Source organism: Podarcis pityusensis, assembly GCF_964106645.2.
Source record: "Podarcis pityusensis genome assembly, chromosome: 11".
Lineage (NCBI taxonomy): Eukaryota > Metazoa > Chordata > Lepidosauria > Squamata > Lacertidae > Podarcis > Podarcis pityusensis.
In genome coordinates, this window is record NC_138036.1 from 14,339,202 (window position 1) to 14,400,149 (window position 60,948).

General features: G+C 44.1%; 1 protein-coding gene across 2 annotated transcripts; it reads left to right on the forward strand.

Moving 5' to 3' along the window:
• Positions 1-19,219: 19,219 nt before the first annotated feature.
• On the forward strand, positions 19,220-59,294 carry ST8SIA3 (ST8 alpha-N-acetyl-neuraminide alpha-2,8-sialyltransferase 3). 2 transcript variants are annotated; one of them, XM_080973583.1, is made up of 5 exons: positions 19,220-19,341; positions 31,096-31,276; positions 34,880-35,002; positions 55,323-55,880; positions 58,904-59,294. In XM_080973583.1, exons 1-5 carry the CDS (start codon positions 19,293-19,295, stop codon positions 59,184-59,186), a joined length of 1,194 nt encoding a protein of 397 aa, XP_080829709.1. In that variant the 5' UTR covers positions 19,220-19,292; the 3' UTR covers positions 59,187-59,294. The 2 variants fall into 2 exon arrangements, with proteins under 2 accessions (XP_080829709.1, XP_080829710.1); XM_080973584.1 differs by lacking the exon at positions 19,220-19,341 and adding an exon at positions 25,182-25,200.
• The last annotated feature ends 1,654 nt before the right edge of the window (positions 59,295-60,948 follow it).

Genomic DNA, 60,948 nt, shown 5'->3' on the forward strand with positions numbered 1-60,948 from the left:
TATATTAGGCTGTCATAAAGGAGGGAAGAGGGGTGAGGCAAGGCCATCACCAGCTCTGCTAAGAAGCCATCAGCTGTCAGTTATCAGAAGTAGCCAGGTACAGCAGACGAAAGCAAAGGGATTCAGGGCCCGTCTACATATTTGCCTAGCTGAGAGACCAGCAGCTTTTGGTACCTCCTCTCCTTAAACTTTTCCACTCCAGATGATCATTGGAACCATGTGTATCTAAGAATTTGAACCTGAGTGTGTTTATTTCCTCCTCCCTCCTGATCCATTTTCCTTTGGTGTCACGTCTTTTTATATTGTAAGCCTGAAGGCAGGGAGAGGGTTTTTTTGTTGTTGTTGTTTGTTATGTGTAAGCTGCTCCAGGAGAGGATGAAAACTGAAACGCAAAACTTCTGGAGGGCAGTAGAGGCTGGTGTGGTGAGCAGTGCCGGATTTACCTATAAGCTGAATGAGCTATACCAGGGGTCAGCAAACTTTTTCAGCAGGGGGCTGGTCCACTGTCCCTCAGACCTTGTGGGGGGCTGGACTATATTTTTTTTGGGGGGGAATGAACAAATTCCTATGCCCCACAAATAACCCAGAGATGCATTTTAAATAAAAGGACACATTCTACTCATGTAAAAACACACTGATTCCCAGATCGTCCACGGGCCAGATTGAGAAGGCATTTGGGCCGGCTCTGGCTCCCGGGCCTTAGTTTGCCTACCCATGATCTAATATGCTCTCTCTTCTTTTCAGTAGAAAATAAGGTACCAGTACAGTGGTACCTTGGGTTAAGAACTTAATTCGTTCTGGAGGTCCGTTCTTAACCTGAAACTGTTCTTAACCTGAGGTACCACTTTAGCTAATGGGGCCTCCCACTAATGGGGCCAGATAAGATTTTGATCTAAGTTTGTTATTGGTATGAGCTTTTGTGTGCATGCACACTTCTTCAGATACACTCAAATACATATGAAAGCTCATACCAATAACAAACTTAGTTGGTCTCTAAGGTGCTACTGGAAGGATTTTTATTTTTTTATTATTTTTTGTCTATGGCAGACCAACACGGCTACCTACCTGTAATCGGATGTTAGAAGACAGGGGAAAATTATGGAAGGATGGAATAAACTTTACAGCATGCAGTTTGCTTAAAGAAAATGTAATGAAAATGATGTACAGGTGGTATATAACGCCAGTGAAAGTAGCAAAAATGTACAGATCAAGTAATCAATGTTGGAAATGTAAAGAAAAAGATGGTACCTTTTATCATATGTGGTGGGTATGTAGGGAAGTGAAGGCCTGCTGGGAAATTATACATAATGAACTTTAAAAAATGTTGAAATATACATTTGTAAAAAAACAAACCAGGAGCCTTCCTATTAGGAAATGTGGGTAGAGAAATACACAGGCAGGATTATTTTTATATGCTACAACTGCAGCGAGAATATTACTAGCCCAATGATAGAAGCAAGAAGAGATACCATCGAAAGAGTGGCAGATGAAATTAATGGACTATGTCAAATTGGCGAAATTGAGAAAATTCAGAACCAGCAGGACCAGAATTTCTTGAAAGACTGGAATAGATTTATGTTGCACCTGAAAAACAACTGACATCGCTAATAGGGTTACAAGAAGTTTTGTAGTCTTAAATTATCATTTATTACTAAATGCAATTTACAAATTGTTTACTTAAGATCATGATTTAATAGTAATATTAATAAGAATAAAATGCATATTAAAGATTAAGTTGGAAAACCATTATTTGAGGATGAGGGAAGTTCCAGGCTTATACAGTGGTACCTCGGGTTAAGTACTTAATTAGTTCCGGAGGTCCATTCTTAACCTGAAACTGTTCTTAACCTGAAGCACCACTTTAGCTGATGGGGCCTCCCGCTGCCGCCGCGCTGCCGCCGCACGATTTCTGTTCTCATCCTGAAGCAAAGTTCTTAACCTGAGGTACTATTTCTGGGTTAGCGGAGTCTGTAACCTGAAGCATATGTAACCCGAGGTACCACTGTATAGCAAATGTTTCTTTGTTTTATTTATAAAATTGATGTCATGGTGGAAAATATTTGGAAAAACCAATAAAAATTATTGTTATAAAAAAAAGAACTCGGATGTTGTTTTCTGCCCAAATTTTTAATGCTCAAGTCAGCACAGTGCATTGGCAAGGCAAGGGTGAAAAGGAGCGGCAGGTGGACTGGGAAGGATTAGGCCAGATAAGATGTTGATCTAGCAAGGACCTTGCACCTGCCTCTTACTTTGGAAGAGTGGGACAGGTCACTGGACTGGGCAAGGAAATGGTCACTCCTTCAATGGGCCCCAATGGTCTGTTCATGCCAGTGCTGGCATCTCCATGTCCTTGTAGACTTAGGGTAAGATGGCACTAAATCAGCACCTGGCTTGTCATCAAGGGCTTCATCTGAAACTGGAGGCTTGCAGGAGGTTTCCAGAGACACAGGAGCAAGGCTTTCCCCTTGTCAACCCACTCAGCTTCTCCCTGGGATCAGGTTCTGAAGTCTCCCATTCACTGGCTTCCTCCTCTGGCCCCAATGTTTCTTGGGGTCCTGAGGTCTGTTGGAAGGGAAATTGGAAGGAGGAAGAAGAAAGGGAGAAGCTAGATGCCATTACATTAAGCAAATGAGAGGAGGACAGGAGTGGAAAAATACGCTAACCTAAAAGGTCTCACACCAGACAGAAAGGACAGGAGAGAGAGGCAGCTTAGGTGGAACTACCAGCCTTGCAAGACGTTATATGGTGTTTCAGCACCTCAGTTCTTGCAAAGCTTTCCTTATGCACATTGCATTGGTTCTTACATTCATTCAAAGCTGCCTGTGTGGATCTAGATGCTCAGTTTTTGTAAAGTTTGTCTTATCGTAATCTGGTGAACCGGGTTCGCATCTCTGCTCCTCCACATGCAGCTGCTGGGTGACGTTGGGCCAGTCACACTTCTTTGAAGTCTCTCAGCCCCACTCACCTCACAGAGTGTTTGTTGTGGGGGAGGAAGGGAAAGGAGAACGTTAGCCGCTTTGAGACTCCTTTGGGTAGTGATAAAGCGGGATATCAAATCCAAACTCTTCTCTTCTTCTATCAGTTTTCAGTTTCTGTATATAGCCTTCCTTCTCTGTTTGATGTAATTCTTCTTCACAAAACCAAGATTCAGATCCAGCCATCTTCCCTGCTGTATGCCTTAAATTCCTTTAGCCTCTTTGCAATTTCCCTCTTTCTTCCCAGTCGTCTTTCATCACCTTCACAATCTACCCAGCACTCAACCTCTCTGGCTGGCTAGTTTCCTGCTTCTGATATTTTTATTAGGGCTTTTATGTTTTCAGCAGATGTGTCCCTCAGAATCCTTCTTGTTGCTATGTTGGTCCTGATAGAACTGGTCCTCTTTATTTGATTTTTCTTTTCATTGCCACTTGACTCTATGATTTAACCATGCTGGTATCCTTTTAGACTTGTAGAGTTGGAAGGCACCCAAGGGTCATCTAATCCAACCCAATGCAGGAAATTCAAATTCAAATTCAAATCCAGCCTCTGTTTAAAAACCCCAAATGAAGAAGATTATGCCTCCTGCAGTCTTTCGGCAGAACTCCTCTTATAGGTACTGTAACCCACGAGGACCCATTATATTATCTTCCTCCTAGCATTTGTTTTCTCATTAGCAATTTTTGTTTTTCTATGTGAGCGTATTCATTATCATATGCTGCTTGTCTGGCCCCATTTCATTATCATTAACCTTTACTGCGATGTGATATAAAATGTGAGAAAAGCAACCGACTGTGGGCAGCGCTACTACTCCTACAAAAACTGGCATTTCTCTCCGATACATTTTTCCAGCCCGCGCGCATCTCAGATTGCATCTCCGTACGGAAATATGGTGAGCTGAAAACAATAGATGCCTTATGGGACGGCCCTTAATTGGGTTGTTTTGTGGCACGAAATTATGAAGCTGTTAAGGCCATTAGAGAAGTCAAAATAAGTGGATCGAAGGAACTGCTACACATTGCAAAGCCTTCAGCTGGGAGGTAGCCTTTGTTTCTCTATAATTACAGCCATTGGTCACTTAAATAGAGGGTGGGCAACTGGTGGCTGTCAAGACAGATAGAGCCCTGATTTTTGCCCCCCTCCCTTAGGCCTTATCAAAGGTTTGACTCATGCAGGAAAGGATGCAAGTTTAACTGATACAGGGATGGAGGTTTAACTGCCAAATGAATACAATTAAAATGCTCCCCCTTTTTTTCTTTTTTCTTGTTTTCCAATGTGATTAACAGTGCAGTGGGGTGGAGGAGAGACTGGGCAGTTTGGGGACAACAGCAGGTGGGGAAGATAACTTTCACCTTTCCTATCCCCTACTGCAGACATGTTCAACTGGTCAACCGTGATTGACAGGTAGATCGCCGGGGTGCTCCAGGTCGATCATGGGACTGAAAAAAGCTCAACAACTCTTGGCAATGACAATGGGTGGATCACTGCCAGTTTTATTATACTGGGAGTAAATCACAGTCTCTAGAGAGTTAGACATGCCTGCCCTACTGGATCTTATTGTGATGACTCTTACAGCTCCACCTATTTAATTGGATGTGGTCCAGTGGAACTTACTTCTGAGTGATCATCCTCACAGCTCCATGTTCACTGTACAACTTAGGCTGCTCCTCGCTTTGCAAGACCAAATGACTTGAAGATTCTTGAGAGAAGGCCATTAATTGAGGACTGCCTGCTCCCCAAGAGAAGGCATGTTTGCTGAGTTTACAAAAGCAGCAAAGTTCACAATCACAACTGCAGAAGTCAGAGGATGAATAAAACTGTTAAAGCTTTACACCCTGGCAGAGACAGAAAAGTGTCTATTTTTAAAGACGTTCTTTTCATTATATATATATATTTTTTTAAAGCCACACTATTTCAAGCATTGCTACTTTGAGGTTATATCGTGAGCATCAAAGGGAAATCTAGTCCTAAAAGGGCTCGCTTTGGTAGGTGCAAATCTTCAAAGCACAATGTTCCTCTGGAGTTAAAAGGGTTGTCCTGTTTTTTTATGAATAAGTCAAAATACGAGAACTTTTCCTAAGTGTACACTTGGCTCAATTGGGGGTTTTTTGTTTTGTTTTTTAAGATCTATCGTGGCCGGCTTCAAAGTGAATAAGCATGAATGGCTTCTTTTATGTAGTATGTCTGCATTTTTGTCTCCATGGGGGGAGGGGAATATTGCTGCTCCCCCCCCCCCAATGATCCTTACCACATAGTGGCAAATGCAAGGCATGGACACCTTTGGTTCTCCAGATGTTGTTGATGATGGGAGTTTTAGTTTAGCAACATCTGGAAGGCCAAGCTTCTCCACACCTGGTATATACCCAAGAACTTTGTTCTGACCTTCTGTCTAATCTTGCTATGAAAAATGTAGAACACACTCCTTTGACTTGTATTTTGATGATTCGGGTTAGTGGACCCACAACCTGTGTTGGCCTGATACGTGACTACTGAGATCATTTTACACTGCCTAGGATTTAAAGCACAATTTCCTCCCATGCAGACCAGCCCGGCTATTCAGCTCGCAGATTGATGTGGGTGCTGCTGTGGTCTAAACCACTGAGCCTCTTGGGCTTGTCGATCAGAAGGTTGGCAGTTCGAATCCCTGCGACGGGGTGAGCTCCCATTGCTCTATCCCAGCTCCTGCCAACCTAGCAGTTCGAAAGTACGTCAGTACAAGTAGATAAATAGGTACCACTGCAGTGGGAAGGTAAATGGTGTTTCCTTGCACTCTGGTTTCCCTCACGGTGTTCCATTGTACCAGAAGCAACCACATGTGTGCTGGCCACATGACCTGGAAAGCTGTTTACGAAAGAGGACTTGCATCCTGTCCAGCTTGCATTTTAATACCTTTTGTTGTTTAAGTGCTTATAAGACAAAAAGGGTGTGATTCCTTTGTGGCAAACACAGATTGGCTGCTATGTCAATGCAGAACAGAACGACTTTTTTATTTACAAAAATATTTATATACTGCTAGTCATTTAAAAACAACAAGCCCAGAGCAGTTTCCAACAATAGTACGTAAAACCATACAACGAAAATCAGACAAAGACAAATTAAAACCAGAAATCAGATAACCACTGTGAAGAGTTATATTCTCTAGAAAAGTTTTCAGCAAGTGTTTGAAAGCTGAAACAAAAAGGTGCCTGCTGTATTGGCCAGTTTCCTGTTGTTGTCAAATGAGCCTTGCTAATTTGAAGAATGACCAATGGTGTTCCTGCAGATGATCTCAGTGATCAAACTGGGATATAAGGCTTCAGGTTCCATTGACCAAAGTTGCTCAGGGCTTTGTAAATCTTTTTTTACAAGTGATAGTAGTAGATGGTAGTAGTAGTAGTCACTGCAGATGTTTTAAAGATGGTGTCACATGTTGCCGGCTATGTGCCCCCATCAGCAGTCTGGCCACTGCATTCTGCATCTTCTGGGACTTCTGAACCAGGATCAAGGGCAGCCCCACAAAGAGCACATTGCAATAATCCATCTTCGAGGTTACCAACACATGGACTATAGCGGTCCAGCTATCCCTGTCCAGGAACAGCTGTAGCTGGTGAACCAGATGGGGCTGGCAAAACTTATTCACTGTACAGTACTGTATAGCATTTCTACAGTGTTGCAATTTGTGGATGGTTCAGAGAGCTAGTGTTTTGTTTATCCATAAATGATCTGGCTGTGCACACACGAATGAGCATGAGAGGATGGGCAATAGAAGGCAAATAAAATGATTTTTGCAGGTATTTTATTCTATTCTATGAAACGCCCCTCCCTTTAACTTATGGAATTCAGATTTATATTTCCAAACCAACCTTAAGCTCAGTGCACTGGAATCATGCAACAGAATAATGTTCCAAAACAATACAATACCAACTGATAGGGAAAAAGCAGCAGCAGCAGAAGCAGCAAATATCACCCCAGACCGAAAGAAAAGAAACCCAGACATGTCTTTGCTTTGCTCTTCATTAACTTGGTGAGGCAGACAATATTTGGGCCACCTGGGGCCTTCCTCGGTGCAAAAGATCTGATATGACCTGTGCAGTCATTGAGATGCCCATGCAATTTATTTTAAATGGGGTGAGGGGAGAGAGAGACACACAGCACAATGGAACTCCCGGAAGAAGTCTCCCAATGTGATCCGCACCAGTTGAAGTCAGCTTGTGTTTTAGAATTTACACTGGGGGGAATGCAGTACAGAGAAATCGCCACCTTTTGTGGATATAACCGAGTTTCTGCACCTATTAGGGTTGTAATATATCCACCACTGAAACAAGTGCGGGGGTGAGGAGATGCGATTTGGTAGTTTCATCACCTCCAGATCTCCTAACCCAATAGGCAAATTTGGCACATGCAAATTTGGCACAAACATATATGAGAGAGAAATTCTGTTTTGAAATAATTTTGCAATCAGAAAATCTGGAAAGAAGCTATTTTAATTTCAGCGTACGTGCAACTTTGGTGTCATTTTCAAATGGAAGCAGAAAATTACACTTGAGATTGTAGTCATGGTTCTCGCATGTAACAGGGTCTTGCCTGTGGTGGCCACACACCTCAATTCAGAAGCTGGGGGTGCCAGAATCAGGCTTCCAAAAGGCGAGCTGAATAGGGTAAAAAAGGTAAAAGGTAAAGGACCCCTGGATGGTTAAATCCAGTCAAAGGCAAATGGGGCTGCGGTACTCATCTCGCTTTCAGGCCAAGGGAGCCGGAGTTTGTCCACAGAAAGAGGTGGGTATGTATAAGCAAGCAATAATTAGGCCCCAAATGGACAACCTATGTTAGTATTGAAGAAAGGGGAGGGGGAGAATGCATTGCTTTTTCAGGGATTCTTCAGCTGTGCTTCCTGAATTGCAGAGACTAGATGAGCCTTTGGGTCCTTTCCAGTGTTATTGTTCTATGATTTTATGAACAGGAAAGCCACAGACCCCCTATGACATGTGCACCCATTGACAAAGTTATCACACTCGACATTTTCACATCTATCCATGAAACATCTTTGGTGTACACCTAAGCAAGGCAGGATTAAGGTGGTTGAGGGTCCTTGTGCAGTTCCTCTTCCCCCACACTCATGGAGGAACCCATGGAGTTGAAGGTGACACCTAGCTTTCTTGGAAGACAATGGAGGAGGTGAAGTCAAACCATTGGAGAGTTACAGCACCTGCTGTGCCTCGAGAGACCAATAAGGGAGAGACATGTTTTGTTGCAGCTGGGGCAGAGGAAGGCGTCCAGTTGTGCTGCTGAAGATGCATCATGCCGTTTTTTCTCTCTGCACTCCTACCAGTGGTCATTTCTCCTCTGGTTGCTGCTGTGGATACATGACCTGGGGGTCTGTCTGCAAGCAAAGTACCACGAAGTAAGTCTGTTTCAATGCTAAACACTGAATTAAGCCTCAATTGTACTTCTACTAATGCACTGAATAGGCTGTGGGAAAATCTGTCTATTTACCAGCCTTTAAGCAGCCTGATTTGTGAGTATGACTAGGGATTCAAAGTAATTTGAAAGGGCAACCATTCGGTGTCAACTACTTTTGAAGATGTTCCTGAGGGACTCACCTATCCCCAGCCAGCCAGTCAAGCCTTACGTCTTTGGAGGATGTTCAAAACATCACTTTTCTTTCTTTCCTTCTTTGTTTTGCATTCCACTCACCCTGCCCCTCCTTCTGTCCTTACAATCATTAAAACAAATTGAAGTTACAGCTCTCCATGCACCCGGGATCATGAGCTGAGATTAGCAACCTTATGAGCTCTCCATTAGGCTGGTTAAAGGATGGGGGGAATTGTAGATTTCTTCCCCGTTTCCAGCGCATTCTTGTGGTTGGTTTTCAAAGAGTTCTCATAAAAGGGTGTGTATTAGTGCCGGATTTACGTATAAGCTAAACAAGCTATAGCTTAGGGCCCCACTCTCTTGGGGGGCCCCAAAGAAAATCAAAGGAAAGAAACTGGATGTACATTTCCAAAATATAAGATAAAAAACAAATAAAATAAAACCTACATACAGCAACAGTGTTTTGTGTTGTGGAGCCTCCTATGATGTAAATAATGGGCCCCGCCTGCTAGCCTGCTCCCTAAAATATCACTGGTTGCTCATTTCTATATATAGGGTGCCTGCATTCTGCATGTACATATGGTTTAAATACCTATTAGGTCCATAAATTACCATATAGAATATTTGTTGTTGTTGTTGTTGTTGTTGTTTAGTCTTTTAATCGTGTCCAACTCTTCGTGACTCCATGGACCAGAGCACGCCAGGCACTCCTGTCTTCCACAGCCTCCTGCAGTTTGGTCAAACTCATGCTGGTAGCTTCAAGAACACTGTCCAACTATCTCGTCCTCTGTCGTCCCCTTCTCCTTGTGCCCTCAATCTTTCCCAACATCAGGGTCTTCTCTTCTCATGAGGTGGCCAAAGTATTGGAGCCTCAGCTTCAGGATCTGTCCTTCCAGTGAGCACTTAGGGCTGATTTCCTTAAGAATAGAGAGGTTTGATCTTCACAAAAAAACAGCTACAATTTGTTGTTGACAAAGGACAGCTGGACATGTAACGGATCCCAATTACCTTTAGTAGCATAGGGCCTCATCAAACCTAAATCCGGCCCTGGGGTTGTGTGTGTGTGTGTTTCATATTCTGTGTTCTTAATCGTAGAGTTGGGGCATCTCCACACTCACACCCATACATTTAGGTGCGAGCAGGAAAATTATGCATTTTGGGTATGTGCCAACTCCAGACTGTCACAGCAGAGAGCATGGAACAGGACCATCAGAGCAACTCCTCGGGAACTGAACCAGCTAAAGATTCAGTGGCTCCTTGGCTGGCACCGGACCACTCCCATGCTGCCCTCTCCACACTCTCAGATACCCTGTTTGTTATGCAACAGCTACTGCCACTTTGCCCATGGTTTAAGTGGGCACAGTCAAGAGTTCCACATCAGGTTTGCTGGATGGACAGAGATTGCTGGATGGACAGAAATCTCCGTCTCATTTAAACCCTCTCCAGTGTGGTGGATCAGGGGTTCGGAATTGCTCTGTTATTTCAAACGATAGTGATATTTTATTTAACAAAATTTTCAGCCCACTTAAAAATCACTAAGCAGTTTACATAAAACAATATAAGATAATCATAAGAAAACACCGATAAAATCAGCAGGCTTTAGAAGCAAGTAGATATAATGAAACTATCAAAGCCAGATGAAATCAACAGAGTTGAAGAAGAAGTATGCAGAATAAAATGACATGTCTGCATATCCTGGCTTAAAAATGGGGGAGGTGGATTGTGTTAGTAAGCATCAAAAACACCCCCAGCAAGCCTGCTCTGCTCCTTTTAAGTGGGACCCTAGGCTTCTTTTCCAGGGTCCTGTCCTTATGGTACCAAAATTGTTCTGTACTGTATAGTATATGAGGAATCCAGCACAATAATATATCAGATTAGGCTAATTTAAGGGCATAAAAAAGTCCTGCTGGATCAGACCAATGGCCCATTAGGTCCAGCATCCTGTTCTCACAGTGGTCAACCTGTGGGAAGCCCAAAAATGGAACCTGGGTGCAACAGTGCTCTCCGCACTTGTGATTCCCAACTCTTCAGAGGCATGCTATCTATTTCCAACAGTGGAGAGAAAACATAGTCAACAAGGCTGGTGGTCAGTGATTAGTCTTCTACTCCATGAATGTGTTGAATCGTCTTTTAAAGCCATCCAAAGTTGGTGGTCATCGCTACATATTGTGGGAGCAGATTCCATAGTGCAAAGAATTGCTTTCTTTTGTCTGTCCTTAACCTTATAGATCATTCTTAACTTCTTAAAGGTACACTCCAGTACCCATTATTACTCATGTGTTTGTGCAAACAAGTTTGTCACTGAAATAACATATCCATAAATGAATGCCCAGTTCTCTGTTGGATGTGAATCTTCACCAGAGCTACTTAACGATGAGGGCTGCTTGATTCTCTTTAATGAACCACAGGAATGGAAGGCTTATCAAACCAGACACTTGTCCGGAGCGTGACTGCATTAAAAAAAAAAAAAGACAACTAATTGAGGTGCAATTTTGCACAGGTTGTGGCAAAAAGCAGCTTCCTGGACATGGGTCTCCCCACATCTTTAGTTTAGAAGCCCTAAGGCAAACCAAGCTTCTTTGTCAATTATAGAAAAATCAATGAAGATACTGTTTGGGACTCCTTTTCACCATTCAGCACGGATGATATCCTTCAGTTTCGAGCAATGATTCATTTACTTCCACCCTCTCTTGGGGGCTACTGACATCCTGCTATCTCTAAAGAATGTGAAGCCAAAAACACCCTATTCTTTGTTTCTTTCTACAACATGGGTTCCCCCACCTGCCTCACCAATGCACAGGACATTCACCTGGACTTGGGGGCTGCTTCAGTGGGGCACTTCACACCTTTTTTACCTGCAAACTTTGGGAGGAGGGGGGGAACCCTGGAAGTGTGCACATTCAAAGGTACTGTACAGCTATGGCCTCATTCGCACAACATCTCAAGGGAGAAAATTGTTCCTGGACCTCAAAGTGCAGGTGGAAGGTTGCATTTTACCCTCTCCTCCATATTAAAATAATATCCCAGCACTATCAGTTTGTGGGGTGCCTGGACTCCCACTTCTAATTCTGGTGTGCCAGACATTGAATTTAGCATGTTAAAATATACAGTGGTGCCTCGCAAGACGAAATTAATTCGTTCCGTGAGTTTTTTCGTCTTGCGGTTTTTTTCGTCTTGCGAAGCACGGTGTCGGAAAAGTTTTGGAAAAGCTTCAAAAATCACCAAAGTCTTCAAAAACCTCAAAAAAGGCTACCACACCGCATGCTATGAGTTACTCCTCGAAGTCAAGTCGCAACTGTATTAACGGTTTTAAGAAAAAGGAAACAAACTTGCAAGACGTTTCCGTCTTGTGAAGCAAGCCCATAGGGAAAATCGTCTTGCGAAGCAACTAAAAAACCGAAAAACCCTTTCGTTTTGCGAGTTTTCCGTCTTGCGAGGCATTCGTCTTGCGAGGTATCACTGTAAACCATGTTTTTAGAAGAAGAAGAAGCCAGGTTTGCTGGCTGATGAAGTAATCACCTGAAGACGTGGGCCATTAAGAGAAAGCCACTTCCGGCCTGCCCAGGAGGTGAGGTTGCGGGCTTCAGCCCCCGCAAGAGCAGGGGAATCCCGGCTGCGTCCTCCACCCAGCCAGCCAATCAGGTGGCTGGGGGGCGTGGCCTGCCCTATTTAGGGCCAGCGTGGCCGGGGCTCGCCCTCTTTTGCCGGCTAGCCCCCATGTTTTCCCACCCTCCCTCCCTTTAGGTAGGTTTCTGACTTTGCTATGGACTTCGGTCTGTCGCCGCAAGGGGCATGGTAGGAATTTTTCCCAATTGGCAATTTACAGCCTTTTGGTTTTTTGCCTACCTCGTAGCAACTCGTCACAACTTCTCGGCATTGGCGGTTAGGCATTGGTAAGAAGGGGTTTAGAGGATGGGGGGGGGAGGAACGCCATCACCTCCCCCCAGAGAATGAAGGGTGGTCCGATAAAGGACTCTGGGGGGCGTGGCCCTGTCCGAAGCCTATGGAGGTGTGGGCCTAAGGCACGCCCCCGAGCGGTGACCCGGGGGATCTCCTAGTTGACGTGCCTCAGCAGAAGACTCCCCCACTATGGTGTTAACCCTTCCCGTGTCTCCAACAAATGGGCTGGAGCCGGATAGTTGATAGGACCAATGCCTAAGCCAATGCCTCTCATTCCTGAATTAAATAAAGTTGTGGCCTAATTCGCCCATTTAACCTTAAATTCTGGTGTCTGGTGTCTTTATTTATCCTTGGTAGGGGGCGGGAACTCGCCACGCAATGCAAGACAGGATGATGCCCATTAAGAAATCGTTCAACAAGGCAAAGATTGTCAGCTGGATGCAGAGGGGTAGAGCCCCACCCTGGTCTGTCGCCAGGTAGTTAGCAAGACAATGCAGAGTCCAGAAGGGAGAGTTTAGGAATTGCAGGGGGCTGATGTAAGGAAGAGGGGAAATAGTTGTGTTTTGGGAAGCAATTTGCAAACTGGAGAAAGACTGCAAAGTTAGCCTACGCTGCTGCTTCTAATAAGGACCTGGCCCATGGAGCCAAAAAGGTTCTCCACCCCAGCATTGTCCCCTCCCTTGTGATTGAGTTAGGCTTGTGGCAAACATGCACAACAGCTCCAATCAGAAAGCCAGAATGGGCTGCAGTGCCTGTTGATTGAAGGATCAGTCCAGGTTTGCAGATGGAAAGCTTTAATCAATTCCAATTGGTTCGTTTAAACCATGGGTAGGCGAACTAAGGCCCGGGGGCCGGATCTGGCCCAATCGCCTTCTAAATCTGGCCTGCGGACGGTCCAGGAATCAGCGTGTTTTTACACGAGTAGAATGTGTGCTTTTATTTAAAATGCATCTCTGGGTTATTTGTAGGGCTTGTGAATTCGTTCATTATTATTTTTTTCAAAATATAGTCCGGCCCCCCACAAAGTCTGAGGGGGGACTGGCTCCATGCTGGAAAAGTTTGCTGACCCCTGGTTTTGGTTGCCAGCAGATCTTTCCTGGATAGTTAAATAAATAAATACCTATGCAAAGTTACATTTCGAATTGCTAAATAATAGGAAATATAGAAGGAGTTATAAACTATAATAAATATATAAGCATTAATACTATATAAATATCATATAATTATATAAAATAAAAACTGCAGAGCATCATCTTAGAAGAGGCACTATCCTTTCACGCTGGCACGGGTGAGGATACCTCTTTCAAGACTGTTGTTGCAGGGGGATGTTTTCCTGTTAATGGTTTGGGGGGGCAATACGCTGGTTTATGCAACTGCAATCCAATAAAGGATTTTTCGGAAGAGATTCTGCAGATGTGTATCAGCAGCTAAAAAATGCGATAATTACTCAGCAACTTCCTTTTTTCAGAGGGGTGGGAGTCAGAGCGTTTGTATTTTCCCTCGCTGCGAGAAGTGAGGTTACAGGGAACCAGGCAGAGGGCCTTCTCTCTTTTTTTTTTTATAATGATATTTATTAAAGTTTCACAAAAATACATGAAAATACAAAACAAAGAAAAAAGTATAAAGTTTTAAAATACAGCAAAAAAGTAGAAAATAAGAAAAAACGTACAAAACAAAACAGTTAAAAACACAATAATGTTCCATAACCTATCTTCCTTACTCTTATTTCCCCGGACCTCCTCATACCTCCCTTCTTAGTATTCCAATTCAATTTGCTGGTTCAGCAAATCCTTACCATTAATCTTTTACCCAATTGTTAACCTTTTTTTTCCATGTCTCTTAAAGCATTACAGCTAAAAACCTCTTAGTTTCTATCCAACATCTTCCTAAAGTTCCTTAATTTTGCAATATTTCTGTAAATAGTCCTTAAATTTCTTCCAGTCTTCTTTCACCGACTCTTCTCCCTGGTCTCGGATTCTGCCAGTCATTTCCGCCAATTCCATGTAGTCAATCACCTTCATCTGCCATTCTTCCAAAGTGGGTAGATCTTGTGTCTTCCAATACTTTGCGATAAGTATTCTTGCTGCTGTTGTAGCATACATGAAAAAGGTTCTGTCCTTCTTTGGCACCAGTTGGCCGACAATGCCCAAGAGAAAGGCCTCTGGTTTCTTCAGAAAGGTATATTTAAATACCTTTTTCAGTTCATTATATATCATTTCCCAGAAAGCCTTAATCTTTGGGCACGTCCACCAAAGGTGAAAGAATGTACCTTCAGTTTCTTTCCATTTCCAACATTTATTATCAGGCAAATGATAAATTTTTGCAAGCTTGACTGGGGTCATGTACCACCTGTATATCATTTTCATAATATTCTCTCTTAAGGCATTACATGCCGTAAACTTCATACCTGTGGTCCATAACTGTTCCCAGTCAGCGAACATAATATTATGTCCAACATCTTGTGCCCATTTAATCATAGCAGATTTCACCGTTTCATCCTGAGTATTCCATTTCAACAGCAAGTTATACATTCTTGACAAATTTTTAGTTTTGGGTTCTAACAATTCTGTTTCTAATTTTGACTTTTCCACTTGGAAGCCTATTTTCTTATCCAAATTATATGCCTCCATTATCTGATAGTAGTGGAGCCAATCTCTCACTTTATTTTTTAATTTTTCAAAACTCTGCAATCTCAATTTATCTCCTTCTTGCTCCAAAATTTCCCAATATGTCGGCCATTTGGCCTCCATATTGAGCCTTTTCAGAGCTTTTGCTTCCATTGGTGACAGCCACCTTGGGGTTTTATATTCCAATAAGTCTTTGTATCTTATCCAAACATTAAACAATGCTTTCCTAACAATATGGTTTTTGAATGCTTTGTGTGCTTTGACCTTATCATACCATAAATATGCATGCCATCCAAATACATTGTTAAAACCTTCTAGATCCAAAATGTCTGTCTTTTCAAGAAGTAGCCATTCTTTCAGCCAGCAAAAAGCTGCTGATTCATAATAAAGTTTAAGGTCTGGCAGGGCAAATCCACCTCTTTCCTTGGCATCAGTTAATATCTTAAATTTTATTCTGGGCTTCTTGCCCTGCCAGACAAATCTAGAAATATCTCTCTGCCACTTCTTGAAACAGTCCATCTTATCTACAATTTGTAATGTCTGAAACAAAAACAACATTCTAGGCAATACATTCATCTTTATCACAGCAATACGGCCCAGCAACGAGAGTTTCAAATTTGACCAAATTTCTAAATCTTTTTTCACTTCCGTCCAACATTTTTCGTAATTATCTTTAAATAAGTTCCCATTTTTGGCTGTCATATTAATCCCCAAGTATTTCACTTTCTTTACCACATTCAATCCTGTCTCATTCTGAAACCTCTCTCTTTCAATCAGTGTTGTTTTTCTCTAAAACCTTAGTTTTTAACTTGTTCAATTTAAAACCTGCCACCTGACCAAATTCCTGAATTAATTCTAAAACTCTTTTAGTACTAGATTCTGGCTCCTGTAACGTCAATACTAGGTCATCTGCAAATGCTCTCAGTTTGTACTGTTTAGCTCCGACCTGTATGCCCTTAACCAACCGGTCCTTTCTAATCATGTTTAGCAAAACCTCCAGGACCGATATAAAAAGCAGTGGGGAAATTGGGCACCCCTGTCGTGTCCCTTTTTCTATCTTAAATTCTTCCGTAACCACATTATTTACAATTAATTTAGCCTTTTGTTCAGAGTATATTGCACCTATACCATTTTCAAAACCTTGGCCTACCCCCATCCCATGCAGATTCTTCTTCATAAAACTCCAAGAGATATTATCAAAAGCTTTCTCCGCGTCAACAAATATCAATACTGCTTTGGTGTTTATATTCACTTCTAATTTTTCCAAAATATCAATTATATTCCTCAAATTATCAGACAAGTGTCTTCCCAGGAGAAAGCCCGCTTGGTCTTTATGAATCTCTTTCATCAATACTTTTTTCAATCTCTTGGCCAAAATGTCTGCAAAAATTTTGTAATCCACATTAAGTAACGATATAGGGCGATAGTTCTTAAGCTGAGTCTTTTCAGTCTCTGTTTTTGGTATAAGTGTGATATACGCCTCTTTCCACGATTCTGGTGCCCTTTTCCCCTCCAAAATTTCATTGCAGACTTCCTTCAAAGGTTGCAATAACCACTCTTTCAAAGATCTATAGTATCTGGAAGTCAGCCCATCCGGTCCTGGAGATTTGCCCAATTGCATATTTTGTATGGCACCTTCTACTTCCTGTTCAGATATTTTATAGTTCAGCATTAATTTACTTTCTTGAGAGATTTTTTGTAGGCCATTTGTCTTCAAAAATTGGTCTATGTCCATTTCCTTCTGTGGCCCTTGTGTGTATAGTTGTTTAAAGTACCTCTGGAAGCAATTTCTGATCTCATTTGGATTATGTATACTCTTTCCTTCCACTTCTAGATTTATAATAGTATTTAATTTTTGTCTTTTTTTCATTTGCCAGGCCAACAGTTTTCCACATTTATTAGCTGATTCAAATGTTTTTTGTCTCATTTGTTTGATTTTCCATTCTATTTCCTGATTCATCATTTCCATATATTGTACTTGATATAATTTTATTTCTCTCAAAATCTCCTGGGACTTTGGTTTTGCTCTCAATTTCTTCTCACCTTCTTTTATTTTTTCCAAGATTTTATCTTTCTTTTCATTTTGACTTCTCTTCTTTATTGCATTCTGTTGTATCAAAAACCCTCTCATCACAGCTTTACTTGCGTCCCAGATTACTCTTTTTTCTACATTGGTATTCATATTTATTTCAAAATAATCTCTCAAAGTCTTTTGGGCCTTTTTGTAAACTTCTTCATCTCTAAATAAGGTGTCATTCATCCTCCATCTAAAGGATCTGGTTGTTGTTTGTTTCATCTCCATCCTTACAGCATTGTGGTCGGAACAAGTTTTTGGGCAGATTTCTACCTTCCAGGCAGAGGGCCTTCTCGGTAGTGGCACCTGCTCTGTGGAACGCCCTCCCAGCAGATGTCAAGGCAATAAACAACTATTTTACTTTTAAAAGACAACTGAAGGCGGCCCTGTTTAGGGAAGTTTTTAATGTCTGATGCTGTATTGTTTTTAATATTCGGTTCATTGTGAGTTCTGGCACCTCTTTTTCCTAGAAAAATAGCACTGGACATCTCTATTTTCATAAGAGAAATGTTGTGGGGTATGTAATGCACCAGCAGTCATGGGAACTGACTAGTTTTTTAAAAAAACAACAACAGAGAGACTGCTAATTTTTCAACTTCTTTGTTTTTTTTTCAGCTGTTGACTTCTGGATTTTACTAGTTTTTTTTAAAATGTTAACTTTAAGGTGTGTTGTTGTTGTTGTTGTTGTTGTTGTTGTTGTTGTATTAAAAAATAGAAGTTAAACATTTGGTTGCTGGGAAAGAGCAGTTGAAATCCAGGTTTTCCAGAGGTTCGCTTGACATGGGCATAGCCAGGGGGACAAAGGAGGCAGCAGCACCCACCCACCCACCCTAAACCAAGTAAACACAGTGCTACCTCGGGTTACAGACGCTTCAGGCTACAGACTCCACTAACCCAGAAATAGTACCTCAGGTTAAGAACTTTGCTTCAGGATGAGAACAGAAATCGGCGACGGCAGCGCGACGGCAGCGCGACGGCAGCGGGAGGCCCCATTAGCTAAAGTGGTCTTCAGGTTAAGAACAGTTTCAGGTTAAGTACGGACCTCCAGAACAAATTAAGTTCTTAACCCAACGTAAAAGGTAAAGGTAAAGGTACCCCTGCCCGTACGGGCCAGTCTTGCCAGACTCTAGGGTTGTGCGCTCATCTCACTCTATAGGCTGGGAGCCAGTGCTGTCCGCAGACACTTCCGGGTCACGTGGCCAGCGTGACAAGCTGCATCTGCCGAGCCAGCGCAGCACACGGAACGCCGTTTACCTTCCCGCTGGTAAGCGGTCCCTATTTATCTACTTGCACCCGGGGGTGCTTTCGAACTGCTAGGTTGGCAGGCGCTGGGACCGAACGACAGGAGCGCACCCCGCCGCGGGGATTCGAACCGCCGACCGTACGATCGGCAAGTCCTAGGCGCTGAGGTTTTACCCACAGCGCCACCCGCGTCCCCTACAACCCGAGATACCACTGTAAATAAAAACACTTAACTCAAAGTGGAAATAATCAGAACATTTGAAATGTTTTGATAGATTTTTTCCCCCTGAGCACTTGGGGTCAAAAGAAAGGAATTTAAAACAACTGTCGTTGAGACATTTCATTCTGAATCTGCTGGACAGAGCCAGACAGAGGATGGTAACAGGAGGGGTGTCCTGCCCCCACCCCCCAAAAAAATCCTGGCTATGCCCATGTTGCTTGGCATACTCAATAGAGATCTCTGCATTGAATGTGCAGTGGTACCTCAGGTTAAGTACTTAATTCGTTCCGGAGGTCCGTTCTTAACCTGAAACTGTTCTTAACCTGAAGCACCACTTTAGCTAATGGGGCCTCCTGCTGCTGCTGTGCCGCCGGAGCACAATTTCTGTTCTCATCCTGAAGCAAAGTTCTTAACTCGAGGTACTATTTCTGGGTTAGCAGAATCTGTAACCTGAAGCATATGTAACCCGAGGTACCACTGTATTGCCTTAGTGAAGGACTAGGACTTCTTGTTTGAGCGACAGGGAGTGCTGTGCCTTCCTGTGAGGTGTAGTGTTTCAAGAACTACAATTCCCAGAGTTCCTTAGTCCATGCTGACCTTCTTCTGTGCATCAGGGTTGCAGATTAACTGCGCAAGAGGGAACAATTCCCCAGGAGAGAGGCCTTTATTGAAGCAAGAGCAGATGGAGCCATTTCCACAACTAAATTTGAAGGCCCCAGAAAGCTGGATGTGTGAGTAAAGAGCCTAACCTTAATTTATAGGTTTAGAGGAATGCCAGAGATTTATTTAGGTCTGAGGGGTTTTGTGCTTGAACATTCTTCCTCAGAATTCTGGACATCTATCGCGATTATTTTATTGTTTCCAGCATTTAGGCCTCGCTTTCTTAAAACAAGAACAAAAAAACACCCTAAAAGGTGCCTCAAAGCGACTTACAACTATATAAAATCCGAACAGTGTGTGTGTAAATCATTTGAAATCAGATACGTACGATGAAAATGCTATAGAACAGAAATTTCTAGAGCCCCTTGAAATAGCAGTAAGCGTTTCGTTTTAAAATACGTGTGTATCGCGACATTTTTTGGATCGGAAGTAAACATGCATTTTTTCAAATTGGTGTTAAAAAGGTGCTTCTTTGTACAGGGTGAGTCCTTTAAAAGAGGCCCCGTGGATACAGAGTACAGTGGTATCTCAGGTTACATACGCTTCAGGTTACAGACTCCGCTAACCCAGAAATAGTGCTTCAGGTTAAGAACTTTGCTTCAGGATCAGAACAGAAATCGTGCCCACGGCGACGCAGCAGCAGCAGCAGGAGGCCCCATTAGCTAAAGTGGTGCTTCAGGTTAAGAACAGTTTCAGGTTAAGTACGGACCTCCGGAACAAATTAAGTACTTAACCCAAGGTACCACTGTACACATGTTCCACGGGGCCTCTTTTAAAAGACTCACCCTGTACAAGACATGAAAAGGCCCCTTTGAGTTTACTGTCGCCGCCAGCGAAAAGGGATCCTTTAAAAATGTCCCATGCCATCTCTTAGCTCAGGCAGACTAGTCCTCAAAGTACCCGCCCCCCAGTCCATGCTGCAAAGCCCCACAGCTTTCTGCACATGCTCAGAACCACTCTTTTCTTCTATATTCCTTCAATATAGTCCAGGGACTATTTCAAAAAATTAAATAACATGATGAGTGTTCACCAGCGGTGGCCTAATTTGGAGGGGTTTTCACAGTGACAACAAGTTCTAACAAAGGTAGACATAAATTGTTTTCCTGAAAACTCTACAGTGGTGCCTCTAGTTACAAACTTAATTCATTCCAGTGGTCCGTTCTTAACCTGAAACTGTTCTTAACCTGAGGTACCACTTTAGCTAATGGGGCCTCCCGCTGCCGCCGCACGATTTCTGTTCTCATCCTCAGGTAAAGTTCTTCACTTTGCTACTTCTGAGTTAGTGGAGTCTGTAACCTGAAGTGTTTGTAACCTGAAGCGTTTGTAACCCGAGGTACCACTGTATAACATTGCTCCTGGCCTTTCAGATGCTATCAGACTACAACTTCCATCATCCCTGGCCATTGGACATGTTGGCTAACAGTTGAGAGTCTAACACCATCTGTCATCTGGGCTGTGTCCAGAAAGTGGTGTTGGGGGATGAGTGTTCAGACCCCTGGGTCCTCACTTGTGGGGTGCCTCAGGGTTCCATCCTCTCCCCCATGCTTTTTAATATCTATATGAAGCCGCCGGGAGAGATCATCAGGGGGTTTGGGCTGGGTATCCATCAGTATGCGGATGATACCCAGCTCTACCTCTCTTTCAAATCGGAACCAGTGAAGGCGGTGAAGGTCCTGTGTGAGTGCCTGTAGGCGGTTGGAGGATGGATGGCGGCTAACAAATTGAGGTTGGATCTTGACAAGACAGAAGTACTGTTTTGGGTGGACAGCGGGCAGGTGTGGGGGACTTCCTGGTCCTGCATGGGACAACTGTACCCCTGAAGGAGCAGGTGCGCAGCCTGGGAGTCATTTTGGACTCACAGCTGTGCATGGAGGCACAGGTCAAATCTGTATCCAGGGCAGCTGTCTGCCAGCTCCATCTGGTACGTAGGCTGAGACCCTACCTGCCCGCGGACTGTCTTGCCAGAGTGGTGCATGCTCTGGTTATTACTGGATTACTGTATTTTAATATTTTGTTGGAAGCCGCCCAGAGTGGCTGGGGAAACCCAAGCAGATGGGTGATGTATAAATAAATTATTATTATTATTATTATTATTATTATTATTATTATCTGGATATATTATTATCTATCATGGAAGCTTTAGTTGGGATTCCTGCATTGCAGAGGGTTGGAGTAGATGTCCTCTGGGTTCCCTTCCAACTCTATAATTCTATGATTCTATAAGTCTAAAAGGATGCCAGCATGGTTAAATCATAGAGTCTAGTGACTATGAAAAAACAAATAAAGAGGAGCAGTTCCAGAGGGCCAAAGGTTCCTCAACCCTGCATAAGAATAAGAATAATTAGAATAATAATGATTAGAATAATTAGAATAATATTAATATGCCACCCAGCTGACTGCGTTGCCCTAGCCACTCTGTGTGGCTCCCAACAAGATATTTAAATAATGTTAAAAGAACAGTTTTTTAAAACCCACAAACACAAAGGAAAGGGTCCCCAGCTACACACACAGACACACAAAGAGAAAATGAAACTTGTAAAAAATATAAGAAATAATTGAGAGTAATGGAAATAGCAATACAATACATACAAGTGCTGCTTACCAAATACAATGCATTGCCTGGAAGTCGTTCGTTAGGTGAGCATTCACATAACGAGTCTACAATTTCCATGGATTCCTATGGATACATTTCTCACCAGGGACTTGTCCAGTCTCTCTGCACAGTCCTTCTCTCTGTGGTTTCTTCCTGCAATGGCTACAGCCAGCAAAAGAGAGAAACAGGAAAAACTGAATTGCCCCATGCATCTCTCCTGCATTCTGATTTGTCCAATCTCACTCTCTTCCTGCCTGCGTGGTTTCTGCCCAAAAATGCTTGCTGCCAACCAGCAAAGCACAAACAAACAAGAAGTCAGGAAGTGGAAAAACTCTGGATGTTCAGATTTCGGAATCTGTGGAGTGTGTCGCTGGGTTTGGGCACAATTCTTTATGTTTGGATAAGTAACTTTTTGCAGAGCGAGCTGGCAGATAGCAGGATCTGTGTGTACATAAACAACAGTGAGGCATGAAAACATACAAAATGAACTAATATATTGCAAGAATAATACATAAGCGACTGTAGCTCAAAAAAACCACTGAACAAACTGAAAATTCCCATTCTCCTGTTTATTTTATGTGTTTTTATATGTGTTTTCATGCTTTTGTTGTTATGTATTGCAATCGTATTTCCACTGGCAACGTTAATTGTTTCTCAGATTGTTTCATCCTCTGAGCCCAACATGTTGTGATTGCTACAGTTGCATTTTAGAGCATCTGCAAAAAAAACACCAACAAAAATAATCAGGGTCTGAAAAACACGGGAGGAAGAAGGCGGAAAACAGTGCGATGCAACAGTTTCATAACTACGTTGTCATGAGGATCACCTGTAAAAAGTGAACAAATGAGGAATGGCAATTGCAAGAGAAAATGTTTGGTGCAGAACACCAGACCAGATTGCGTCTATTGTCAAATGCCCTTGAAAAGGTTGTCCTCCAATGTTCAAACTGTCACAGCAGAGTTGAACATTTTGGCAATGCCTTGCTCCTGGTGGATCTACAAGGAAGACAATTCATCTAACATCAGAAGCCACTTACGGTTAATCTCAGCTGGGAAGCTGTTTTACAGATTGTCAAGAAAGGAAGTGTGAGAGCAATATGATTTGCTGGTGTTTCAGAGTGCACTGAAAATGGACAGTTTTGCTAATACCTTGGCTTGGCCCATTTCCTTCTTCCTGGCCACATAATTTGAACATGGGAGGAAACATGCGCCATCCATGTTTTATCCTCCATTCCCTCATTGGGTCCTCAATTTGAGGGGAAAGCCATTGCAGCTTGTGGGCCATTGCAAACACGGGAACATTGTAGGCAAGGCAGAAGACACAGCCCCAGATCAATTAAAGCTACTTTGGCCGAGCCACAAATCCTATGTCAAGTCTTTTCATGTTTTCTACTTGACTTGTGATAAACCACATCTGATTCATTCATAACTTTCACTTGAACTCCAGCAACTACAAGGTGGGGGACCTCTTGCAGGTAGCTGGAGGAATTTTTGTGGTTCTTGCTGTAAAAGCAGGCAGTGTCGTTTCTAGTAATGGGAAAAGGGAGTTTTTATATAAAAATCAAAGTGGCCCCTATCAATCAATCAATTGACAAAACTTTATTGCCTTAGCCATCGGGCATAGCAATCAGTCATACACATCAATAACTATAAACAATACAGAGGGATAATAAAATAGCGCTATTACATGTAAGATTCCACATAACAGCCCACAACTTTGGCTCCAGGAAACTTTTCCAGCAACAGAAACCAACAGAACACTCTAATCTCTTACATCTGTTTGGTGGCGGTATGAATTTCATGTTTTTTAAAATAATTAATTTTATTGAAAGTTTTCAACATAAGAGACAATAAAACTATTGTGTTTTTCCGTGTATAACACGCCCCCATGTATAAGACGACCCCTATTTTGGGGGAATAAAATTTAAGAAAATGGGGGGAGATGGCCCAGAGTGGTTGAGTTTTTTTTTGGGGGGGGGGAATGCTGAAAATCACTAACCAGACTGACACACGCTGACAACCGCTCGTGTCGCACTAGCCAACATGCGTCTGCCCGCTCACCAACAGCAAACGACAGTCGCACGCCCAATTGCCCAAGTGGCAGCCAATCCACAGCAAACCTTGCCACAGTAACCAATCACCCACCCTATTACTGCAGCAGCAGCAAACCCAAGGCAGCACTTGATGCAGCCACAAATCACCCACAATATCACTGCTGACAAGCTCCTACTCGCGGACGCAACCTATCTCCCATCCATCCCCCCCATGCACTCTCCGGGTATAAGAGGACCCCCATTTTTTAACACTATTTTAGAGTAAAAAAAAACCTCGTCTTGTACACGGAAAAGTTCGGTAATCTAAAAAATAATAATAAAGGACATGGCACTAAAGAGAAAAGAAGATAAACGGAAGGGAAAGAAAGAGAAGGGGAGGGAAATATTTTTTTAAAAAGCAATAAAACACAAAGCCATATGCATATAGCCCTCTGTCACAATTATATCTTAATTCTTAATCCACACATAGAGGAGTGAATCTTCCCAACTCTCAACGTTTTTTATAAGTAGGCCAATAAGAATTTCTGGATAAGAGGTGAAATCTCTTCCCTAGCAGACTTATACAGTGTGCAGTAAAGGAAATAAAGCATAACCCTCACTACTCTGTCCTCTCCTGTTCTACCACTTCTGTAGAAGGCCTCCAAGACTACGATTCTATGATTTCTATTGTTGAAGGGTCCAATTAGATCCTGCCAGAGCCATGACTCATCTACCAGATGCCTTCATTTGCCCAATTGAGGTTAGGGTTTCCAATGCAAGCAGTATCCGTTGCTTGGTGAACCACTCTCACACACCCAGCTCTAATTGGCCATCTAAATTATAGCCTGATTTGGCTACGTGGCTGTGCATGGACTATGCTGGTGTGGATTGTAGAGGTTCATCGAAAGCTACTGCAGAATACTGCCACTAGGCTGTTGGAGTGAGTGCCCAGTCACTCCTGCGTTGAAAGAGCTGCCAGTATGCTACCAGGACAGTTTTATTGTCTTGCTATGGGCATGTATACAAACCAACTGGGGACAGGGGACCTCGAAGGAATGTCTTACCTTGTATACCACTGCCTAGTCACTTCAATCATAGACTCTCTTAGTAATGACCTATTCCCCCAAGGTTCAGCTTGCGTCCTCTGAGACCAGAGCCTTTAGCCTGCTGGCAGCTGCCCTTCGGAATGTGCTTCCAATGAACATCAGGCAGGCTTCTACCTGATGCTGTCTTCAAGCTCATCTTTTCACCCAAGTTTTCTTTGAGATCTACTGATTTGTGATGTCCCATCCTGCCAAGTTCCAGGTGAGGATGTTGAGATCTTTCTTGGCTCTACTGAGTCAACAGTAAGAGCTCTCAGGTGGTCTCACTGTGGCACCGGCTCCAGTGTGGGTGCCTGTATCACCGACATTTAATCTTAGGGATGCGAGGTTTTTTGATGCTGGGCTCTTATAGAAATGACTAAATGTCAATTCCCCTTCCCTAGGTGGAGACTTCTTCCATCTAGGGTAGGAGATCCTGTCGTAGGGTTTTGGGCGCGATGCTGGAATAAGGGTATCATCTCTGGAGAGAGGTTTTTTTTTGTCGCCCATGCCCTATGCACGGGGATGTTATTGGGGTAGGTTATGTATGTTGTCGAAGCTACCAGCATGAGTTTGACCAAACTGCGGGAGGCAGTGGAAGACAGGAGTGCCTGGCGTGCTCTGGTCCATGGGGTCACGAAGCTAATTCACAAATCTTGGGACTGTCCCTGGGAAATGGGGGCGTCTGGTAACCCTACATTAATGCTGCTTAAGGTTGCAAGATTCAGTGACTCTTGGGCAGGGCCAGTGGGGTTAGCCCTTAGGGTATCTTCAGTAGCTATATGGCTAGTTACCACTGGATGGCAGTAGTCTAGGATGGCCTTTTGTAGGAGAGGTGGGGCTGTTTCTTTATTGCTCTGCTTCCTCTCTTGGGCTCTAGTTAGCACCATGGTGGATATATTGCACATTAGTTCTGGGTACGTCCAAAGGCTCAGTGGCTCTCAGTGACAGACAAATGGAGCTAGGTGTAGTGGGCAGGCTCGCTAACAGGGAATTTCCTCCAAGCCAGGGGGAGGCAGGCAAATAGAGTGGCCGGCCACAAGAGTTCAGTTGAATTAGCACAAAGTGGACTTAGATAGTTTCCTCGCCTCAAAAGCAACAACAGTCTCATTTCTCATGCTTTTCCAGGACTCAGAAGGAAGGAGGAGAGGGGAGACTAAGGGGTGAAGGAGCTCACAGTAATTAGAGTAGATTGCAGTCATTCTGTAATTCCACACCGATAGCGCCGGGCCCTAGAGTTGGCGGTATCATCTGGTGTTCCTTCTCTGTGAAGTCTGTTGGCTATATGCTATTCACCACCATTATTTTTTTTTCTTAATGTTGGTGAGCTTAGAAATTTTGTCAAATAAATAAATTCAATATTAAATGTCCCTAACCCTAGTGGCACCTTGGAGATGAGCACATGATTCTTGTGGCATAAACTCTGGGAGGCCAGAGCCCATTTCATGCAATGCACCTGACACAGTGGCCTCTATTTTGTGGAAGGTTATGACTGAATGGTTATAGCATTTGGCTCTTTGTTGCCAGGTCAGACTAATGCAGAAAATCTTCTGGAATCTACAGAATTCCCTAGGAAGAGGGACTAACTGCCAATCTAATTTTAATCCGTAGGATAAGTTTGTCCATTAGGTATTTTCTGACTTGGACTTTGGTTCTGATTTGGAGTTTTAACCTTGCTTTTAGCCACATATTTATCTTCCTGGTGTATAGTTCCTTTGTTGTGGCCGTGGCTAAGATAATAAAGTTTGTTGACTGATTTAGCCTCTTATCTAACAATTCTCCAGGTAGCCACAGGTGAGTGGGTGGATTTCTATGCAGAGATGAGCAAATAAGCTGGCAGATGATGCTCCAACCCTCTTCCACTAGCTTGCTTGATTTAAGCGCTAACTGCAAAGGAAGGGACTGGCAGAGGGAGAATGGACCACTCCATCCTCCTTAGGAACATAGGGAGATGCCTTTTACAGAATCAAGTCATTGGCCCATCTTGGTCCCATGTTGTCTTCATTGACCTACAGCATCTCTCCAGGATTTCAGACTTTCTCAGCCTTACTTGGAGATGTTGGGAATTGAACCAGGGACCTAATGCATGCAAAGCAGATGCTGTACCACTGAGCTGTGGCCCTTCCCCAAGTCCACTTGTCCCCTTGGTAGAGGAAGGCCACTTTCCCTTCTTCCACCAGTCCATTTGGAAGAAAGCAATTTTATTTAATTTTTACTAGCCATCTAAGAAACCAATAGCTTGCATCTGCATGCTGACTGCAGAGTCTTCTCCCTGTTTAGCCTTTTAGCAGGCTCGTAACTTTTGTGAGATTGACTGACTGAATTGATTGACTGGTTTACTGATTGATTGATTGATTGATTGATTGATTGTAAAGACTACACTTTTATTTGTGAATTGTTGTTGTTGTTTTTAAAAAAACCTCCTTCCTTAGGAGCAATAATCAGATTATTTGGTTTTCAACAGCCACCACAACAATCAACACACACATCTCATTAAGATGGCAATGAGGGCTCTGAGCAGACTTTCTCTCTTAGGAACAATTATTCTAAGCTTTATTTCATTTTTTAAAAATTATAGTTATATTATTGCTTTCTTCCATGATGCTAAATGCAGATCACATGAGACCTTCAGCTGGTCTCTCATCCAGACCCTGCTTATCTTCTGCATAACTGTTGCATCATGTGGCTTTCAGCCATACCTTAAGACTTGCATATAGACTACAACGAGAACCTAGGCCAAACTACAAGACAAATCCTGACATACATCTGTTTGGAAAATTATGCATGGATGGGCTGTGACTCCAACAGACAGGGTCTAATTTGATTCATCTAGTCAGCTCCGACTTGTATCTCTGCCAGCCAGGACCTGCCAAGGAGGTCAAAAAGCTGTACTCATCACTGTACTGTACTAAGATACCTCTTGGTCATCTTACAACCTATGCATAATTTTAAAATCGATAAGTTTGTTTGGAATCAGGTCTATATTTGTACTTTTCCGGGCTGCAAATGCAATACACTGGAGTCTATTAGCAAACAGTGATGATGCGCTGACTTCAAGGGCCAACCTACATAAAACGAATGAGAATTCATTTTGAAACACACATCCCATACCTACAATGCAAGAAGGTGTGTCCTACATTGTCCAACTGTGTCCAAGTTCTTGTAACTTATATACAACTATACTTAAGTATATAACATTCTTGGTCCTTTTGGTGTGGATAAAGTGGATAGGGTAAGTGGCGCATCTAGTTCATCCTGTTATCACAGTGATTAACCAGATGCCTGTGGGATACCCTGGAGCAGAACCCAAGCACAAGAGCCCTCTTCCCTCCTGTGTTTTCCAGCAACTTGTATTCAGAAGCATTACTGCTTCCAGCCATGGAGGCAGAACATAACCATCCTGGCTAGCAGTCTTCTCCTCTATGAATGGGTCCAATCCTTCCAGGTTGGTGGCCATCAGTGCCTCCTTTGGGAGTAGTAATAATAATAATAATAATAATAATTTATTTATACCCCACCCATCTGGCTGAGTTTCCCCAGCCACTCTGGGCTGCTCCCAATCGAGTGTTAAAAACAATACAGCATTAAATATTAAAAACTTCCCTAAACAGGGCTGCCTTCAGATGTCTTTTAAAGATAGGATAGCTTCTTATTTCCTTCACATCTGAAGGGAGGGCATTCCACAGGGCGGGCGCCACTACCGAGAAGGCCCTCTGCCTGGTTCCCTGTAAACCTGACTTCTTGCAGTGAGGGAACCACCAGAAGGCCCTTGGTGCTGGATCTCAGTGTCCGGGCAGAACGATGGGGGTGGAGACGGTCCTTCAGGTATACAGAACCGAGACCGCTTAGGGCTTTAAAGGTCAGCACCAACACTTTGAATTGTGCTCAGAAACGTACTGGGAGCCAATGCAGATCTCTCAGGACCGGTGTTATTTTGTTTCATTTCACTTCCCTATTAATTTGTAATCCGCCACTCTAAATTACTATGCACAAGGTGGTTTACAGCAACAAAATATGCAACAAAGAAAGCACACCTTTATATAGTAAACTGACCCAATACAAAAAGTCATAATAAAACATAACTTTAAAATGGAACATCTTATACCAGATAAAAGTAATATTCAATAATCTATTAGAATATATTAAAATTAACTCTCAAAACATCAGCAAATAATAATTAAACAGAAATTCACTCTTAATAATTACAATAAATAATTACTAAACTATGATAAGTTAAAAATAACTGCAAGTCACAATGCATAAAATACCACAATACATACAAAACTATGCAATGCACAAAGAGGTACTATTTTTTTTATTTAAAAAAATCTCTTCTGAATCTTCCAGCATTCAGCTTCACTGGAGGTCCACATGTTCTATTGTTACATATTTTTGTTAGAATACCAGCAACTTCACATACCAGCTCTTTAAGCAGCAACAAATATCTATAATAATATTGCAAAAAAATCAGTTCCACTTGTAATCCAAACACATAAACCAGTTTAAAATGTCTTTCACCTTCACTTACAGGTAACTATTTCTACAGGGCTAAACCGAATATCACCTGGGGGAAAGTTCCATAAGCGGGGTGCCAACACAGAGAATGCCCTGTCATGATTAATAATAATAGTAATAATTTATCATTTCTACCCCACCCATCTGGCTGGGTTTTGGTACTTGGGTCCCAAATTGTTTAGGGCTTTACATGCCCTTGGATTGGACTCAGTGATTTGCCAATAACCAGAGTTGGGTATCTTTCCTAGTTTTCCTTTCAAGGTAGATGGCAGGGGTCTCATACTGGGGGAAACTCTGACAGCTCTCTTTAAAATAAAATAAAAATGAAGCATCACCTGCACTTCCCTTGATAACAGGCCCTTTTAAAAAACATAAACAACACCTGAATCATAGAAACTTAGAGTTGGAAGGGACCCAAAGCCATTGCGTCTAACCCCCTGAAACTGTAAAAGGATAAAGAAAGGGTGTGGCCTTCCAGATGTTGTTGGACTCTCAATTCCCATCAGCCCCAGGCAGCACAGCAAATGTCAGGGATGATGGGAGTTGTAGTCCAGCAACATCTGGCGAGCCATGGCTTCCTCGTTCCTGTGCTAAGCCTTGCCACTGCATACTGTACCTGAAAGTGTCCACTCATTTTCACAGCTGCCCCATGTGTGTTCTGGGATTCAGGCCCAGAACTGGAAGGCTGTGCTCACTGACCACAAAGCTCTTGGTTGTCTAAGCTCCAAACCGCCTCCCAAAGGCTTTGCTCGCCACAAAGTTCTCTGCTGTACCAGCACCAAACCACCAACTCATGTCCGTCTGTAGGCAGTGATGTTTTTAAGAGGCGGATATTGGAGTATGGAGCATCTTCTATTGTGCCGACAGCATTTGGGCAGGAAAACAGGTGCTACCCCATCTCAATCAGACCCAGAACCACAGTTCAGTGGTACAACGCCTGCCTAGCATGCACAAGTTCCCAGATCCAGTCCCCTCTCTCCAGGCAGGCCTGGGAAACCCCTGTCTGAAACACTGGGCAGAGTAGACCATACTGAACTGAACAGGGATGGTTCAACTCAGTGCAACACGTTTTCCTTATGTTCAGAGAGCAAATCTCCAGAACATTTCAGGATGGTGTGTGTTTGCCACCCCCTGAGTGCTTTTGAATGGGACACCTATTTAAGGCAATAGGATCCACAGCTTCCTGCACAAAGGAAGCAGGCAGGATCAGGCAGCTTTCTATAATTTCCGGCAGGATCCACCTTTTTTTTTTTTTTTAACCCACCCCCATCCGCTGCCATTACAACGCTGCAGAGCTCATACCCTCCATTTTTTTTTTTGTATTATTATTTTTTAATTCTTCATCCTCTTAGCGCTTAGCTCCCCTGTGTGTGCGTGTGCTTTGAATTAATCCTTTGGAGTGTTTGTGTATGTTTTCCCTCCCCCGCTCCTTAGCCACACCGCTCTCCCCCCCACCCCACCCCCCACACACATACAAGCTCCATCCCTGATTTCTGGGTGTGTTAACTCCAATGTAGCTCTTTCAGCTCCGTGTGTGTGGGGGGTGTGTGTGTGTGTGTGTGTGTTCTCTCTTTAACCCCCCCCCCACCTTCTCCGCCCCCAGGCATGAGAAGCTGCAAGATGGTCCGGGTGGTTAGTGTTCTGGGTCTGGTGATGCTCAGCGTAGCTCTGCTGATTTTGTCCTTCATCAGCTACGTGTCTCTGAAAAAAGACAATATCTTCACCACTCCCAAATACGCCAACACGGGAGTGCCACGAATGTACATGTTCCACACTGGATTTAGGTGAGTGCTTGAAATACATATATGTATATATTTAAATGTACATATATCATCTTCCAGGGGAGGAAAGAGCCAGTGAGCTGGGCGGAGGGTATGCATGCTGGAGAGGAAGGTTTAGAGGAGGGAAGGGTGTGTGTTGCGCGGGGGGGGGGGGTAGATATTACTATTATTATTATGATCATTATTGGATCAACGCTCCGGGACACCCCCATTTCCCACCTCTTCGCTTTTTGTGCCAGGAGTAAACCAAGCCCCCACCCCTCCCTTTTAAAAATCGATCAGATCGTGCAGAGGTGGGGGGGGGGGTGCCTCAGTGGCCAGAGGAAGGTGGGAGGTGAGGAACCCCCGGCTCCTATAGATATAGATAAAATATGATGCGGGTCTCTGACGAGAATCATGGTGGCTCCCTGCCCGGTTCATGTATATTCCATCATGGGGCGAGCTGATGGCGCAGGCGCCCTCTTTCCCCGGCTGGGGATGGGGGAAGACATCGGCGCGGCTTCCCCACCGTTTTGGGGGCGGGTTGACAGATGCACAAACGCTCTTTAAACGCGCAGGGGGCTAGGAAGGGTCTCCGATCGCTCCCTTCCACCATTCCTTTTCTTCCCCCATCCCCACCCCGGTGTTCTGCACTGCCCCGCAGGTCTGGTGATAGAAGTGGGGGGGGGTGTTCCTTTGTGTGATTGTGGCTTTCTTAATTTTATTTTATAATGCATTTTTTAAAAATCTGCTTGGAAGCGCTGCGCTCCCCACCATCCCAAAGAAGCGCAGATTTACTCCCCGTTTTAGCGCCGGCAGATTAGAGGCACCCTCTTCTCTGCGCGCAGAGATCAGGCCCGGAGAATTAGGGGAGGGGAATTGCAGGAGGAAGGTGGATTTTCCAGGCAGGCGTGAGGCGGAAGTCGTGGAGACGATTCGCATGCTCTGCTGGGTCTTCCTCCTCCTCCTCTGCTGGTCCAGAGGCCGGGAAATGCCCCACGGTGTGCAGACGTGGCGTTGCATTGGCTCTTTGCAAAAAAAATAAGCCCCTTCCCAGCTCCCACACAAATGCTCCTGGGGGTAGTGGTTTGCTTGAAGTGGCCTCCTCCCTCTCAGAGTAAGAAGAGTTTTAAAAGTGAATGGAAACTTGAGGCTCCGACGTTATCTTTCGGAGGTCGCTGTCCATGGTGCTGAATTTGCATCCGCTCCCGTTCTGCGCCCCTCCGCCTTCACTCCCTTCCAAGCTTGTTCTCCGCTAATGAACCGCCCAGATGCTAACGGCTTTGGCTGTTCAGAATGGGGGGGGGGGTCAAAATCAGAGTTTGTAAGGGACCTCAAATGCCATCTAGTCCGACCTCGTGCTGATGCAGGAAATCCTGCAGCGTCCCTGTTCGGTGCCCGTCCACCCTCTGCTTCTAATTAAGGAGAACTCTCAGATCACAACATTTGAAAGGGCGTACCATTCTGTTTGTTTTCTACTTTTGTGCATAGGTGCTGCCTACCAGAGGAAGCAGAACTGGGCTAAATGGCCCAGAGGTTTCGACTCAGTACAAGGCAGCTGGATACCTTAATCTATATTCTGTGCATAGGTCCCACTTGAAATTGCTTTTGCATGTTGTCTTCTCCATGCTGCCACTTTAATAAATATAGTGTTATGTAACCACAATGCTGAGGCTGCTTCTGGTGGCATCGTCTGCTGTCTAGACTAATGTGTAGACTGGCTCTTAATCATTAGAAAATTTGAAGTATTGGGGAAAATTAGAGGCTAACAGCACAATCAGATACATGTTTTCTCAGAATTAAGTCTTCCAGAGTTCAGTGGGACTTACTGTTGTTTAGAGTTGCAGCCTAAAATATGCTTTACATCAGGGATTGAGAATCTGCTGTTGGATTCCAGCTCCCATTGGCCCCATCTAGCATGAGTGATGGAAGCTGATGTCCAACAAAATCTGGAGGGCACTATAGGCTTCTCATCCCTGTTTTACATGTTACATTTGTTCTAGTCACATGTAGATAGAAAGTATTATGTACAGCCCATCAGGTGAGATGGCACATTTGCAAAGCTAAGCAGGATCCGGTATGGTTTCAAATTGGGTGGGGGACTGCATGTTGAGATTCCTGCATTGTAGGGGGTTGGCCTAGATGACCCTCAGGTCCCTTTCAACTCTATGGCTCCCTGTATGCATGCAGCAAAATGCTTAGGAAGGACTCTAGCTCAGTGGTAGAGTAGCTGCTTTATTAAATCCCTGGCGTCTCCAAGTAGAGAATGGAAGATACTTCTGTCTGAACAACCCTGAAAAGCAACAATCAATCAGCATAGATAATACTGAGTTAGATAGACCAGTGGTCTGGCCTAGTATGAGGTAGCTCCCTAAAATACGTTCAGGTGAGAACACACAAACAATGATCTACACACAGGTTTCAAGCATTTTCATCAATGGAAAAAAAATATCTTTTTTTTATTCCATAAAATTTATACACTGCCTGAGTCTAGAAAAAGCTATCACAAAGCAGTTTGCAAAGATAAAACAGAAAAATTGAGGGGCGGGAATTACAGCCGTACTTACAAAAAGTTAAAAACTTAACAAAAGTACAGAGAGGAAGAAGGGCCAGTCTGCAGGGGAGTTTCTCTTACAGGTTCTAAAGATCTCAGGAATCTGCTCTGCAGTTGCCGGGAGTAGGGCTTTTTGAGTGTGGCTTCCTCTATTCTGTGGAATAACATTTGCTGCCATGATATGACAGACAATCACGATCTGCACTTTCTGGAAACAGCCGGAGACCTTTTTGTTCTGACAGGCTTTTCCAGGTGGATGAATGGACCTTTACTTTGTTTGGTTTTAGTTTCTTTTTAGATGTATTTGCTGTTTTTTGCTTTCATGTACATCAACTTGAGATTGTTGTTTTGAAGGCAATTAATAATAATAATAATAATAATAATAATAATAGGTGGGGCAGAAGAAGCAGTAGAGCAGTGTTTCCCAACCTTGGGTCTCCAGCTGTTTTGGACTACAACTCACATCATCCCTAGCTAGCAAGACCAGTCAGGGATGATGGGAATTGTAGTCCGAAAACAGCTGGAGACCCACGGTTGGGAAACACTGCAGTAGAGGAATAGGAGAGCATGAAGCACATGAATTCCTGGGGACAAGGAGAAGGCCAAAAAGAGTCTAAAGGATTAAAAATGGTAGCAAGCATAGTTTCAGGTCTCTAGCATGCCTGTAGCATTCCATAACATATTTTCCTCCCCACAACATATTAAGTGTAAGATTACATATGTAGCAGGATCTAACAGATCCTTTGGGCAACAGGAGCAATGCTTTCGAACCCTCTTCCTGTGGGGGAAGCCTCTCCCAGCACACGTATGAACAGCATGTCAGGGAGAATGAACAACTTGCCTCTAACATTTTCTCCAGGTTCTCATCTGGACTGGGATTTGGTGAGATATGTACAACCGAGCATGTTTAGATTCCAAGCGTAATGTGTCACAGAACATATCATGTCTATTTGATGGTGGGGTGTCCTTGAAGACTGGTTTGCACTTCATTCTAGACTGTAATAGAATAGTTAATTTACTCCTTCAAGCTTCGAGTGAATTCACTGACGGTGTGGATATGTGATCCCTTTCAGGTCCCAGTTTGCACTGAAGTTCCTTGACCCTTCCTTTGTACCCAATACAAACGCCTTGAACCATGAGTTGCAGGATAAGGCTCCCAAATGGACATTCAACAGAACGGCATTTTTGCAGCAAAGGTGAGTGAGAACGAGGCAAAACTAAGCCATCAAGCCAAAAGCATGTTGTCATGTTTCTTTAAAAAAACAAAGCAATCGCTGTTGTTATTTAACTAATTATTTGGCAACAGGTAGTGTGTGGTCTTGAGAGTTTTAAAGATCAACCAGCCATAACAGTGATCTATGAATGAACGAGCAGTGCTTTGAGATGGGGTTCTGTGTTCAAAATCAGAACTTCTGCTTTTCTCAAATGTTCTCAAGTGCTTATACCAATAAATGCTAAGCCCTTCCTATTTTGAGAAGGCATGTTTTTACCACAGACCTGTTGCTGAAGATGTGACTTGTTTCTGATCAGAATGTGAAAGTTGTATTCTATTTCTTTCTCGCCTCCATGGCCTCCTGGCAACCCTGGCTCCAGTGGCAGGTAGCGTGGTGGTGCAGAAGTGCTTACCTGACCTCCAGTCCCAGCAAATGAGTTTATACCGCTTGCTGGGAGGGAGAGTGCCATGGCTGCAGAAAGGGCAGCATGGTACATACACGCCAGCAGGTACATTAGATTGGCACAGCCAGGGCGTTTGCATTGCACCAGGTTTGTCGCAGCCTCATCCGAGCCCTCCCAGTAAGCAGCGACAGCTCACCTGCCGGGAGGTCAAGTAAGCACCAACTCCCCACCATGCCATCTTCTTGTCTGACCCCCGTTACACTCTCAATGTGAGACCACAACAAAACTCTGCTTGCTGAGAATTCTGAAGTCAACAGAGAAAGTTGAAGGAGGATAGAAATCAATTGCGCACTGCAGGATCCGACTGCTTTCTCCATCCAGTGATGTGGGGTATAAAATTTCCCAGGGCTTTCTTTTTCGGTGGGAAATTTTCCCTTCCGGAAGTTCATTAGTATCAATGAATGGATTCCAGATGCGAATAGAATATTAAGCAAGCTCGGCAGTTTCAAAGATGTAATTAATATTTGTCCGGTGATTATCCCCCGCGAGTATGTGAGTCAGCGTATATCGTGCGCAATTCTTTGGGTTTCTAACATTTATTAGTGCGTCAACAGTTTTCAATAACTTCGGGGAGGTCCCTCAGTTTTAAGTGATGTAAGAGAAGCACACGATCTTGTTTTTGCAATTTTTACAAGTATTCAAATAATACATAATTTAAGCTGTGCCCTTATTTCTTCCCTTCATTTTTTTGTGGGGAATTGGGACAAAAATTAACATGGGGTACTTTTTTGAGGGTGGGGGCTTTGTTTACTAAATTGGGGGGGGATAACATGCTAAATTAAATCACTTGCTCACACATCAGAAAACTGTCAGGTACAAATTACCCTGTGCAAGTTAGCTTAATATCCACAGGAAACATTTCCAAAAACATTTTCCCATATTAAATTTTTGCAAAAACCCACATCGCTATATCCATTCATAGTTTGCCTCTCCTTACTTCTCTCTGTCCACTAATTTCCCCAAGGAGCTTAGAGGGGTTAAAAGGAGAGAGGGCAGAGGAGATAACCATTGATGAAGAAAGGTATCCTTTCCAGTGTATAGGAAATGGGTCTCCACCCCAACTTTCTCTTATCTTTTGGCCCAGGAACCTTCAGAATTCTTAGCAGGCAGAGCCCTCACATTATTGGGAATGACCTTGCTCAGTTGTAGAGCATCTGCTTTGCATGCAGAAGGTCTCAGGGTTCAATCCCTGGCATCTTCAGGCTGGGAAATACCTCTGTCTGAATCCTGGAGAGCTACTGCCAGTCATTGTAGACAATACTGAGCTAGATATGCCAATGGTCTGACTCTGTATAAGGCAGCTTCTTGTGATCCTATCTAAACCATCTTTCCTCTATGCCAAGAGCACACAATTCCTGTACCCGGTTATTGCATGATAAAACAAAATAATGAAAATGCTCTTTATTCCTGCTGTCTTTTATTAGTTTTGTTCCAAGTTTGTTCCGAGTTTTACCAAAGTGGGCACTGTTGTCTAATAGCTACCTGTTCTGTCTGAAATATAGACTGGGATGAGACAGCTGTGCTGCAGTGTTAAAAAAAACTACAAATATATTGGACCAACTGAATGGGCCAGCGCAGGCAGAATGTAGGCTTAATCTGCAGTTAAGTACCGTATTTTTTGCTCTATAAGACACATTTTTTCCCTCCTAAAAAGTAAGGGGAAATGTGTGTGCGTCTTATGGAGTGAATGCAGGCTGTGCAGCTATCCCAGAAGCCAGAACAGCAAGAGGGATCGCTGCTTTCTCTGCACAGCGATCCCTCTTGCTGTTCTGGCTTCTGGGATTCAGAATATTTTTTTTCTTGTTTTCCTCCTCCAAAAACTAGGTGCGTCTTGTGGTCTGGTGCATCTTATAGAGCAAAAAATACAGTAATTGGGAGGAAGCAGCTATGAGATCAATTTATGATGTTATGTTTGCAGGTATATTTTGTTTTATTCATTCTTGTAAATCATCTTGGAAATATGATTGAAGGGCAATATATATATTTGTGTGTGTGTGTGTGTGTGTGTGTGTATACAAAGCTGCATGCTTCCTCCTCCCAACTCCTATGTAGGAACATAAGAAAAGCTCTGCAGGATCAGGCCAGATGCCCATCTTGTCTAGCATCCTATTCTCACAGTATCCATCCAGATGGCTATAGATGGGCTGGTGGATACAGAGGAGTGGTAGGAAGCACTAGCTGGGGAACTCCCCCAAGAAACCCCCCAGGGAAGAGGACTCAGAGCCAGGGGATCAGTGTTGGAGCAATGATGAGTGGTCAGAGGAAGAAGAGGGAGCAGGCTGGCAGGGGGAGGTGTCAGAAGCTGAGGAGGCAACAGGGTATAGTGAGCAGGAAGAAGCTGGGGCAGAGAGCAGTCCAGAATCAGAGGCAGAAGTGGAGGCTGGAGAGGAGTGGGAGCAGGCTGCTCCTGTTGTGACCAGTTCCTCTCCCCACTGGTCTCCCAGAACATACAGAGGAATGAAGAGGGCAGAGCAAAGAGAGACAAGGCGAAGGCACCTCAGGTTGCTGGAGAAGGAACCAAGAGAGGATCCTTAGAGAACGGTGGGACATTCAGTCCTCACAACTGCCTCGTTGGGGCAAGACCTACTGGGAAGAGTTGCTGTGACCACTAGGCATGCACTGTTTTTGGTTTCTTTGAATAAAGAGTTAACTTCACTGACCCCAGGTGTTTTATTGCTGACCTGCTCCTGACAAAAGCCTGCAAGCAGACCCTGAGTGCAACCATCCTCTCCTCTTGCGTGATTCCCGGCAGCTGGTATTGAGAGGCACACTGCCTTTGAGAGTGGAGGTAGATATGTAGTCATGGTAGCTACTGTGTACCATTGATAGCCTTGCCTTCCATGAATTTGTCCATTCCTCTTTTAAAGCCACCCAAAACAATGTTTCATCAGTACATCTTGCGGGAAAACCCCATAGCTTAACTAGCTTACGTTATGTGAAGAAGTCTCTTTCCTGGAGCAGCCTGTGGATGGGTGGATTCCCTGGACCACCCTCTGTCAGGGTAGAAAGTATGGAGATCTGTGGGCAAAGAATACCTGCCCTCAAAGTCGTTGTTATTGCAACTGTGGAAAGTTTTGTTGTGAGGGGCTGAAAAGGGGTGTGTCGCGTGGGTATATCAGGGGGTGGATCAGAAGAGGCCTCGGATCCACAGGATCCCAAGCCCTCCTGTTCCCTTGACATGCCCCCAACAAGGGAGACAAACTCTGCCAGTCCTGGAGCAGGCACAGTTATTTTCCTTCTCCTGGAAACCAGTGGATTGAAGGGCAGAGGGGGAAACTTTCCAGTATGGCCAACACAAGCCCAGTAGGGTTTAGTAAGTGGTGATTCCTCTACCAAGGACTCTTCCTCCTACCCACTTCTGTGTAAAAAAAGGTAAAGGGACCCCTGACCATTAGGTCTAGTCATGGTCGACTCTGGGGTTGCGGCGCTCATCTCGCTTTATTGGCTGAGGGAGCCGGCATACAGCTTCCGGGTCATGTGGCCAGCATGACTAAGCCGCTTCTGGCAAACCAGAGCAGCGCACGGAAACACCGTTTACCTTCCCGCTGGAGCGGTAACTATTTATCTACTTGCACTTTGACATGCTTTCGAACTGCTAGGTTGGCAGGAGCTGGGACCGAGCAACGGGAGCTCACCCCATCGTGGGGATTTGAACCACCGACCTTCTGATCGGCAAGTCCTAGGCTCTGTGGTTTAACCCACAGCCTCACCCACGTCCCCTCCACTTCTCTGTAACATTGCTCTATTAAGAATTACATTGGCACAGACCTTAACCCCAGTTAATGCCAGACCAGAATTCCAGTTTAACCAGTATGGCGATCACACAGGGTCCCCGGACGTTTAATGGTCTATTGATCCCTGTGCCACCACTGTGCTCGCTTCCCTGCTGCCACCAACCCGTTATTCTCGGGTAAAACACTGAGTTCAGACAGCTGTTAAAATTGAACCAAATAAACAAATTTATTTTACAAACATTAACAAGTTTATGGTTTCTCTGATAATATTCTTGTCAGTTTCTTAACTTTAGTTTCTTTACTGGCCTATACCTTCCTAATACCTTCTGACTGATTATCTCAACTGTTTGACTGACTCCTCTTAACAAATTCTCTCACTCTCTCACATCAGACTAGCCCAACCTACAGACTTATCCTCTCTGTCTCTTCTAACTCCAGACTGACTTCTCAAACACCCTAACTCTAACTCTTAACTCCTCCCCTTGGGTTCCCATTGGTTTGTCATTTTACAATTAGTTAACCCTTTCCTTATGAACCCAGTATGATGTCACACACCTAGGAGGGCAAACGCTACAACCAGTAACCAAATTATGGTTAACTGAACTTTATTAACAGTTGCTGCAGATGGATTTCTTAACTAGTTAAGGCAAGAGGGGAGGATTTGTGCAGACTGAAAAGGGGGCTGCAGGAGATATCTGCAGCATTACAGCTTGCTATTGATCCCTTAACCTTGTTTCAGAGGGATCCGGCGCTTACAACCGCATGAGCCCAGCAAGCAACATAGAATAACCTGGAATCACATAATTTACTCAACCAACAGGCTGTTCAAACATGTTAGAATCATAGAATCATAGAGTTGGAAGAGACCACAAGGGCCATCGAGTCCAACCCCCTGCCAAGCAGGATACATGCTTTCAAATCCAAGAGCTTTCTTCTATGGGAGTGGACATCTAGCATCAAATAAAATAAAATAAGATGGAATAAGGCACGGTGCTCTGAGGTAAATGTAGGTATGTTGACTGTTGATTGGATTATAGTTTATTTGATCCTGCAGGGAGAAGAGGCTAGAAGTTGGATTACATGGCTTTTAAAATAGGGATGGCAAAAGGAAGCACAACAGCTTTGGGTTAGGAGTGTCATCAGCTCAGCTTCCGTTTTGATGTACCTTTGTAAGGCAGGCAATGTACAAGGCACAATACGAAATTTCATTAAGTGGGCAAGAGTCTATTCAGTTTCAATTTGATTGCAGACTCTTCTTGTCAGTGGGGTCAAGAATATGCTGTGTTATTTCCATGGAACCTTTCTTCAAGTTTCTATATATACTGTCGCACTAGCAAATCCAAGGCAATTTTCTGTCAGATAAGCAAGTTCTAGATCTTATTAAGCTTTAAACATTTCAGGCCGGCAAGTCTGTAGGTTGCTCTGAGGGCCATCAGAACAGAGCAAAGTGAGGTATGCCTAAGTGAGACACCAGTAGGAAGGCAAAGCCGGTATATGCAAGGGAAACTTACCAACAAGCTGGTTTCCAGATTCCCCAATGTGTTGCAAACATAAATGTTTTTCAGGGGAAATGCGCCACGCCTAGATTGTGGAATGGCAAGATGTGCAGAGCCTTTGACTCAATCGTTCCTGAGTACCCTCACCATCACTGTGGAGTGCATAGGTTGTTTTATTGTATTTTAAATACTTTGTTGGAAGCCGTCCAGAGTGGCTAGGGAAACCCAGCCAGATGGGCGGGGTATAAATAAAAATTATTATTATTATTATTATTATTATTATTATTATGAAATGAAGCAGGAGACTTGCCAGCTAGAGGGCAGGTATAAATCTTGGTCTTTGGGGTCAGCCTAATTGCTATGCAATGAGTTTGTGTAACTGGCTTCTATACTGCTTACTACGATTTGAAAAATAGTTTTGGTTTAAAAATTTGAACATACTGTTGCACACCACACCAGTCTCTGAACAGTGCAGAATTCCAGGCGCTTAACCAGGGTTTATGTTTCCTTTGGAATGAGGGACAATGGAGATGGTGATGTCTTTATGATACATGGTTTATTTACACATATATACAGCCTGAGCCTACAATGGAGGAGTTCACTGCATTTAACATCCCAATAGGATCTTGTTTCACCCATTGCCATAGCCTTGGATGCAAGCAGAAATCAGGCATGCCTCTCCATCACAGGATTCAGCCTGCTTCTTCCTCCAGTTTCTAGCTTACACACACAACTAAGCTCTGGCCTTTGCTTTTTCCAACTACCAGCAAGTTGAGGAAGGGGGCCCACCCATTTGCCGTCTGGCATAAAGCCACATCCTTTGTACACTTAATGGTCCGTTACCTAGGCTGTCACCTCACCAGGAAGGGAACCTAGCTATTCCAGAAATTTGAATTCTTGCTTAAGTTTTACAACTTGATGGATCAAGGAATTAGAAGGCTCTCGGCATACAGCCTGCAAACCCCTTCTCAACTCATAAGAGTGCGTACGCGCCGCTTGTCAACCACTTTGCCAACCCTACTTTCCCCACACCTGACCCACCCCCTCGACTATCCCCGCACAGCCTGCTCCAAGCCCCACCTTTAGAGAGCAGTTTCTGAAGTGCCTCCATTATATCATGCTCCAGCTGTTTTTAAAGCCCTATATGGCCTAGGACCCTTGTACCTACAGGGCCGCCTCTCCTGATATGTCCCACGGAGGACCTTACGGTCTTCAAACAAAAACATCTTGGAGGTCCCAGGACACAGGAAGGTTAGGCTGGCCTCAACCAGAGCCAGGGCTTTTTCGGCTGTGGTCCCGATCTGGTGGAACACTCTGTCACAAGAGACTAGGGCCCTGCAGGACCTGACATCTTTCCGCAGGGCCTGCAAGACAGAGCTGTTCCACCAGGCCTTTGGCCAAGGCACAGTCTGACCCCCTCCTTTGGTAATCCTCACAGAACTCTAGCCCAATGGTTGCCATGAATTTGATTTTGAATTGATTTTAAAATGAACTGATTTTTGAATGCTGTGTTACTTTTATTGTTGTTAGCCGCTCTGAGCCCGGCTTTGGCTGGGGAGGGTGGGATATAAATTAAAAATTATTATTATTATTATTATTATTATTATTATTATTATTAAGGGGCAAGGTGCTTCACAGAACATTTCCCCCCATGCACTGCTTGCTTCCTTATTTGCCTGCCATTCTGTCATCTCACTGAAATTAGCATGGCCACCTATCAGCAGCCATGCAAACTGCAGCGTGACGACAGACTTACATTTTTATGTATATAGGAAGATACTGTTTGGTTTTTAGAATGTTGTAAGCCACCTTGTGGTCTCTGATGAAAGGTGGTCAATAAATGAAATAAGTAAATAAATGATTTCATTGGTGGCTGGAAGAGGCGGCGCAAATTGCAACGTGATGCCATTACCAGATGGGTAAGAGATGTTAAACTTTCCAGGAAAGTTGGGATGAACTCAACAGAAGAATGCTGTTTTCAGTAGTATTCCTCTTTGGAGGAAGAGCAGCATATGCCGGTAGCAAATAAGTAATGAAATAGACCAGGTTGTTTAGTTTTCTCCTGATGATGAGTAAATGGAAACCATAATGGTATTTTTATTAGCCTTATTCGCTTTAGGAGAAATTTTAATATTTGCAAATTGACCTTATGATTCCCCAAATAGAATATTAAGAAGCTGTGTGTCTGCAAAGGGGAGACAGCTGAATGTTGCTTTGAGATGCCAAATGAGGATACTGGAAGCACTCACTTCAAAACTTTGAGCGCATTATCGTTAATGCCATTAAAGATGACTTGAGAGTTCTGTGCTGATGATACAGGGAATGCACAGTAATGTTTCTTTGCAAAGCTCTTTCCTTCCCCCTGCAAGGTAATAATATAAGATACCTTTGCAGTTTAATTCCCTCTGAAAGACTTATATAAACTGTATTGCAATCAGGTAGCAGTCCCAAACCAAAATGCATTATCTTTGTGGTCTAGTAGAAGTTGACAAGCGTCGGTGGTCAGAGTCTCAATTACGTTCAATTACACTGGGCAGAATTTTTAAGAAACCTTTTCTTTTTTTCTTTTTTTGCTGAAATGCATTTCTTAAAATAAAAAAGTCTCTAATCCTGGAAGCTTTTTCATTATATGAGACAGTGAAAGAGAGTCTTTGCAGCACCTTCTTCATAAGGTCTAGAGCAGAGGTGGGGTAACCTCAGGCCCAGAGACAAGATGTGGCTCTCCAGGCCTCTCTGTCTGGCCTCCAGAACTCTTCCCAGGTCACACCCCCTAACTGAAGCTGCTTCACACACTCCTTTAGTGTTTTTGCCTGACTGGACCATGTCCTTAAGCCCTGACAATGCTTCTTGGATGCCTGTAAAGGTAAAGGGACCCCTGACCATTAGGTCCAGTCGTGGCCAACTCTGGGGTTGTGGAGCTCATCTCGCTTTATTGGCCGAGGGAGCCGGCGTACAGCTTCTGGGTCATGTGGCCAACATGACTAAGCCACTTCTGGCGAATCAGAGCAGCACATGGAAACGCCGTTTACCTTCCCACTGGAGCAGTACCTATTTATCTACTTGCACTTTGACGTGCTTTCGAACTGCTAGGTTGGCAGGAGTGGCTGCCCGTATGGAGGAGGGGGAAAAAGGGGCGTGTGAGTTTATGTAGTGGGAGATTAGCAGACAAACCTAACAAATACATATTCTTGCTAGTTAGCATGAGAATAATAATAATAATTTATTATTTATACCCCGCCCATCTGGCTGAGTTTCCCCAGCCACTCTGGGCGGCTCCCAGTCGAGTGTTAAAAACAATACAGCATTAAATATTAAAAACTTCCCTAAATAGGGCTGCCTTCAGATGTCTTTTAAACAGACATCTTTTAGAAGAGACTAAGTCCACAGAGCTACAGTGGTACCTTGGTTCACGAATGGCTTGCCTCCCGAACGCCACAAACCCAGAAGTAAGTGTTCTGGTTTGCAAATGTTTTTCAGAAGCTGAACGTCTGGCGCGGCTTCCGCTTGAGTTCAGGAAGCTCCTGCAGCCAATCGGAAGCTGTGCCTTGGTTTTTGAACCATTTCAGGAGTTGAACAGACTCCCAGAACAGATTAAGTTCGAGAATCAAGGTACCACTGTATATTGCTGAGAGACAGATACTCAGACCATAGAAATGCAGTTGGTAGAGAGGGCTCTGTGTGATGTCATTTCCCATCATCTCCTGGAAAGGAAGGAGCATATAGTACTTCCTGTTCCTCTCTCTCTCTCTCTCTCTCTCTCTCTCTCTCTCTCTCTCTGCCCTGCGCCTGTTTGCCTGAGATTGGTTAAACTGTAAATATAAGTACCGTATTTTTTGCACCATAACACTCACTTTTTTCCTCCTAGAAAGTAAGGGCAAATGTCTGTGCGTGTTATGGAGCGAATGCCTACGGGTGGCGGGGGGGGGGGATCTGCTGCAGTCGTGAGCAGAGGATCCATGGTTCCCCTTCCTTCCCTCCTCCGTGGCTCGCTTTGAAACAGCAAAGCAGGAGAGGAGCCGCTTACACAGGTGTAAGCGGCTCCTGTCTGGTTGGCTGCTTTAAACCGTGCTCTCTGTCCCTCTCTCCTCCCCACTCAGCTTGCTAAATAGCAGCAAAGCTTTTCAGCTCCCTAAGCCGGGGAGGAGGGAGAGAAGCAGAGCCTGCTTGTTTTAAAGGAGCAAAGCGGGAGAGGAGAGGAGCCTTCTCCCCTTATATTCCTCTTCTGCATTATTAGCAGCATCCTTCTCCACACACCCCATGCATGCTCCTTGTCCCTTGAGTGCTTTTCCTTCCCTCTCCACTTAAAACGTGGTTACAAAGCACGGATCCACATGGATCCTCAGGATTTTTGCATTGGGCTACCCCAAACTCACCGTCAGATCACATGTCTGTGGCCACAGCATGAACCACAAAAATCATACATCCTCCACTGTTTCGTTTAGAATATTTTTTTTCTTGTTTTCCTCCTCTAAAAACTATGTGCGTGTTATGGTCAGGTGCACGTTATAGAGCGAAAAATACGGTATTTTGCTTGCATAGTTTTTACTGCTACTGTTTCTGTGAACCAATGCAAGATTATAAAGTAAGTAAATCTTATTTTTATACATAACTTTATACATTGCTGCCTGGTTCGTTGTTACGCAAGCTAAGAAGGGGGAAGCCAGCTTACAAAGTGAGTCTTTGCAGCCCAGTTCCTATGCTTCCAATTTCACTGCCAATAATGGGATTTAAAAACTCTGTTTAATGCACACATGTGGGCAGCTGGAGGGATAAATTGCAATTAACATATCCTTTCCTACCCATTAAAACCCTTCCCACACAAACTAGCCTAGTGCACATTGCTCCACTCACTTTTGTCTCTGTCACTCTCATGTGGCCCCTGGAAGGTTCTGAAAAAGGTTCCCCACCCACCTGGTCCACAGATATTAGGTTGGATCTAGAGATCACTCCTGCCAACAAGGGGAGAAGTCAGCCAAAGTTGCTTCTCCCACTTTGCCAATGGGATCACTAGCCTTCCTTTGTGGGAAGCAGCCTTCCTTTGCGAATGGCAAAGTCTGGATCCAGCCCATTGTTTTTGAAGAAGGGATCAGACCGACAGTATTTTTGTTGCTTCTTAGCACAGGATGGAAAGTATCTGATACTGGTGAATTATTTATCTTAATTTATAAATAGAAATCCTAGCCCACATTCCTCCAAAGCAGCTTACAGATAAGTCTTATGCAGAGTAGATCCATTGAAATGAATGGGCCGAACTCATTAATTTCAGTGGGTCTACTCTGTGTAAACCCTATTTGAATACCACTCTATTAAATCACGCACGCATATATCCCATAATAAAAACTAAAATACACACACGTGTATATATCACATTACACAAAGCATCCAATTTTCTTTAAAGCAGCAATGTTAGAAGTGGTAATGGAATATAAGCACATCCCCACAGATAACAGATCCATTTATGATATTCACTTTATTTCTCTTCCATTGTTTTCCTCCTCGTCGTCATCTTCAATTTATTAATTTTCTCCTTAATAACTTTGTCAGTGCGATATACACTAATAATACAGTGGTACCTTGGTTCTCAAACAGCTTGGTTCTCAAACGCTTTGGTTCTCAAACTCTGAAAACATGGAAGTAAGTGTTCTGTTTTTCGAACGATTTTTGGAAGCAAATGTCCGATGCAGTTGTCGGCTATTGTTTCCGGGGCGCCTGCACCAATCAGAAGCTGCAACTTGGTTTTTGAACATTTCAGAAGTCAAACGAACTTCCGGAACGGATTAAGTTTGGCGCTTTTGTTTTTACTATTTATTTTGTGTTTTTGTTTTTGAGGCTTTTTTGGTTAATTTGTTTTTGTGACTGTGTGGAACCCAGTTCAGCTACTGATTGATTGATTGTGTAACTGCAGAAATGGCTAAAAGCCCCCCATCCAAACAATGACTATCATCAGTGCAGGGAAGAAAAAAAATAAATTTTCATTTTTATCATCTACAGTACTGTCTTACTTATTTTATAGTACAGTACATTAAATATTGCTTTCATTTTATTGATCATTGGTCTCATTAGATAGTAAAAATCATGTTAAATAGCTGTTTTAGGGGTTGTTTTTAAAAGTCTGGAATGGATTAATTTGTTTTGCATTGCTTTCTATGGAAAAGCATACCTTGGTTTTGGAACAGACTTCCGGAACGGATTAAGTTTGAGAACGGAGGTACCACTGTAATTAAAAACTGTTAAAAACACAAAGCAGCAAATACATTTAAAACAAAACTAAAACCACACAAAGGCGATACTTGTGATTCCAAAACCACATGGCTTCATAGGACTATGGATAAACAAAGCTCTAATTCTCCCCTTGGATTCCCATCCCAAAGAATCCCTTAATACTGTCAACTAAACTAGTGGCTTCCAAATACTATACTCTGGAGGAACCCAGGAATGACATTTTCTGTCCCTTTGCTATAATTAATAAAGTTATGCCAGCAAAGTACGTAAGCACTTTGCAAGCTGTAGCGGTGTGGTGGGAGGGACTTCATGGTTGATCTGGCTTCCCATTGCTGTGCATCACTGCCAGTTACCGAGAAGAGGAGCAGCAAAGTAGCAAGGATCTTGATGGAAGTGCAGTGGAGCCCATCCAATGCTCTCACTGCTGTGCCATCACCAGAAGTATGGAGAAGCTTTGGCTCCCCAGACGTTGGTGAACTGCAACTCCCATCAGCCCCAGCAATGGCAAGTGGTGATGGGAGTTGTGGTTTCCATCTGCAGAGCCAGCGGTTCCCCAGACTGCATTACAGCATCTGAAGCTCCTACAGGCTGTGAGAAACAGTGTGCAGTCATACACCTCTATCATATGGAAATTAACACTCAAGAGAGAAGGATTTGTTAGTGTCATAGTTGTACCCGCCCTGAGACCTGCGGATATAGGGCGATATATAAATTATGATGGTGATGGTGATGGTGATGTAAGAGCCCTGCAATATCAGATGAAAGGTCCATCTCTAGCCCACCATCCTGCTTCCCACAGTTGGACAAGTAAGCAGATGCCTTCAAAAAACCAATGAGTAGGGTCTGAAGACCTTAGCCGTCTCCCACTGGTGCCCCACATGGAGTGGTGTTTAGTGTTGTGCTGCCCCTAAAAACAGAGGTTCCAGATAGCCTTCGTGCCTAATGATAGATCCCTCTAATCCTCTTCTAAATCTGTGTAAAGCTACTGGCCATCAGCACATCCTCTGGTAGCAAATTCCATAAATTTAAGTGTTACTTAGTTAATTAAACATGTGCTAGCCGTATGTTTAATTTTGATGATAAGTGGACACACACACACACACACACACACCCATTTCAGAAATAATCCACAGGAAGAGGGTTGATTGGTTTAATCCACTAGACATCCTAAAACTAATTCACTTTTGCAGATGAATCCTAGATTGGAAAGGCTTTAGAGCCCAGTTTGCAAATGCCCAATGTCTTTGTTGGAAGCTTGTGCCCATTCTAGGCACATCGCCGGGAAAGTGGAAGTGCAGGGGAAAAAACACCCAGGGAAAAAAGTGGAGGAAAAGGAGGGTGCAGATTTGCATATACTTTGTATATGGTAATTTAGATGCAATTTTAGAAATAATTGGTGGTCATCAGCTGAACGTTACTCAGAGTAGACTTGTTGAAATTAATGGACCTAGCTTAGTCATGCTTATTAATTTCAGTGGGTTTACTCTGAGAAGAACTTAGTTAAACACCACCCAGTGACTATAATTTTATTAGAAATATAGTATTATTGTGGGAAAGACTGTGACCAGTTGACCTGTCTGCCTGATCTGTCTGCTGTCCAGGTACTAACTGTTGATGGTCAGCTTCAAGGCTCCTTCTCTTCTTTCTTATCATTATCTATCTTTAAACCGGACCTGAATAGCTCTTCAGGTTGAGGACTCCCATCGGGAAAGCGGTTTTATTCAACCTCTGGTCCCCAGATGCTGTTGAACTGCAGCTCCCATCATCCTGAATACTGGCTAAGCTAGCTGAGAATGTTGGTAGTTGTAGGCTCCCCCCCCCCCAAAAAAAAACCAACAACTGGGGACCCAAAGGTTGAATAATAATAATAATACCCCGCCCATTTGGCTGGGTTTCCCCAGCTACTCTGGGCGGCTTCCAATGGAATATTAAAAATACAATACAGCATTAAACATTAAAAACTTCCCTAAACAGGGCTGCCTTCAGATGTCTTTTAAATGTAAGATGATTGTTTATTGGCTTGACATCTGCTGGGAGGGTGTTCCACAGGGCAGGCGCCACTACCAAGAAAGCCCTCTGCCTGGTTCCCTGTAACCTCACTTCTCGCAGTGAGAGAACCACCAGAAGGCCCTCGGCGCTGGACCTCAGTGTCCTGGCTGAACGATGGGGGTGGGGACGCTCCTTCAGGTATACAGGACCGAGGCCTTTTAGGGCTTTAACGGTCAGCACCAACACTTTGAATTGCCTGTGGGAAGCCTGCAAACTGGACATGAACAACAACTGCACTCTGCCCACCTGCAATTCCCAGCAGCTGGTTTTCAGACATCTATTGCCTCTGACAATGGAGGTAGAACATAGGCATTGTGGCTAGTAGCCACTGATAGCCTTGTCCTCTGTTACCGTCTTTTTCGCCCTACAGGACGCACTTTTTCCCCTCCAAAAGTGAAGGGGAAATGTGTGTGCGTCCTATGGGGTGAATGCAGGCTTTCACTGAAGCCTGGAGAGCGAGAGGGGTCGGTGCGCACCGACCCCTCTTGCTCTCCAGGCTTCAAGAAGCTATCCGCAAGCCTTGGGAGCCCGCAGGAGTTCCCGCCGGCCTCCCACAGCTTGCGGAGAGCTGCCTGCACCCCGAAGCCTGGGCACGCTGAGCAGTCGCGCCCGGGCTTCGGGTAGCTCTGCGCAAGCCGCGGGAGCCCTCTCACAGCTTGCGGAGAGCATCCTGTTCTGGGGGCTGGGGTCGGGGGGAGCTTGGGCTTCTCCCGCCCCAGCCCCGCGCCTGGGGGGAAATAATTTTTTTTTCTTTATTTCCCCCCCCAAAAAAAAACTAGGTGCGCCCTATGGGCCGGTGAACCCTATGGGGCGAAAAATACAGTAATTTATCTAATTCTCTCTCAAAGGCATTCAAGTTGGTGGCAGTCACCACCTCCCGTAAAAGTGAGTTCCATAGTTTAACTCTGTGTTGCTTACTGAAGGCAGGAGTCTGCGGAGAAGGTTACATCCAAGTCAAGAAGGGCCAAGGCTGCAGACAGGTGGGCTGCCATACGTCTGGAATTTCCTGGACATATCCGGGATTTGTCCATTGAATATTATTATTATTATTATTATTATTATTTATTTGTACCCCGCCCATCTGGCTGGGTTTCCCCAGCTACTCTGGGTGGCTTCCAACAAAGATTAAAAATACATTAAAATGTCACACATTAAAAACTTCCCTGAACAGGGCTACCTTCAGATGTCTTCTAAATGTCAGGTAGTTGTTGTTCTCTTTGACATCTGGTAGGAGGGCGTTCCACAGGGCGGGTGCCACTACCGAGAAGGCCCCTTGCCTGGTTCCCTGTAGCTTTGCTTCTCGCAATGAGGGAACTGCCAGAAGGCCCTCGGCGCTGGACCTCAGTGTCCGGGCAGAACAATGGGGTGGAGACGCTCCTTCAGGTATACTGGGCCGAGGATGTTTGGGGCTTTAAAGGTCAGCACCAAAACTTTGAATTGTGCTCGGAAACGTACTGGGAGCCAATGTAGGTCTTTCAAGACCGGTGTTATGTGGTCTCGGCGGCCGCTCCCAGTCACCAGTCTAGCTGCCGCATTCTGGATTAGTTGTAGTTTCCAGGTCACCTTCAAAGGTAGCCCCACATAGAGCTCATTGCAGTAGTCCAAGCAAGAGATAACTAGAGCATGCACCACTCTGGAAAGACTGTCCAAGTGCAGGTAGGGTCTCAGCCTGCATACCAGGTGGAGCTGGTAGACAGCTGCCCTGGATACAGAATTGACCTACGGCTCCATGGACAGCTGTGAGTCCAAAATGACTCCCAGGCTGCGCCCCTGGTCCTTCAGTGGCACAGTTACCCCATTCAGGACCAGGGAGTCCTCCACACCTGCCCGCCTCCTGTCCCCCAAGAACAGTACTTCTGTCTTGTCAGGATTCAGCCTCAATCCATTAGCCGCCATCCATCCTCCAACCGCCTCCAGACACTCACACAGGACCTTCACCGCCTTCACTGGTTCTGATTTGAAAGAGAGGTAGAGCTGGTATCATGTATATTGATGGACACCCAGTCCAAACCCCCTGATGATCCCTGGGCAGAAGTTTCATAACCTGATTAAAATGTCAGGGACAACCTGGGTGCATGGAAGCCCATATCAGAAGTGTTGATTTATTGGCAATTTTCCTTTTAAAAAAAAAAAAAGCTTTTAAATGTCATTTTATTTGGAGATTTTATAAAAAAAATTTAAAAAGCTTTTGTGTCCAGATTTTCACAACCCTAAGCCCAAGTGTGCTTCCACTTACATCCTAGGCAGTTGTGCATTATAGATCTTACGGAGCTTGGTTCTCCAAAGATAGCATAAAATGTTCTAAAATCTAAAGGAAGGATGACAGAACTCATTCTGATGAAGTGTCTCCTTGTTGACTGTCGTTGTGGTTGCCAGCTATGCTGATACTTTGGTGAAATTTTAGGGAATGGATGCAGAGTCAGTGTGGGGAGTGTGAGGAGATTTGACAAAGGGGATCAGGGATGGCGATAAGGGTCCATTTCGGCCAATACTGTCCCCAAACTTTTCCAAGGTGCAATAGAGGAATGAGCTTCTACCTTCCCACAGCTAACCCAAACCCTTGGACACCAAGGGGGTATCTGAGAACACTATGATGTTGCACAGGGTGGCATTTGCCGGGAAAACTAGTTATGATATAAGTGTGCTACAGACCTTAATTAATCTATTAATCATAACATCTGAGAGGGAAGCGTGTGACTAAATAAGTTCACAGAACAAGATGAGGTTCCATATCAAGTTATGGGCTGTACATAATAAATGGTTGGTACATTGGCATACTGATGGTTCCTAGTGATAAGCCAGATTAATAACCCTCTACTGGATCAACCTGCAACAGGAGGGGGTTTTTTTTAGATACACCTGGATATTAGATATGGTGTGATATGTTAATTGGATAGGTGTGTGGCAGTTAAGTAATGTACAATCAATAGTCAATGTTCCTTAAGTATGGTTAATAGGTTTATAAGTTCAGGCATACTCATATTGTTAAGAATATTATGTACTTCTTAGCTTAATGTACTTGGTTGATTAAGCATTAAGAATGAGGACTCAACCAGGCCACATTCACACCATACGTTTAAAGTACTTCAAACAGTTGTTGCTTGGCCCCATAGGATCCTGGGAGCTGTAGTTCACTAAGGGTGCTGAGAGTTGATAGTAGAACTCTGTTCGCCTTCCAGAGCTACAATTCCCAGAGTTCCCTGGGGAGAGGGGTTGGTTTTCAAACCACTCTTGAGAATTGTAGCTTTGGGATGGAAATGGAGGATAAACTTCCCCTTGGGGGGGGTCTTCTTAGCCTGGAGTTTTCCCCAATGTGGTGTCTATCAACATCATAGTGTTTTCAAATACCCCCTTGGTGCCCGTCAGGGCCCCCTGCCGCTCCCAATTATTTTTAAAGAGGTTTCTTGGGCAGTCTCTATGTTTTTGGGTGGGGGGCTGTTCGTTTGTTTTATCTGTGTTTCATTTGTTTGGAGGGCATGCAGATGTTTTGCCTAGTGTTTGGAAAGGGGGCTCTGAGCATCACCAGTTTTTCTTCTATGAAGTAGGTATTTTGTAGTGCCCTCAGCAGTTCCTTAGATTTCCAAATGCGCCCTCAGGCTCAGAAAGGTGGGGTTGTGGCTCCTGCTGTAGTTTTTCTCTCTTTTCAGTCCGTGGAGAAGAACTTCCTTGTTTGTTCTGAAGGAACTTCCTGCTTCATTATGAAATTGTTGTTGGTTTTTTTGAAATTTTGCCTGGTAGACAAGTGTTAATAATAATAATAATAATAATAATAATAATAATAATAATTTTTTATTTATACCCCACCCTTCCCAGTTCAGAAAACCGGGCTCAGGGCGGCTAACCACAAATTTAAAACACTTAATTGATGCAAGAAAAACAGCATAAAATACAGTATAAAACGTGAATAACAATAAATTCGGAATTCAAAAATCAGTTTAGGGGGAAATCCAGCCAATAAACATTAGATGGTCACCAGGGCTAGCTGGCTAAATTAGTTCTATTTGGGCCAGCGAGGAGACCAGGGGAAAATTTGCTGTGGGATCCCAGAGTGGGCAATCTTCATAAAAAAGGGAAGAGGGGGAAGGAAGGGGGATAAAAGATCAGGCTAAGTTCAAATTGAAAGCCAGGCGGAATAGCTCTGTCTTACAGGCCCTGCAGAAGGAGGTTAAATCCTGCAGGGCCCTGGTCTCATGGGACAGAGCATTCCCCCAGGTCAGAGCTATCACTGAGATGGCCCTGGCCCTAGTGGAGGATAATCTGATTTCCTTAGGGCCCGGTACCTTTAAACTACGATTATTCATGAACCTTAAGGTGCTCTGTGGGGCGTACTAGGAGAGACGGTCCCATAAATATGAGTTCATTTACGAGTTTGTAAATCACGAGTTAAGAGTTCATGGGAGTCCAAGATTTTAGGGTAGCTGTGACTGCCCATCCAAAATGTGATCGTACTCTGAAGTACGCCTCCTCCATGAGAGGTTTCCTTTGTGGAATCCTTCCCCCAGGGAGACTTGTCTGGCTCCTTTAGGTGCCAGGCAAAAACATTCCTCTGCCTTTTAAACTGTGGTAAAGGTAAAGGGGACCCCTGACCATTAGGTCCAGTCGTGACCGACTCTGGAGTTGTGGCACTCATCTCACTTTATTGGCCAAGGGAGCCGGCGTACAGCTTCCGGGTCATGTGGCCAGCATGACTAAGCCGCTTCTGGCGAACCGGAAACACCGTTTACCTTCCCGCCGGAGCGGTACCTATTTATCTACTTGCACTTTGACGTGCTTTCAAACTGCTAGGTTGGCAGGAGCAGGGACCGAGCAACGGAAGCTCACCCTGTTGCAGGGATTCGAACTGCCGACTTCTGATCAGCAAGTCCTAGGCTCTGTGGTTTAACCCACAGCGCCACCCGCGTCCCTGTATTCAACTGTGGTAGGGTATTGTTTTTGTTTGTTACTGGGCTATGTGTTTTTGTGTTCTCATATTGTAAACAGCCCTGTGATCCTCAGATGAAAGGCAGTATAGAAATTTAATAAATAAAAGCAAAAGCAGCAAAGACCCACCTTTTTATTCCCTTTCTGACTCGGGATTAATTTCATGCCACAAAACAAATTCTCAGTAGGTGAATATTATTATTTTTTTAATTACCCCGCTAATACAAATAAATTAGTGAAATGAATGCCTTTTATTTCACAAAACGTTTAGACGACTTGATTTTAAGGAGAGAAACCCTCGAAGCGGTTCTGTTACGTGCAATGGGAATTCAAGGAGAACGCAACTTAAATCACTCTGAAAGAAGCTATTGGAGTAGTCCAAATCATTTGCCCATGCATGTGCACAGAAAACAGTAGATCTAGCTGAAAGGAAACACATGGAGATCTGCATTGATTACTGCAATGCATCCCTAATTATAATTATTATATAAGTGTTGTGTAATCAAGAAGGTTCTGTAATCGTAGAGGGGAGGGTGGCTGTGAGGAGACATGCCTCTGTGTATCCTGAAGGGAGCCTGTATTCATGAATCTGCCATTACACTACTTACTGCCTGACAGTCATAGGGAAGGTAAGTTAATGTAGGCCAGATCATGCGATCTATTGTCAGATGGGGGGGGCGCTGATATTGACTGTGCAATTTGGGCCTGTGTGCATTGGATTTTATAAGCATGTACAGAAGCCTGTGGAGTGAGCAGCTAGAATAATGGAGAGTATTGTCTGAACCAAGCCCAAATGTACTCTGTTCTTGGTATCTATCAGGAACGGGGGACCTTTGGTCCTCCTAGCACTGTTGGACTTCAACTCCCATCAACCCCAGCATAGAAAATGGCCAAGGATCATGGGAGTTGCAATCTTAGCAACTTCTGGATGGCCAAAAGCTCTGCATCCCTGTTGTAAATATTAGTATTAGTATTATTCCCTGCCCTTCTTCAAATGACAGGTTAAAATTAAAATATAGTCTTAAAAACAAAAACAGACCACGAAACAAAATGGAGTAATCCTCAGTAGTATCACCCCTGTTATGCTCCCAAAGTCTGCTGAAACAAATAGGTTGGAAGCTGCCTCCTGAATAAATATTGTGTGGAGACAATCTGATCTTTACAGGGAGGGAATTCCATAGCCAGGGTGTCACCACTGAGAAGGCCCTGCTTCTTTTGGTGAAAGGTGCCATATTCCCTGTGGGCACCACAAGCAGTTCAAAAAAGCAGGTTGGCTGGAATGGAGGAAGGCGCTCCTTCAATTACATAATTGTGAAATTAGCCCCTTCCTTCCCATTTCCTCAAGGCAAAGATAACAATTCAACATAAGAAGGAAGACCCAACATGTTCATGAAATGCATGTTCTTTTATTGTTCTAGGCGAGAAATTCTTCAGCATGTTGACGTGATCAAAAACTTCTCCTTGACGAAGAATATGGTTCGGATTGGGCAGCTGATGCATTATGATTACTCCAGCCACAAATATGTCTTCTCCATTAGCAACAGCTTCCGCTTGCTGCTTCCAGATGTCTCTCCTATTCAGAACAAGCACTACAATATCTGTGCTGTCGTCGGAAATAGCGGCATCCTTGTGGGAAGTCAGTGCGGGCAAGAAATAGATAAATACGATTTTGTTTTCCGTTGCAATTTTGCCCCGACTGAGGCATTCCAGAAGGATGTCGGGAGGAAGACTAATCTCACCACCTTCAACCCCAGCATTCTGGAGAAGTACTACAACAACCTGTTGACCATTCAAGATCGAAATAACTTTTTCCTAAGCCTGAAGAAGCTGGATGGCGCCATTCTCTGGATCCCAGCCTTTTTTTTCCATACTTCAGCAACCATTACAAGAACATTGGTTGACTTCTTTATCGAGCATCGTGGGCAGCTGAAAGTCCAGCTGGCTTGGCCAGGAAATATCATGCAACATCTCAACAGGTGCATTTAACTCACCCCTTGATGCTGTTGTTTGCTTTTGTTGTAGTTGAGGAGGAGCAGTCAAGAATCGAGGGGTTTTTAAGAAAGGCAGTGGGTTGTTTATAAATGTGTTCATCATCATCATCATCATCATCATCATAAGCCACTCTGGGCAGCTTCCAAAAAAAATTAAAATACTGCAATACATCAAACATTAAAAGCTTCCCTAAACAGGGTTGCCTTCAGATGTCTTCTAAAAGTCTGGTAGTTGTTGTTCTCTTTGACATCTGGTGGGAGGGCATTCCACAGGGAGGGTGCCACTACCGTGAAGGCCCTCTGCCTGGTTCCCTGTAACTTAGCTTGTCGCAGTGAGGGAACCACCAGAAGGCCCTCGGGGATGGATCTCAGTGTCCGGGTAGAATGATGAGGGTGAAGACAATCCTTCAGATATACTGGACCGAGGCCGTTTAGGGCTTTAAAGGTCAGCACCAACACTTTGAATTGTGCTCGGAAATGTACTGGGAGCCAATGTAGGTCTTTCAAGACCTGTGTTATGTGGTCTCGGCGGCCGCTCCCAGTCACCAGTCTAGCTGCCGTGTTCTGGATTAGTTGTAGTTTCCGGGTCACCTTCAAAGGTAGCCCCACGTAGAGCGCATTGCAGTAATCCAAGCGGGAGATAACCAGAGCATGCACTACTCTGGTGAGGCAGTCCGCAGGCAGGTAGGGTCTCAGCCTGAGTACCAGATGGAGCTGGTAAACAGCTGCCCTGGACACAGATTTGACCTACGCCTCCATGGACAGCTGTGAGTCCAAAATGACTCCCAGGTTGCGCACCTGGTCCTTCAAGGGCACAGTTACCCCATTCAGGACCAGGGAGTCCTCCACACCTGCCCGCCTCCTGTCCCCCCCAAACAGTACTTCTGTCTTGTCAGGATTCAACCTCAATCTGTTAGCCACCATCCATCCTCCAACCGCCTCCAGACACTCACACAGGACCTTCACTGATTCTGATTTGAAAGAGAGGTAGATTAAATTTGTAGCCTACTTTTCTTTAACAAAACAAAATAACAAAGAAGAAATCATGATACAGTGGCCCAGTAACCACGTAATGCTAAGCCAAGCCATTACTTACAGTAGCACAAGCAAACATGCAGGTTGCTGGAGAGCAGATCAAGGGCACTTTGGTCCTGCTGCTAACCAGAGCTAAGCCATGGTTTGGCTTATTGCTGTGTGCAAACCCTGGCTTGTAGCTTATCTCCCCCCAACAAACCATGAGTGGTAAACCCAAGAACGAACCTTGGTTACAGATAATGGTTTGCCTCGAGTTTGACAAACCATGAGCCCAGGTTCAGGTGTAGCACTAAGAGAAACCATGACTTAACCCCTGTGGTAGGGGCAGGGAAGGAGTGCGGTAGCTGCCATCTTTGCTCCTGGAAGCCGTACATTTGCTCATTCGCACTCAACATTTGTGAACAATTGTAGCTAATCAAAATTCTTATTAAGATAAGATTGTCAGGTCTTTGCCGGTTTAGGTTGTTGGGTAAATGAACAAGGTCCACAAACTCTCAGAAGCTTGTGGTGGTGTGAGTAGAGAAGTGTAGAGTACATAGAAATTGCCACCAGGAGCTACAAAAACATATCTAAACAAGATGGGGGAAAAGACAACCAGACTCAGGATCAGGAATAGACAGGGTGCAGCTGGGGCAGAGAGGAACCTACAGATCTTTAGATGTTGCTGAACTGCAACTTCCATCATCCCTGTCCATTGGCTATGCTGGCTGGAGCTGATGGGTGTTGGAATCCAGCAACCTCTATCAGGCCACAGGCACCCCATCCCAGATCTAGAGGGAAGCTTAGCCATGTACACTGAGCTCCCCCAGAAGCTAAGACTTGACCATTCTTTACAGTATCAGGGAATGATCATTGGGGGAACATAGGAAAGCTGCCTCACTCCAAGGCATCCAGATGCTCTCATTATCAGTCAAAACAGAAGTCTAGATAGCCGTGTTGGCCCATGAGAAATAGTCCCTCTTGGGGCAGCCCCTTAATTGGGCCAACCAAAATATCACGGAAGACTGAACAAGCTCTTATATTGTCGAGATCCATCAGGCTAAGTGGGAAACAGAGCAGTCGTGTGGCTTATATTGAAGCCATGAAGTCTGCATCTGGTCACGGTTTTAATATGGAACAAGTAGCCAGCACTGGGTAGTGCTCTTTAAGTTGCTGTGCACATATCAGGGTTGCCCCAAAAGGTGAAGGAAGGCCCTTAAGCTTACCAGTAAAGGAATCTTTGAAAAGGAGCACAGAAGACAAGAGCTATCAGTGCATGACAGCCTTCGTTGGCCAAAGTTTCCATTTAGTACTGGCACACATGTCATCGTTCTGTGAACTTCTTTTCAAACACTCTCTTAAGTTTTGTGCAGTTCAGATGCAAATGTATGGGTAGAGTTTGAGTTCCTGACAGAGCAGTCCTTGTGTTCTGAGACACATGGAGCTATAATAAAGATTTCCTTTGCCCCAGGTATCAGCTGAGTCTCTCCCCTTTGGAGGGGAGGGGGTTTTGTTCATTTAAGGTCTCTTTCCCCTGTTTTTCTTGTGCCATAGATATCACGTTGCACCAAGTGCTTGCTAGGAACAAGAAGTACAGCAGCAGCTGACTCCTCGTCTCTGAAAAGATGAGAACAGTCAAGAACAGCTAGTCTTTTCGTCTTTTCAGAAATGAGATTCATCACTAGAGCACTCACAAAAGCAGGCATAGGCAAACTCGGCCCTCTAGATGTTTTGGGACTACAACTCCCATCATCCCTAGCTAACAGGACCAGTGGTCGGAGTGATGGGAGTTGTAGTCCCAAAACATCTGGAGGGCCGAGTTTGCCTATGCCTGCACAAAAGCTTGCACATTGTTTTTCGATGTCGTGGTTGGCCTAGTAAAGATATTGCCCTAAAAGGGATTTCAAAATGACATTATTATGCATTTCCAGAACATTTCCATTCAATATATATATAATCCCTTTCCCATGTCATGCTTTCTTCTTATTTCGCAGGTATTGGAAAAACAAGCACTTGGCACCCAAACGGCTCAGTACAGGTATTCTGATGTATACGCTGGCATCTGCAATTTGTGACGAAATCCACCTATACGGGTTCTGGCCTTTTGGATTTAATCCGAACAACCGGGAAGACCTTCCATACCATTACTATGATAAAAAAGGAACAAAGTTTACGACCAAGTGGCAAGAGTCCCACCAGCTCCCTGCCGAATTCCAGCAACTCTTTCGAATTCACGGCGAAGGTCTAGCAAAGCTGACGTTGTCCCAGTGTGCCTAAGGATTTAACACTTGAAGTGCCAAATGATTGTCGTTGTTTTTTAAGTAAAAAAAAAAAAGTGCCCAAAATGAATTCACCGTTTTTTTCAAAACAGAATTCTAAATGGAGGGGGGAAAAAGAATTTATGGGCAGGGATTTCCTTTGATTCAGAGATGCTCTGAAAGCACCCTTTTATTGCCATCTTTTCAAGCATTGGAGGGTGTCTTTAGCATATTTAGCAATGCAGAAGGATTTATTCTATTTGTGCAGTAGGAAAGTCAAAGCTGTTTACAGCAGAAAGTTTTGCATTTCTGGTTATGCTGCCAAGATGGCTCTCTTTAAAGTATTTTCATAGTCACGTATTTTTCACATTCCGCAAAATGTCTCAAAACGTTGAATGTTAAATCACCTGTGTTTGCTTATTAAGATTCTTGGCTTGTTTTCTTGGCTAACTTGCACAACTCCTCTTAGTAGCTGAAAAACAGTTTGAGGACCGCTCCTGAATGTTCTGACCGAATGACCATTTGCACCAGTATTAACTCCTTTAAGGTCAATGGGAATATATCACTGTAAGTGGCCATTGTATTATTCCAAAGATCTTTCATTAGCATAACAAGCCCAATGGGGAGTGAAATATACTTTCCAAGCAGGCATGCAGAGATGGTCCATTGGATACCCAAGGGATGCATTTGGCCCTTGTCACAATCTTTTGTGGACTCCTATTTCCATCCCACTCAAGCTTGTCCCAACCACTATGGCTAGGTAGAGAAGATCTGGACAGGGCCAGGCAGTCTCTGACTTAACCTGTGCCACTCCCAGTGTGCTTCTCAAGAGAGAGACTTAGCAAATGCCCTTTGTAAAGAAAGAGTATGCCACCAGAAGTCTCTGTGGCAATACAGAAACTTCTGTAGCACCCAGTCATATCTCAAAGGGCATCTGTGAAAGCAAGAATTGCCACATCCCGTTCTAGGCCAATTCAACCAAGGGGGCTTCCGAACCAACCTACCAAGGAGGTCACAGCCTCTCCTCAGCCAAAGGGCGCAGGCATGACACCATAGGAGTTCGTCCACAAAAGAACTCGGTCTGGGACAGTCTGGCCCCTGAGGCTGAAGATATTGGCCGTAACTGCTCTACAGTTTTGAATAGACCACGAACGCAATGCTAAAATGCTAGGCTGTGTTGAGACTAGTTAGAAAAGCTACAGACAAGTTTGAGCCATAGTTTCTGATGAGTTTGAAGTTCTTGGATCAGGGATGAGAAAGCTCTGTTGCTGTCAACATGGTGCCCTGCCATGTCCCATCCTGGTCTTCACGGGGGGGGGGGGGCAGGACAGTGGCAACACCTCACCTCGTGTCCCAGAGTGTCCCCATCCCTGCTGTAAATTGAGAGGATTCATGAGAGTTCCAGACTAAGGTCTCCATCTCTCCTCGTCTAATATCACCCAAGTATTTGTTCTGACATGACTAATGGAGGAATGCCATTGTTTTCACACCAGGGCTGGGAATGTTGGTTTTTTATTTCCCTCTAGAAATCTACTTCACTTCTAAACTTCACTGTTGCTATAATGCACTGCTTTCCAGGAGTTTAAACCCCAAGCTACATCATGGTGTGGGTGGGTGTGTATGTATGTGTATGTGTATGTGTATGTATGTGTGGGTGGGTGGGTGGGTGTGTATTGTTGGGAGTTTGAGGGTCTTCCCTAACTATACATTTCTGGCATTGTCCCTTAGGGTCGAATCAGTTACTTAACTTTCTGTTGTTTACAGTTGGTAGTTATGTCAAC

Excerpts from the sequence above, each read along its gene's own strand:
- ST8SIA3 (XM_080973583.1), top strand. The coding sequence starts at position 19,293 with ATGGAGCCATTTCCACAACTAAATTTGAAGGCCCCAGAAAGCTGGATG. Across the intron at positions 35,003-55,322 it reads ACGGCATTTTTGCAGCAAAG|GCGAGAAATTCTTCAGCATG; the intron begins GTGAGTGAGAAC and ends TTATTGTTCTAG. Across the intron at positions 55,881-58,903 it reads ATCATGCAACATCTCAACAG|GTATTGGAAAAACAAGCACT; the intron begins GTGCATTTAACT and ends CTTATTTCGCAG.